Raw genomic sequence first — 51,553 nt, forward strand, 5'->3', positions numbered from 1 at the left:
GTATGTGACTTTAAAGTTTAAACTGGATAGGCCATAGGCACTCTCACAGGAGCGAGGGAACGAGAGGAGAGTTTGGTCAGAACGCAGAGAGGATGGAGAAGGCTCATGCTGCAGGAGAGTTGGTTAGGTGTTGAAGACCTTTCTTTTATTTCAGAGTCTAATCCAATGTAAGGAAAAATATAGTTATTGGACGTGAAAAGGAAAAAGTGTTTGTTCTGTGAAATGCTTGTGTAAAACGCACATTTCACACAGTTGAATGTTTTCTGCTTCTACTAATAAACCGTAAACCATTTTGGAGTCCTTTGTCTTTATTAGTCTAGGGAGAAGTTCTATCACACCAGCCAATGTGGACAACAGGAAATGTTCACTTTCAAGGTTTCTCTAAAACTGCCAGGATGGCTATCAACTGCATATGACACACACTTCAACATAGTATCAAAAAGATTCACACTCAAACGTTCAACTGAACTTTAAGGTTTAAGACTGAATATATATATTTATATATTTTCTATTTATATATTTATAATAATCTTTTCAATTTGTAATTTTACATCCAATGTACTGTTAAAATGGACGCAATCACGATCCACTGGACAAGTCCCCAAGTCAAAAAAAAAAAAGAAAAAAAAAAGTGGTAAAATAACAATTCAAGACCTTTCTGAAGCAAAGGCACATTTGTCAATAAATGTTTTAAAATGAGAAAATGAAGGCAGTCAGAAGGGGTCTTCCTTGACAGCTGACACCAGCCTTCCAGTCCACCTGTATATGTACGATGCAGACACAATATGCCTGTATGTGCATCCAGGATGCACGCAACAATCCCACATCCGAGAGGAAGCAGAGAGGGGAAAAAAAATGTATCCAAAACCCAGTCCGTGGCAGAGGAAAAATGTTCAGAGAAACACCTGGTTGGACCTACCCTACAGATTCCATGGCCCATCCTCCTCCACTTGGAGACCTGACAGCTGCTGTGATGCCAATGTGTTTCAGAGTTACAGCCACAGTGGCTGAAAGCACCCTGGTCTGTGAGGGTCTGCTGGAGGTGGGGCTTTGTGTGTCCAGCACGTCCCCTCTACCCCCTCTCACATTCTCCTATCTGGCTTTGTGGTTGACACTAGTGCTGCCTCTTACGGTCCATCCATAGTCTCAACTGGTCCAGAGAGCTCAGAGGGAAGCCAGGGGTGGAAAAGGAGCAGACTGAAATGGAGAAGGGACGGTGCCTCCAGGCCTCACCACATCTCCCTATTGGTCTCTGTCCCATGGGAGACCCCGCCCCTTGGGAGGAGACCAGAACAGTCTCATACGAAGACCTTGGCAAGTGCATCTGCTCCAGCGCTGGCAATGAAGCACTTGGACGGGTGGAACGCAACATCATGGATGGACTCCTCGAACTTCTTGCGATGAGCGGTGAACTCCTGGATGCACGTCTTGTTTTCAAGGCTCCACAGACGGATGGAGCAGTCATGGCCTTGGGGGGAAGGAAGAAATGTGTACAAATGTAAATGGAAAAATGTAATACAGAGGTGCATAAGGATAAGGCAGTGAGAAGAACGGCTTTACCAAAGTCTGAGGTTTCTACTAAAATCATAAGCCAGACTCAAGCGGGGGTGATTGTGCCCTCTTGTGTTGAAACAGAAACATGCAGCACAGAAAGGATTTAGAAAAAATTTGATACTCCAGTTATTGCACAGAGACACTTACTACCAGACATCAGATAGAGTCCATTTGGATCAACTGCCAGGCTGGTGACTGCATCTAAATGAGCCACCATTGAGTGGATTAGTTTTCCTATGAGGATTGAAAAGAAAGCAGAAAGTTCAGCTCCACTCTTCCTTTCGGCATTTGAAATGATCACAATGTAATTTAAAACAGACAAGCAAAAAAAAGCCAAACCTGTGTTGTTGTCGAAGAACTTGATGTGGCGATCCTCCTGTGCTGTGATGGTGATGGGGAGTGTCGGGTGGCTCAGCACTTTGTTGATCTGACATGGAGAACCTATGCAGAGACACAGAAGGCCTTTAACATTCAGAGCCCATGGAGTTGGGTTCATATGAAGTGAATGGCCAAGCTAATTCGATAATTATTTATTTTGCAATTGGCTGCAACCAATATCTGACCAAGAACTTGGTATAAAGCTTCAAAATGGCTGCACAAAAGACCAACATTTTGCTATTTTCCAGATGCAGTACTCAAGCATCTGTGCAATTGAGCTGTGATTAGCAAAGAAAATAATTAAGCTTCTGGACTAATTTAACTTATGCTTGAGTGTCATTTAAACTCAAAAGCACATGTGCCCGACTAGGGCTGGGCAGGAGACTGTACCAGGCTCTACTGCAGACTCAAAGCTGAGGACAAGTTGGCGTGTCTCCATGTTGAAGAGGCCAATCCTTCCTGTGCTGAAGGAGGTGACCATGTGGGCTGGATCACTGCAGACAAGGTCCACTGAGGAGGGAATGCCCAGTTCTGATAGTAGACACAAGACACAAACACTAAATGAAGGAATGGCGACTACAGCTAATTAATAGAAAATGTAATGAGAAAATGTATGAACAGGAAAGGGCCATACAACAATCATGAAAGAAAAAGAGCTTGTTTTCATGCCTTTGTTATTATTAAACACTGCGATAGCAGGACTGGTGTTGCCAGCATTCCAGATCTGGACAGTTCCATCAGCAGAGCAGGAGAGGAGGCGCTGATGGACGCTGCTGTACACCAGACCCCAAACGGCATCTGTATGGCCACACAGTGCCCCACGGAGGACTGAGGGCTCTACGGTGAAAGATTAGAGGGAAAAAAAAAACTTGAGTAATATAATATAGCTGCATACAATATAAAATGTTGCAGGCGATACTGACAGAAAGAACATGACCAATGTTCTGTGTCCCTGCTTAATTTTAAATTAAGCAAATGAATGCAAAGTGATGATAATACATACCCTCAATACAATGTAAATAATTTACATTTCCAGAATTTATGAGATGCCCTTATCCAGAGCAACTTACAATCAGTAGTTACAGGGACAGTCCCCCCTTGGAGACACTCAAGGTTAAGTGTCTTGCTCAGGGACACACTGGTAGTAAGTGGGGATTGAACCTGGATCATCTGGTTCACAGGCGAGTGTGTTACCCACCAGGCTTCAACCACCCAGGGATACTTTCAGCAGAGAGTTGTCATGCCAGCTGTCTTTACCGTAGGAGTCGTAAGGGTCTATACTGGGGCTGGGGGTGTTCCAACTCTGGATGGTTCCATCCACCCCTCCACTGAAACACTGGTCTCCTGTACTGCTCATCACCACACACAGAACTGCTCCCCTGAAACAGTAGCACAGCAGGGATGTACACACACATACAGCATTGCATATAACAGGACTAACCATCCACATACACAGTACCTACCGATGAGCTCTGAAAGTGTATATTGGTTCCACATCCAAGGAGGCACTTCTGTTGGGGAAGAAGAGAAGAACAAGAAAAAGACCTTGATGTCACTCAAGAGTACAGTAAAGGTCTAAGGTCATTCACAATGATCAGATAGAAGAAATCCTCACTTCTTGATTGGGGCGGTCTTTTGCAGGTTCCACATCTTCAGGGTGTGGTCCTCAGAGGCGGTCACCAGAACGGGTTCCACAGGGTGGAAGGCCAAGCCGCGGATCCCGTCAAAGTGACTGCGTAGTGTGAACTTTGGGTTCCACGTTTTTCGCAGGGCGTCTTTATTGTTGCCAATCTAACACAACAGACAAAAAATATATTATTTTTCATTGTTCAGCGAGCCTTGTTTACCACATAGTACGTGCATACAAACATTGCAAATAATTTATTTCTTATCTATTTTACTTAATTCCCCAAATACTTTACACACCCAGATGCTACTCCTCCCTTTCTCAATGGTTCTTTACACTAGTACCTTTTGCACACAGGTTAGGTCAGTGGACATCACAAAGTGTGACAGTGCATGGGGTATGTTCATAAACATCACACTTTGTTTTGTATAGTGCCAGGAAAACACATCCCATAATGGGATTTGTGGTTAATGATGCTTGTTTAGCATTTAGTGATGCCTAGGAATAAAAAATGAACTAAATTAATTTGTTTGGTGTAATGAGCCGTATTGATTAAAACTAAAGTGGTATAATTTAACAGTGGAACGTCAACAAGTTCACCTTCTGACCTCATTACAATGATGCTGTATTTAGAAAATTATTTGCGTTGGTGCCAAATTCTAAGTGCAAAATATAAGTATAATAACCTTGGGCCTGATTAAAAATATACATGCTGCTACAGCAGTCATGACCTGAAGGCCCTCAGTGGGCCTGAACCTCAGAACTTAGTCAGGATTTAATTAATGAGACATACTTTAATTAAGATATAGAAATTAAATAACTTCACTGCAAGATTCTAAAAAAATGAAGGAAATGGCAGTCACTAAGCAACGTCATTCAACAGTCAGTGTTCACATCTACATTTAAAGCATTTATCAGATGCCCATATCCAGAGCGACTCACAATCAGTAGTTAGAGGGAACGACACTTAACCCTGAGTGTCTCCAGAGAGCCAGTCCTTGTAACTACTGATTGGCAAGTCACTCTGGATAAAGGCGTCTGATTAATACCTAAATTAAGTGTCTTGCTCAGGGACACAATGGTGGTAAGTGGGGTTTGAACTTGAACCTGTGACTTTGTGAAGTTCTGGTTCATAGGCACAAGTGTTACCCACTAGGCTACTACCATTCACATGACCTTTTGACTTCCAATTACAAAACTATGAAATGCTGTTCTTGTGACTCCTCCCAGGTGAGATGACACTTGCTGCACTCACATCATAACCAAGGCTGTCCGCCTCGTTGGCCACGGTGAGGCCAGCCAGCTCCCCAAGCCCCAGTTCCCTTTCCATGGATTCATCCGTGCCCATGATGAAGGACTTCCCGGATGTAGGGGGGAAAGTGAGGGCCTCCACTAGACAAACATACAGAGTGAGATGCAGCTTTCAGAAACCATATCACCATTGACTATACTGCATTTGCAACCAATCAAGTCATAAAAAGCGAATAATAAAGCAAAACAAGTGATGCTGTCTACCAATTCCACAAGTACATTCACATGCATAATATGACTAACTTGAAAAAAAAAAAAAAAAAAAATCTCAGATATTGCTGAACATGACGTTTACCTTCATCTGGTCTGTTGGCATCGTGCTCACTGAGCCGCGGGACGCTGGGTCTGGATGGGGGTGTCATGGGTGGCTGTATTGGTGGAGGCTCCTCTACATCCTTCAGGTTGGCCAGCATGTCCTGCAGCTTGGAGCGGTTGGGTCCTGAGATCCATGTGAACACACACAACATTATAAACTGAGCAGTCACCAAGACCGATTCACTGTTATCAGACTGATCAGGGTGCAAGCGTGCAGAGTCACTACAGAAAGTACATGGGGGTTGTCAGCAGTGGCAGCCCAAAAGAGATATTGAGAGAAAAAGTAAAGGAACTAATTAATGAACTTCTGATAAAGGGAGAGAAGCTTAGAAAACAAATGAAAAAAACAAATGAAGCGAGAGCAGTGAGTTTCTAAAGGAAACTTCTGATTTCAGGTATTCCTTCAACTAACTTTCTCATACACTTTACACATTTAAATATTTAATTTCTTGAATTTTCAGGTTGCTACAGCAGGAATTTTCTTTTTTTCTTTTTGCCCTCCAAAGCAGCTAAATTCAAAATGCAGGAAAACATATCCCTGTAGACGATAGGAGAGCAGCTAGAAAGCAACAGGAAAAGATGGTGCAATGATGGGGCAGGAGCTGCTGCCAGCAGGCCCTGGCAGAAGGGGGCAAATGATTAAGAGCCTAAAAGGTCACGTCAGTCTTGAAAGAAACTGAAAGTTTGAATTAAAAATATTAAGCAAAATTGAAAAGACAAATGATGAGGAAGAATCTGAATGTAGAGGAGGGAGGTCAAGAAGAAGGTTGGGCGGGAAGAGGCTGTGAAGAAAATAAACCGATGACAAAAACATACGGGTTCGAGAACAGATGGGAAACATTATAGACAAACATGCTGACAGACAGGTGACCGTAAACTCTCGTATGCATACAAACACACACAAACTCACACAGACACAAAGAACGATGGAAGTAGGCAGAAGGCAGAGCTTCAGAACTGAAAGACGAGAAAAGGCTCATGCTAGGGTTCAGCGCGTTACGACTGGTCGCTCTGTGTCCATTTTGGCACAGAGATAGAGAGAGGACAGGGAAGGGTGCCCCCAGGTGCACTTACTCTTCACCCCCTTTTTCCCTTTGCGCTCCTTCCTGTACTGCTCCTTCAGTTTGGTTATCAGGCCCTGGTCCACGTCCCAGGCCTCAGCCATTGGGCTCTGCTCCTCTTTCTCTACACAGGGGGACACACAGCAACACCCAGACACGTGACGCCATGACCCTCCAGAGGAGGAAGATAGAACCCTCCAGAAGGCAAACTAAATTAGAAAAATCCATTCCTCTTCCAACGCCAGATCAAAGCCTGGGTGGGGATTTTGGATCATGTACAGTCATTTACCACAAATATTGAGTGACGAAGCACACAGGCCAGTTCCACACCTAACTACAGGCTAAATATGTACGTAACAGGCGTCACAGACTAAATACAGCCTTACATGCTATTTAGGGTGCCGCGTGTCATACAAATAAAATGTTATACTTGTAGGAGTTTTCTATTAACAGTTGATATTTTTGGGCTGATCATGTAAATTTGTAGGTGAGAGCATCATTCAGCTCCCTATACACTGACTCCTTTTAGAATTTATACCAATGATATGTATTGACATGATGGCCTGTATCAGCAGACCTTGACTATCATAATCCTCTGTACTCTCCTACGGAAATGTTTACGGCCCACCAGTTTAAAGGATCTATGGAGCTGAAACACTGAGGATACGAGCCTCAGGTAAGATGCACTAATGCACACAGAGGTGAGAGGTGGAGGGGACTGACAGGGGAGACACTGATGAGTCCCGGGGTACAAACAATACAATAGAAACAGTTTGGGGGGGTGAATGGGTGTCATGGAACATGTGCACCACCACTGAACATGGATGAGGAGCTGCAGTCAATGAATCCAGGAGAAGAAATCATTTCATTAAGGCACACAGGATTAAAAATGTCATTCAAAACCATACAGCTGCTGTAAAGAACGTTCATGTAAATGGACCTGACCAAAGTATCATGCTACACAAAAACCTCCAACATGAATTATGACCATTTTTAACTGTGCACAAACACTGCAATGCATGGCTCACCCCAGTCAGTCCCGTCTCCTGCACTCCGCAAATCTGGGGAGGTGTCCATCTCATCTGGGCTGGAGAGGAAGTCGAAGCCCTTCAAGGCCTCCTCTGTGTCCATGTCTTCTATATGCTCCCTGGAGGTAGACAGATGTGTGGAGGAGTTGGGCTTCTTCCTCACGATCTGGGGGAAAAAAAAAAAAAAAGATACTAGTTAAAATGGCATCTTCATGGGAAGAAGGAAAAGCAGCAGCTCGTGACATGACAACTCACCGTCCCTGAGTCTATGATGGTCCTGTCCTTCCCCTCGCTGTCTTCATCCTCGTCCTCATCACTGAACTCTGCCACAGCATTCTCAATGAACTTAAATGCCTCAATCACCTCTCTGGAGTTAGACGACTCTGATTTCCTTTATTAAAGTTGAAACACACCCAATCAAAAACCATAAATCAGAAAAATTTTCTTAATACATCATTTCAGAATACATAAGAGTTGAAAATAAATGAATATGGTAAAGGTAGTCAGTTTAATAAAAATGACTGCCTGCAATCCCTAAAGCCTAAAAGACTCAATAAAAGGTTGACCTGATGAACCCATGTGACGTCTATGCAGAACAAAAGATGAACAAGTTTCATAATTACAAGCACAAGATTGACCAAAGGTGTATTTACTAGGGAGACTTGAATTTTACCCACATTGGTAAATTTCCCCTCTCTGTCTATCTTAACAAACAAGATAATTTAAGTCTTTTTCATAAACACGTTAAAACAATCATTGAAACAAATCATTTACATATACAATGAATGCCTTTTGAGGCAGCATGGTCAACCAGTGAGCGAGTGTCCTTTTAAACCACCTCCACCCCACACTGCATGACTGACTGTTCACAATGATCAGCAATTGCCCATAAAATGGCCACTGCTATTAAGTTTGATGTGTTGAACGCATGTATGCAACTGAAACACACCCCGTGGTGCTGGCTCCTTTGGGCTTGGTGTCGGTCCCGTTGACCAGGGGTTCCGACATGGAGTGGTCACTGCCACGGTCCCCGCTGCCACCGTCCCCCGCCAGGCCCAGCAGAGCACGGACCCTGTGGGACTTCACGTCCAGGATTGTGTCCGTGTAGCCTACCTCCTGTAGGTACCTGTAGTTGCAGACAGGGGGAGCTGTCAGTCTCTAAAACACAGATGATTCTGCTAATGCTCTGTTGGTAGGCTGTGACGAGCAGTCTCGTTTTCCGGGAGTGAAACTGCTCTACAACAGGTCACAGCAGGTTCTGGAGATTTTGACTTGTGTGCAGAGGAATGTTTGACTGCTTCTGGCACAGCACTTGAGAAATTTTAGAACAGTGTAGTATGACCTAACTTAATTTCATTGAAGTGTGAAAAAGAATGAAGGACAGAAACATGGTTCAAATACAGCACTGCTCAACAGCATGGTGCCACGCTCTCAAACATACTGAGCAGAGAGATCTGAAAGTGGCCTCTGACCTCCAGGCAGGTCCCATATGTGTGTGCGTGTGTGTGAGCATGCGTGTGCCTTTAGAGAGGGTGGCACAGCTGTGTCCTCTAATAGTGACACACACAGATCAATGATGGCTCTGTGTCGCAGGGCCGGAGTGCTACTCACAGCGGAAGTTCTAATTGGTTGGAGGGGGCAGAGTTCCACATGCCATCGATCTGTCACTTGACACACGCTCATGAATAAAGCAGTGTGGCTGTGCGCTGAGGGACAGATGGGATGTGAGTGAGTGTGTGAGTGCGAGGTGACAATATGATAACATTCGGATTGATCAGAAGAGCGACTTCTAAAGCCAATGCCCACTTTCACCATGCCACACATCAAATGTAAAAAGTGCAAGGGAAGAACTTACATTTGTGGGCAAAGGAGTTAATGAACAGATGAGTGAGTAAATTTAATTATATGGCCTATAATGTGATTTTTGTTCATGATGCATGAAATTTTAAAACCATATACAACCATTTCAAAAGTGTTGAAGCAGAAAAAAAAGGAAAAGAAAACATAGTTGAAGATGTAAATGATACTGAATAACTCGTATTAAAATCCCATCGATATACAATACAGGGCTCACCATCGGACCACCCCCCGCCCCCCAGGTCTAGTCAATGATCCAGTTTAAAAAACAGGGCATCTCATGTTGGTAAAGTAGGTAAGAGTCTTACATGTTGCACAATATTGCACAGTCAGGGAATCATGAAATCTTTGCAACCAATTCAACTAAAAAAAAAAACTTTGATCCCTGCATTTTAAAAAATGATAGTGGAAAAACTGTGAGACTTCATGAATCAGTCATCACGAATACCTGTATCAATAATATATAATCAATGTAAACATGCTACCTACACATGGCCCCTCACAGTTTCTACATTCTTCTCTTATTGAGTAAGAGACTCTTCACATACCAAAAAGTCACCCCCCCCCACACACAGTGTACAGTCAGATATTAAAAGATTTGTAGTGAGATTACAACGGTCTGAGCGATCCTGGGTCTCATCTGGTCCTAACTAAGACTAAAGTACAACACACTTCTGAACTGTGTGACGCAGGGAACAGCAAAAGTGTAGACCGATTCCCGGTGTGTGGAAAGGACAAGGGAGCTGGGTAGAGCTGCTAAGTGGGAGGAAAGTGATGGAAAGAGTCACAGCGGAAATCTTTCTGTGCTCAACTGAAGCTTGGAAATGTGCTACTGAGCCAAAACGGTGGGAAAGTGTTTTCATAAAGGGCATTTGGAAGTAGAACACGACGAAGGGGAGGAGGCATGTAAATTGGTCTAGGGCTTTGTTTTTTTTCTCCCCACAGTTGGTATTTGACTGCATGTGCCCACATGTTCTGCCATGTGTGTAATGCAGCGTCTTACTTCATGAAAACAGTGTTGTGTAAGTGCCATACCTATGTAAGGGCATGAAGATGACTGAGATGGAGATGATGACTAGGTGGCCATGCACTCATACTCACTGCCTGAGAAGCTGGCGGCCCTGTTTCCAGGACAGCTGGTTGTTCAGCGACCCCGGTGTCTCATTCTCATTGGCTTCATCTGGAACAGAGGTCAGAGGAGAAAATCAAAACTCTTCTACACACACAAGCCCAGCCCAAAACAAAGTGTGTGTTACAGGCTGCTGACTCATGGTTAGATGAGTTTTAGCCTGGAACCACACACACATACCAGTGAATATAAACAGATGCAGATTCATTATGAATCCATAAAAAAAGCTAAGGGACACGTATGAATCCGGTGAACTGGGTGACTGCTGACGAGAGAACTTGAAGAGTTGCAGTCCATGATTCTAGAGTAGGCTTTAGTTGAACAGGCCTGCAGAACCTGATCAAATGAGAAGCATGGAGGGTGTGGTGCTGCAATGGAGATGTGCTGCCTGGTTAGAGGGCTGTGTTGGCAATGATCGGCAGTGCCAGACGAGGAGGTGTTGTTAATTTGCATGAATTTGTCTGTGCGTGTGTCTAAACTAGGTCATGTCTGCTTGTGGAAAGCATGGATTGCATCCAAAATCACAACCCACTTCATCTCCTTCATCAGCTCTTCATGAATAATAACAGTGATTGGTTATATCACCATTGAAATATATTTAGAACTGGCCTCCAAAACCCAAAACATGATTATGAAGTATGCAGATATAAAGAATAAAGATCAGTTCTCAATAAGTGACATCTAATACTGTGAATGTGAAATTTTATTAATGTTATCAATATTAAATTGATTACATCTGGTATGGACAAAGCAATTACATTTATTAAAGTGTGTTTTCATGTGGAATGATGCATGTGAACACACACACACACACACACACACACACACACACACACACACACACAAAACTCACCAGAGTCATAGCTTGGGGGCTTCATGTCACCCTGACTTAGCTCGGTCCCATATTTCAGCTTATGATATTTTGCCCTGAGAAGAAACAGAAAACGATGGGTGGAGTCAACAGCAAAACACTGTAGATTTATTTTTGGACATCTGAATGCTCTAAGCAAACTAGTAATTAATTTTATACAAATATGTACATTCAATTAGCAGAACTATGCACCAATAGGGAAGAAAAAAAATGTCTTGAGTGATAACAGTAAATACAATGGAATGAAATACCTGTGGTCTACTCACAATTAAATTCTTTTCAAATTTGGAACATCCTGCATTCCACACTACCCACATGGAGCTGCAACTATTTCAAGGGCTTGGGAGTGGATAGGGAAGGGGGGGGGGCAATGTTGCTAGGTAGCATGGGAAATTGGTAACCATCTGGGAGGTTAAAACATCAAATCACTCCTGATTCTCAAAAGGAAATTGTTCAAAAGCTGAATGAAGGACTGAATGTTTCAGCCTCAGCTACCATAAACAAAGCTGTAAATACTAAAATTTACTGCATGTTGGAGCCATTTTTGCTCATTGTGATAGCTTTATGGTAGTGGAATTATAGAGATTATAGTCATCCTATGATATGATATTGAAATCATTCTGTTCCACGGGGTGTTGGTGTAATAACGAGCACGGATCAACATGAGCACCTATGTAGCCCCACCTCCTGTCATCTTAGGGTTTTACGAGTCACCTTACGTAGGGGCGGAATGGTGGTTTTAAATGAGGTGGTGGGAAAAGTGGGGAGGGAGGACAATTTTTGACAGTGTGAATGTTAAACACTAAGTATCAATATCTGGTTGGGAACATCAAATAATGCCACTAATTCTGGGTTCAGTCCTACCGTTGCTTTTTGGCACAATGGTAGAATAATTGCTTTGGAACAGCAATTCTTTAAACAACGACAGGTGGATATCACCCAATCAATCACAGCAAGTTTCATTGCTGCGAACCACTCGGTCACAGGTCAACCACACAATAAATAAATAAATAAAATGGTACATGTGCTTTCTGCATCACTAGTATTTTTGGATAGATCCACTATTCCCAAAAAACATTCAGATAAACTGGGAAACATCTTAAGCCAAACATATTCTTGTGAATATGTCCTAACACATGAGGGGGGGGGGCGGAAAACATGTCACAGGCGTTACCATGGCAACATGACATGAAGAGCAAAAGGGCCTGGCATACGAAGAGGAAATGTGGTCCTCGCTGAGAACGGAACAGTGGTGACCTTGTCATCAGCCGACAGAAGCGACTCTGATCTCACCACAGAGAAATGCAGCGAACAGGACCCCTGACAATTTCTCACCAGCAAGACCGCCTATAATGTATATATGACATGATCGCCGATAGGCTCCTCAAACAATCTGATAAAAGCTTCAAAATCCCATGCGAACCTCTCCTGCTTCAGCGCGTACTCCAGCATCTTGATCCTCCGCACCAGGTCCTTCTTCAGGTTCTCCTGGCCCCTCCGCTCACCCTGAAGGAAAGCGATCTGGGCCTGCAAGAAACATGACAACCGCAGGATAAGCAAAACCTTATAAACCTTATAGATAACAGTCAGTCTTTACATTACCAGGCCACTAATGGGAATGTTGATCTGACGGGAAAAGCTCAATAATTGATAATATTGATTATGTGGATATGACACTCCAGCCCTGTGCTCTAATGAAAGCTGGACATAAGACATACTCTATGAAGATGTATGCATCTGGAATTCTCAACATGGACACAAAACACCTGGAGAGGAAGCATCTACAGGCAACGTGAGAGTCTAAACAGCTAAACATTCAAAGTGTCCAGTAGCCGAAGTTCACTGAAGGGTTAGAGAAGTGAGACACTCTGTATACGGACACCGTGGCTCAACAGTCACAGGTAGCTCACCTGCACCGATGTCACTGCACAATAACTTAACACGCAGAAGCATGGCAACCGCACTGGTACGAGGTGAGAGACTGATGATTCACATCCAACATCCACGCAGATTCTGCTCGGGTGTTGACAATCGACATGGTTGTGAGCAGTTTCTATTCTCAGACCATAAGGATGCTGAATGTGGACATGCCTAGGGCCCTATGAAATCAGTTTTATTAAATTCCATTTTTTCCATTTTAATTCTTCTGAATTCCATGTTTCCATGCAAAGCACCATTTCACAATATTACACATTCTTCCTTTTGTAAAAAAAAAAAAAAAGAAATGCTTCACTTTTGAGGTCAACATAAAAAACGTAGCAAATAATAAAAATCACATTTTGAATCAGCTTGTTCAGCTTGGCCTCTTCACCATTGCCGACTGCACTTTTACATGGATTGGCATGCAAAAGTCCCGCCTCCCCTGGAAACATGTGTAATGGACGACCAGAAACACAAATGTTAAACAATTCCACGTTTCATATGGCCCTAGATGGCACCACACCTCGACCGTCTGAATGTCCACTGTTGTCTACTGTAATCTGTTACTGTTACACAATGCACTTTAACAGAATACATATCCACTACCCATGATGTCTGTCTCATGTTCTCATCGAACATAATATCTTGCTTGCGTTATAGCTTGCCTAATCTTTTTTTAATAGCCTTTTTTAATAGCCTTAATAGTCTCCTTTTATTTTATCCTATTTTATTTTCTCCCTAGGTTCCATTTTATTTAATTACTTTTGTTTAACTATGCACAGTCAAAACAGGGTGGTTCAGGATGCATTTCATTGCATGATGTACTACTATAACTATACATGTGACAAAAAAAAAAAAAAAAATATTGAAGGTTTATACAACCTGCTTAGTCTTCAGCACATAAATGATAAATTTTTGTTTGCAAGCAGAACTCATTTCTCCAGGTTTGTTGTAGCATGCAGACCGAACCTACCCAAGATGCCTTTCTCTCCGGCAGTGCAGCATTTGCACAGTGAAGACAAATTGAAACATAATTAAAAAAAAAAAAAAAAAAAAAAAGTGGGAGTGGTGCCTTTGTTCTCCAGATGTTGACGTAACGTGTTTTTTATTCCTTCTTGCCCTGACATTTGAGAATTAATGGGCAGAAAACGCAACTGGGACAGCAAGACAATGATTTTGGGACTAAACAAAAACCATGAAATCCCCCTAATTACCCAATTTTCCTTCGGTAAGAGTATGGCAATAACAGAGAACAATGCAGGCTCTGGGTTCGCATTGGAAAGTGCTGCCGCTTCATGAGTCACCACAGTCCTTTAATCTTTACAATAACGTGCGCGTTGGTCTACCCACTCACCCCCTCCACCCAGCTATCCCAGAATCCTCTCCTCTCTCCTCCTCAGACAGCATCCTCGAGGGATGTCAGCTACCACTCCTCAACCACGGGAGTGTGAACTGCTGAATTATAGTAGCTAAATAAATCTCTGATGCTCCAGAGGACAGACAAAAAAAAAAAAAAAAAAAGTGCAATACAAGAAACACGAGAAGAGCACAAAGAACTCGCCCACACACACAGCGATTCCTTGATTGAACAGGTTTGTCTCTTTTTATAATGGCATCACGGATTTTATATTCTGCCGCCGAGGACCAAATTCCACAACATAATGAAGCATTTCATTAATCTCTGAATGAGTGGTGGTTTTTATGAAAATGGCCCAAATGTGAGCATTTCATAAATGGGCAATGAGAGATGGCTGATTTGATGCAACGGGAAAGTGAGCTACAAAAGCAGGGAAAGAGGCTTTTAGTCATAAGGGCTCATCAGGGTTCACATAACACACCCAGCCTACCGGGGTGGCAGGTCTATCTGCAGCAGTAATGCCGCGTCCCTCCTGTCCGCTGAGACACGTGAACCTGGGGAAGAATGTCTCCCCTCACAGAGCAGATGAGTCCTATTCACCCCCCAGACACAGACTCCATTATAGGCAGAGCCAATGTGCGAATGTGTGTGCGTGTGTGGGACAGAGTAAGAAGAAACAGGCTGTGTAAGGAGGGAGTGTTTGGGGGAGGGCCGATAAAGGAACTACATGCAGGAGGAGGCTCCGACGCTCCATCCAGATCATTCATTACATTCGTATGATCTACAGCATTTCGTTACCTTCAACGTAAATAAATTAAAAGGTCGAAATAATTGGAAAAAATAATCCATCCGCACCATAATTTGCATTCTCTAAGGGCCAGATTCCCATTTATAGAATAAATCTTTTTCCAAATGAATGCCAATATATCCGCTCGGGGAGGGTCAGAAGACCCCAGGTGAGCAGAAATGCAGCAGAGCAAGTGGCGCTGGACTTCTGTTGTCAATGCCTGCATGGCTGCCCACTGCTCACTAAGGTGATGTTTATAAGCAGAAGACACATTTCGTTGTCGCCGTGTGCTGTGCTGCAGAATCGCTTCACTTTCATCAAAGCTTGGTGAACAAACAGCAACGTCTGAGACTAGCCTCAGTGTTCGGTTTGACGTGTTCTGAACAGGGGAGGAAAGTGCGCCCTCTTTATTAGTCCTAACAATAAAAGGGGGGAAAATGCCGTTGCCCGTCCCAGCAATGTTGTCATCCCGTGCAGTAATCCATTACCAGCTAAGCTATAAACGCCACAAATCTGGGCTTAAGTGAAGATAAGAGGGTGGAATTGAGTGTTTGCAAGAGCAACAGCTCCAGTGTTCCACACCGGCCGGTGGAGCAGTTCGAAAACAACCCGATAACCTGCAAGCAGCATTCCGCACATTCCATCGTGTGGGAAGACGTCTCCGGCAGGACAGAAGTGTGGCGGAGCTGGATTTAGCACAGACATCTACATAGCCACATGTCCAATTCAGGACAAGGATCTGAAGTCTGTGGAAATAGTTTCTATGGAATATTATGAGCATGATATTTCCCTACCCCCAGATTTGCGTTTGTGGGCAGAACAGTAGAAATAAAAACATGAAGATGAAAGCATGAACATGAGCTGGTTTCTGGATAGCTAAGGAAAGACTGAGATAAGACTAATACCATTGGGAGCCGAATTCAGGGCAGGCACCAACAGCAGATCAGAGGACTGCCCCATCCACCATGAGGCAACATGGCATCTCAGGAATTCCATAGGTTACTCAACAGCTGCTACTCAAAAAAATGAGACAAGCTTAATACATAAACCCACTCTTTTTCAAGCAATAACATTCTGTTGCATCTCTTGACATCACATATGCAATGGTTCCAGAACATGACGGTCATCTGAAGAGCTGTGAAAGCCGATACAGCGTTCACAGAGACGGGGGAGAAGGCGAGACCTCGATAGCGGCAAGTTGAATGCGTAAGGCCATGGCGGCTTACAATGTTCACACCATTCCTACAATCGTGTAAAAAAAGAAGAAAAAAAAAAAGATACGCTGTTTACCATCAACATACAGACCTAGTAACCTGGTTTACCAGGTTAATGTGATTATGATTTAAGCAGCCAATCAATCAATCAAGACGTCAGATGTTTTCGATGAAAAATCAAGTCTGAAAGTAAATGTTTTGGAGCATTGGTGAGCCCAGCAGGAAAGGTTATGCCTCCACGGTCCACACCAAAGGTCCAGCAGCCCCCACATGTCTGATGAGGTCATTCATGGCGTCTGGAGTTTGGAAAAATCAATTTTCCTGTCTCTCCAGACAGAGATCCCCAGTTCTGCAGGGACCCTGCAAGGCAGTGGGCACCAACTGCGAGTGTGAAGGTGTGTAGGAGTGTGAGAGAGAAAAGTGGTTGGAACAAGCAGCCATATTCATACTGGTTTAGAGTCTTGCCTTTTCATTTTTATAACACTTAAATTGAACTGAAAGTGATACACAGCACAGCACACTTTGAACACCAGGAAATGAGTCCTCTGCATTTAACCCATCACCCACAGTGAGCATTGTGTGGGGACGGTACCTTGCTAAAGGTTCAATTCCAGAAGTACTAAACAAAAGCACTTATTTCAGAGAAAGCCTTCAAACAGAAGAGGTCTGAACTTGGTAATAAATAACAACGGTAGTGTTATTCCAAGGACTGAGTCCTGCAATACCCTCTGGTAACACCAGAGAAATAAAATAAATGGTTGATTCTTAAACTCCATGTGATTGAAGTGATTTCATTTCACTTCATTTTTATTTAAAAAAAACTGACCTTTCCAGTGCTACCATAGCTCAATTTTTTCCCCATCCGTCCATCCCGGGGTTCAAACTTAAAGCTAAAGCAATGCATGTAAACATGTTCTGCAGGGTCTGTGTTCAGCACGGTTAAGCAGATCCCTCATTAGCCCGGCTACTGACTAGCGTGCATCTGCCTCGGCTTCATTACCGAAGGCCCCCATACTTCCCCACAATAAGGCCAGTCAAGTTACCCAGCTCGTCTTTAGCATCAAAGCCAGGATTGAATTAAATCAAAACGCTCCTTTCTCTCAGACTCACTCACACACACATTCAGAAAGACATGAAAAGCTCAGGACGAGTGGAGATTTAAAAAGCCACCGTCACTCGCTCACCCACACACCACTGACGCGCCACGAAAAGACACTGCAGCAAACAATAGTCCCTGTCAAAGACGAAATTCTCAAACGATTGCTGAATGAGTCAACGTGCTGCTTCAAAAAGTCAAAATATATATTATATAAACATATACAAAATATAGAAACCATGTCTTTATATTGAGCTGAAGCAAAAATGGCAGACATAGGAGCCGCCTGTATTAGACAGCAGCAGTCATAGCCACTTAAGTGGGTAACCCACTTATCGACCAGTCACTTCCAGTCTTGTCCAGGCGGAGGACTCTTAAATCTGGGTCTTTAATGAAGGCTGGGACTTGGCTCCACATCCTCCACTTCTCACTGCCTGGAGTCTGGATGAGCATTGAAGGGGGGTGGTGGCCACCCATGAAGGACCAACACCAGAAATAAACCAAACAGTTGGGGTGATGCTTGAGGGACTGCTTCCCCATGCGCGTATGTGTGAGTGAGCCCTGGTCTTCAGGAAAATAATCCACTTCCTCTGCAGATCAAGAGAGCAAAACATCCAAGATGGACAAGAAATACTTGTCCAGTGATACAGAAATATGACCAAGATTGTGACCAAATCTGTGCCGTAATTTCGTAAAATATAATTTCATGGAACCTAAATATTTGGATTTGGATTTTAAACCCTGTGTTGTAACCCCTGGCAATCTGGCTAGACTACATTCCACACAAGACCATGCCCCGAGCCACCTCCATTCCACAACATGTCGCTACACAGCATCCACCTAACAGGAGTGAACACATTAAATCAACGCCCAGTCCCCCTGCCTTTCAAACTTTATCCATGTGCCAAATTATAAATGATGTTTCATCCATTACTCAACCATGCTTTCTGATTTTAAAGTTTCTGTGGAACAATCAGTCAAACAGGCCTCAAACTTTGGTACATTGATACACTGTTTCAATAATGAAGCCTCAAGGTTCTACAAAATACAAGAACTTCAAACGAGCAACAAGCTTTTAGAGCTTCACAGAAATATAGCAAACTACAGCAAGAACCCTACAGACATCTGGGAAAGGGACATAGGGAGAAATACTCATATTTCTGCTTCAATACTGTATTCCCCACCTGGACACAAAAACACGTTGACTAGAGCCCCATTTTATTTTTCCTAAATTCCGTTTTTCTTCTGAATTCCATGTTTTCCGTTATAAACTTATTTATTCACCTGTGATTATGGAGTGGGTGGGGGGTAAAATAACCTGCAACATGACAATTCAACAAAGTGCTTGGGCATTTACTCCTTGGTTTTTTAAGCCACTTACATGTAAATAATATGAGCATTTCATGCAAATAACTATTTCACATTCTTCCTTTTGTAAAATAAAAGTGCTTCACGTTTGACCTCAACATAGCAAATGAATAAATAACATTGTGGAGATCTGGAATACCAATAAATAAATAAATAAATAAACAAGTTTTGAATCAGCTGATCTGTTTGCCTGAGTTTGCTCGCATGACCCACTTGCGCTAAGTTTGCTTCTTTTCTGATACAAATTATTGACTATACGTGGTAGTCACATATGTTCTTAAGAGTTGTTCTTCCGATTTATAAAAAAAATAGTTGGTGTATTGAACCGCTCAAATTCCGTAATTTTCTGAAGACATCGGTGCTCCAGCGAGCCAAGTCTAAACATTGCGTATGCGCATGCATGCAGGGAACGATTGGGCAGGCGGTCCGGATTCGACACAGACAGCCTATTCACCATCGCTGACAGCCCGTTTACATTGCGTCGGTGTGCAAAAGGCACGCCTCCACCGGAAACACATGTAATGGGCTGCAGCGGTCAGAAACGCAAATTATACACAAATCCATGTTTTATAGCAGATTCAGTTTTATTTGTTGGATTCCACCATTCTGTATCGTGGGAACCATAGGACCCTAGTTGACCAATGAATCAATTGTCTGAAACATGCTATTTTATTTAAAGCCGATTGTAAATATCAATGTCAAGGACAGTGATAGAAAAAGCACAACAACGACAAAAAAAAAGGGAGCCGATAATTTAGTCCATGGATGCATGATATGAGTAGCTGGAATAGGAATAAGGGGTTGAGTATAAACAACCGACAAAGCACACCAGGCTTCCCACGTGGCCTCCATCTACCGAAAGACAGTCTGTTTTTTCTAGCTTGGGCTACCAATTCTAGCTTGGGCTAATGCTAATACCCTCACATTTTCCCTAAACTGTTCTCAAAATACACAAGGAACTGCTAAGAATGAGTGCCGCTATTCTTAGACCTGCTGAGGGTGGAATAAATCGCACAGCTTCAGGGGTCACGTTCAGGTCTGAGATTGACAACCTTCCCCCAAATCAGTTGTACAGGACATGGATTAAAAGTGCAGCGACAAATGGCCTGCCATGCTCGGGGCATTTTAGCTGAAGATTAAGAAACAATAACTGTGATTAATGATTGATCTTTACACTGAGCTTTATCGCAGTTTAATAATATCCAACAAATATACAGTCAGGGTCCTGCTATCAATATATGCACGGGTCATTCTCTGGTAAAACACAATAAAAAAATTACATTACAGTTCATAGAGAATGAGCAGAAATTAGTAGCAATTGTGCTAAATGAACCACGAACAGCTGAAAAAAACTGAGCTAGGCTTTATATTAAATAACAGCTAACATTTCTGTAGATTATATGAAAGTGAAAGGATTGTCGTTGCGGTACACAACGAAATGTGTCCTCTGCTTTTAACCCATCACCCTTGGTGAGCAGTGGGCAGCCATGACAGGCGCCCGGGGAGCAGCGTGTGGCGACGGTGCTTCGCTCAGTGGCACCTCGGCGGATCAGGATATTTAAATGATATCCAGACTGTTTCATTTATTTAATATCTGGTGCCCTAATGTCTCTCCTGTTTTGTAGTTACTCTGCATAAAACACCAGCAAAAGGTCTATGCTTTCCACAGTCAAAACATGGTGCATGGGCTGCGCTTGTGGTTAACCACATGCACACGAAAGGGAGGGAAACGCTTGGTAGTCGCCGCCACAATCAAACGAGCCAATAAGCTTTCGCAGCATCTGCCACTGCCTCCAGCAGCACGGGTCTTCTGCAGTCGAGCTGATAAACGGAGCAGCCGCCGCCACAGGAAGCTGATGACAGCACCAACGCTTCCCAGCGAGACGGTTAGCCCGTCACCTTGCGTGTAATCTTCAGAGCTGCAGCTCCACCGCGTCCACCCAATAATCATTCATTAAGGACCCTTATTAATGGTGTCAAATTCTAAAGGTTAATCAGAAATAAGAGAGAATTGGGTGGTAGCGCTACTTCTTTAAGCCAGTGGAGCCAATCCAGCTTCAATGCTCCATAGACCTTCTGCACATTGTTTCTTACATTAAGACGACAAAAATCAGAGAAAAAGAGACCAAACAAGCCTGCGTCACTTATTACTGTCGGCTGGAATTACGTTCGTTCATAAGTAGGCCACCAGCGCTCGTTCTCGTTCCAGGGGTCACCAAACACCTCCGGGCCCTCAGACCACGCCGTTCAGGCTTCAGGCGCTCCACAACTCACTGATAACGACTCTCACGCTGTACAGTACATTTCTTTCAGCAATCAGCTCTAGGACAAGGAAAGTCTGATCTTGAAGAGAATCAAATATAATCTTAATATATTTTAATTAATCCAATAAAGAAAAAAAAAAAATTTAAGTATTGATTTTGATATCACTTGTATCGATACTTAAAGGCCAGTTTTGCATCTGCCGGTTCAAGGAAATCGCTGACAGACTACAACATTTTTCATCCCGCGACTACCTGGACGACCCAATATTTACATGAGAGACACGTTAAACATAATTCCGCAGCACCAAGCTAGCTAGAAAATGTAAAAACCTAGAGCAGTGTCTGGAACTATTTCGGCTGTCAGGTGAACGGGGAAACCAAAAGATGTGGACAAGCCCGTTTGCAGAAAAGTTGCAGCTATCAACGCAAGCAGCACGACAAATTTAGCAACGCATTTGAAAGATCATCACTCGGAATTATCTGAGTTTCAAGAGGGGAGTATAGTTGTTCAAACATAATACGAATATGTCAATTGCCAGAAACAATGCTGTTGAAGTTAGTTAACTAAAAGTATGGCTATCTACATTTTAAAAACCATTAAAATACATTTCTTTCATTTATTCTATCTATAACATGCAAAATTCCACAAGTCGGTCTCCACGTGGTCTCTCGCACCTCTCAGAAATACTTGTTATGGCAGTGAGCGATGCGGCACATGGGCAGCAAAATGTTCCAGCACAACTGGACGGAGGTTCGCCATGGGACCATGATGCTCAGGGCCAGATAAGGGGAACACATAACATTCAAGGAGCGTGAGCGGCCATCTGCAACCGGAGCGATAAGATGGGAGCAGTTGTGGTGACAAGCTTGTGACACGCCAGAGCGCCAAGGCTGGTGGCAGAGCTTTTGCCATTAGGCATGTCACAAAAGGCATGATTACATATTCTGAGGCTCTGATTAATAATCTGCTGACATTTAAGGCCGGTACACACAACGAGTACATCCCTGGCACATCCCGACACCCTGCGTGTTATCTACAGCTCGCCTGAGACTTACTTAACATACATATTTCTGGCTAGAGAAATTCTTTGACCGCATTGGAGATCGAGGATCGGCTAGCAGTCTGCAATCAAACCTGGAAAATGGAGTGGAATAAAATCTACAGGCTGTGTATGCAGAGCAAACTCCAATTTTCATGGCATTAGCAAATGGAAATTTACGATAATGATATTTACGATGGCGAAGTAACGGCAACTTGTTTATGCGTCGCACAGACCGAACGTGTGGAGGGGGTCATGCGATCACTCGTCATACCCCCTCTTCTCGCACAACCGCAGGAAAAAAGGGTCCTTCCAGGAGTTACACTCACACTTACTTCTGTGCACGCTCATTGTGTAAACATGCATGACTGTTATGCTCGACAAGGCGAATGATTCTGATGAAAATTCTGAAAAATTATTGTTCTCCAGATTACGAACAAAAAAAAAAAAAATGTTGATATGAACAGGACCAAACATATTCTCTGCGTACCACCCAAGCTATGCCTGGCAACTAACAAGCAAAGCAGTTTTCTGGCCTGAACCAACAAAACAGGCAGTACACAAAGCTTATCTGTCCGCAGGCTTCAATAGCAGCCTGACACGCGCTCGTTCGCCATAATTATCTAAAAATAGAAAGGGTTATTTCAGGGTCGGCCTTCTTAACGGGAATTCTGCCCGAACCGTGGCTGAAATCTGAGCTTTTCTTGACCTCACACCTCCACCAAGTGATTTCCTGATGTTCATCTACCGGGAATGTCTTTCAGGGTTTCTTACTCTCTTTTCTTGTTTTTCGGCACACCACCCACCCAAACAACCCAATGGGTCCCTGGTCCCAATCCGATGTGTCCAAAATGGCACAAGGAATGACACAATAGATCAAATCTCTGTTAAGCCCACCATGCATGGATTACTGCCGCTCAGAAGAGAGCCTCAGGAAGCCGGAGAGGAAGCGCCGGCGTCCCTCTCTCATTGTTCTCCATCCTTCCACAGCGGACCGCTCCGTAATCCTATCCGTAGTGCCACGCGGTGACGTAAGCCGCTCACAAAACAAGAGAGCTGTGACAGGGTGCTGCAGATTCATTTCACATATTACGGTCACAATAATTATCCAAGACTGTGTTTCTGTCACCGAAATGTGCACAGTGCACAAAGAGTGCCATTCAGGGGTGCTAAAAATGTCAGATGAAGCACTTCATCAAGTCATATCACCATACCTACAGTCTCTTTCCGTTTTAGCTGTCATACATAAAATCAATAACGTAAAAATAAATCATTAAAAGACAAGAAAGGGGTTAAGCTCAGGCAGGAAATGTCATAAACTCCGGTATGCACCATAATGGAGAGTAAAAACTATACGGCATTGTAACGCAAACACGATCCAAGTTGACATTAGCGGATGCGTGAGTGACGTGATCTGGCTGCTAGTAAGCGGAAGTCCCCGCGGCAGCGGCGTTAGCCTGTATGCTAGCCTGTTAGACGGACAAGGAAGCGGACTATCCGCCGAGACGGGCCGGGAAAAGCCTCTTCCATCCCCGCGTCCGGTCCGAACATTGCGCCGGGGTTTCGTGTCGACTCCTCGCCCCGGGCTGCCTGGGCTAGTCCGCCGCTTTCTGTGGCGGAGTCGCCGTTAGCCTGCGGCTAAAGCCCCGCTGCAGGTCGCGACAATGGCCGGGGACAGGAGTAGTTAGCGGGCTGGCGCGGATAAACACCCGTCAGACCGGAGTGCGTGGAATAAATGTGTTCACGGGAGTCGGGGGGAAAAAAAACGCACGCCGCGGTCAATGCGCGAATCGGACGAAAGCGAAAGCCGTGGGTTAGTAAAGTGGGTCACGCCGCGCTCAACTCGTTTATTTCGGCCGGAATTCCTGTAGCTTCCAGTTCCGAACCGAGGGAATCGGGGTGATTCGGGAAAATTCCGAGTTTAGACGGAGACCGATCGTCCGAGATTTTTTTTTTTTCTCCAAACACACTAAAGACTTTGACAAAAGTCCGCTGGCCAGTCGGCTCAACGCGGCGACACCAGCAGATTAACGCGATTATAAACGCTATTTCAAAAGAGAGGTCTTAGTCAAAATAAATAATTAAAAGCCCCGAAGGCTGCCGGTCACCTGTAGTTCGGCCCGCTCCACCTCCCATTGTGCTCGCTCCACTTCGAACCGGGCCCATTCGTGCTGCAGGAAGTGCAGGATCCCCGGGATACTGTACTGCGCCCTCGCCGCCTCCCCGCCGTCGCCGTCGGCCAGCGCGCCCTTCCCCGCGCCGGCGAGTATGGAGTTGTTGTTGTTGTTGAAGAAGACACCGGGCCCTGCCTGCTCGTCCATGGCCGGGCTCGGGCGACTCTCTCGGCTTTGTCCCGCTGCTCGTCGCGGTTCGAGCCTATGCGCGAACGCGGTAGCGTAGAATCCGCCGGCGGCGACTCGAGCGCGGCACCGACTCCGTCTCTGACAGTCAGCTGTCAATCAGTGACGTCAACGCGCACAAGCGCCGCCCAGTCGGGGCGGAGTGGGCGGAGCAACGCTTTACGTCGAGGCCGGTAGTGAGACGCCATACATTTTTTTTTAAAGTAACCTGCAGTACTATGCAGAATTACCACGGAATTTGTAGGTAATTAAATGCAGTTAAATTAAAATTTCATAATGAACAGTTTATGGGAATAGAATGGTTAAAATCACAATTAAATCGGATTAAAATAAACATTTGCAAAAAGTGATAGCTGGAATTTGGCTGTTTTGCTGGATCACGGGTTTAAGGTGTTTTCATCGCCTTTTGGGTACAATGCAAGGCAAGTTAATTCACAAAATGTGGCAATTCAGTGCCACAAATATAATGAAACAAAAGAAAACAGAATAAAAGAGTTTTAAGACAAAAATGAAGTATATGAAAATGCTTTAAATAACACAGTAACAAAAACAATATGTAGTATTAGAGCATACTACATCAAATAAAAATACATTTAAATATTTCAACAGGGTAGAGGGAGCTTCTGACAGAGTAAGCGTGGAAAGAAATATTTTTTCTGTGTTTTTGTATTTTATTTTGTACTGCTGTATACATATTACACATTCTGGTCATGTGAGGAGGAGGAGTGCATAAAAGTGCAATAACATATTTTTTGTGCTTGACCACCAACATTCACATGCACACAACCATATAGCAGTACACCAGTTCAATGCTTTGTCCATTTCAATCAGAAAAAAATCAAAACTGATGAAATAGGAACCCCAGAAACCCATGCGGAACAAAAAAAAAAAAAAAGTATTAATTTGCCTTCCACTGAAAATGAAGTTGAATCAAACAGGACGTTTTCACTGGTTTAGTCCAGCACCCTTACAATTCTTTCTACCTCCCTTTACAATTTCTTTGCTATCTCATGAAATTGCATTCTGAAGTTCCTCATCAACACTATTTAAAAAGAAACGCCCTTTAGTCCATATTTACACATTTCAATGAAACATTTCCATGATCCTGAATACAATCACATGTTAAAGAAACTAACCAACAATATAAATATTCTAAAATAAAAAGGGACATGTAAGGGACAAATGGAGGTCTTCAGAAGAAGCTGGTTTTCAGTTTGATGGTAGGCGGAGCCTGTACAGTAGGCTGGGCAAGCCGGGCCGCAGCCTTCGCCTTGCTGCTTGCCTGATTGGCTCGAATGGCCGTCTCCAGGCGTGTTTTAAGGTCCGGTGCCGCGCCGATCACAGCCTTGAAAGCGGCCGGGTACAGAGGTCCAATTCGCATCAAGTCCTGGAGGGCAAACTCGTGCAAACCCTTGGAGGCCGGAAAGGCAGAGGAGAAGGCATTCTCATCCAGGAGGTAGGAGACAAGCGTCGGGACGAGGAGAGCCAGCAACTGCACCCCTGCAGAGAGATGTTTTAATATGGTTAACACCTTCTACGTACAATCTTGCTGCATCATGAGATTGCAGCCTCTGGCTTGTTTAAGTTTCTGATTTAAACAGCCATTCCCTGCAATTTGCTGGGACTCTTCTGCAACATTAATTAGTAGATAGCAGCATTGTCAAGTTCAGTTTTCAGTCAAAATCGGAGCAGGATTCTTCAGCAGTGTATGGTGCCGGGTGCCTGTTTAATATTCAGACACAGTCTGAGGACATGAGACGTAATTAAAGATCAGACATGACGCAGTGTGCGATGGCCCCGTCTGGCCCACTGCATGGGCAGCCTAGGTAATAGTCACAACTGCTATTACCCCATTACATCAGTGTGCCCCCCCAAGGAACCCACAGCCACGACTAATAACCAGGATGAAATTGTGATATAAAAGGGTGAGAGTGACAGATTGGGTCAGGGAGAGCAGGAGATGCATATACCTACTGGATTGAGTTTGAGACCTACATGCACACTTTTCTCACTGGTCTATCCCATAACCTCTTTGCTCTGGGTAATTATTGGTTTATTATGGACTAATCCAGAATGTCTTGGGTTGTTTCAAATTAGCTGAGAATATGCCTGTGTTTACAAAATATCTATATTTTACACGCAAATTAGAACTTAAAACGTGATAGACACATGAGAAAACTGCACTGATAACATTGCAGCGTACTAGGCAGATATTATTTGGGTCAACACATTTTTTCTAGTAAGATATATGGCTAATTTGTCATCCTTTAGTCTAACGATCAACAGCATATGAATGGCTAATTGAACATCTAAAAAAATTATATTGGGAATAGATTTGGTGTGAGAACTGGCTAGTGGTGGCCTAGTGGGTAAGGAAGTGGACCCATGGTTGCCTGAGGTGTCACTGAGTTGCCAATGTGCAAAGCACTGTCCCCACTGCTCCTGTCATGGCTGCCCACTGCTCACTAAGGTTGATGGTTAAAAGCAGAGGTCACATTTCGTTGTGTGCACCATCATAGAGTGGTAGTGGCCTAGCGGGTAACACACTCGCCTATGAACCAGAAGACCCAGGTTCAAATCCCACTTACTACCATTGTGTCCCTGAGCAAGACACTTAACCCTAAGTTGCTCCGGGGGGGACTGTCCCTGTAACTACTGAAGTCGCTCTGGATAAGGGCGTCTGATAAATGCTGTAAATGTAAATGCGTCATGCCAGATGATATCATGCCACTCAGTTGGCTACTAAGGGGAAAAAAATCATGGAATCACAAAGAACAAAAAAGATTTCAATAAGCGTATTCTGTGCTGACTCACGGTTCTGCTCCTCTCCCATGGCCACCAGGTTTTCCAAGACCTTGACACCCTCCTGCACTGCCTGCAACTCAGGCGGGCTGCTGGGCCTGCTGCGTTCCACTGCTTTCAGCTTCTCCACCACCAGCGGGGCCAGTGCATGGATGTATGGAGTGGAGAGACCACGACTCGGGTGCTGGAATACGGAGAGCAGCATCTGGTAGCACCGCGCCTGGACCTGCATACACGCACAGAGAAAAGCACATCGAGGTTCTTGTACTGAAGCCACAAAACAGTTACAAGTACAAGTCTATGCTGTGGGTGGATCTGGACTGACTGTACAGCTGACTGAAGATCTAGCGATCGCTGCTGATGTCTTGGGTGCCAGATTACACATTTAAAGCCTTTCGTGTCCTCTGACAGGGACAATTTGTGTTTTTTTCATGTGTGTTTCATACCCAGGGGTCACTGGAGTTGAGGGAATTTCGATAACGGTCGATGCAGCCCTTTTGCAGGGTGGTAACCCCCAGGACCTCAGCGCTGGCTGAAAGCAGGAAGAGGGTGATGGCCGTCAGCATGCTGACCTCGTCCACGCTAGGTCTGGACTCATCTGGAAGAGAAAGTAAGAGGCGGGTTACAGTACTGTATAGCAACAGCACAGGAGCAGGGAAAAGGGAGACATTTCTGTGCATGTATAGAAGGACTAAAATGAATGACTCACGGCTCCCACTCTTTCTTTTTATAGCCGATGTTGTCGTGATATACAGAAATAAACAGATAATTTAATTATTATACACCCAGAACATAAACTTTAATGATTGACAGCTCTCACACACCCGACTTCCTTATTCTGGAGACTGTACTGAAGGGCAAAGCCCTTGAACAACTGGAAATGTTTTATGTAAGACCTCTCACTTGTGTTGTCTCACCTGGCTGAGAGTAGTCCAGCACGGAGGCCAGGCTGCTCCTAACCAGGCTGGTCCACCGCACCTGCGTCTTCTCCACCCGGGCAAGCGGGGAGGTGATGATGGCCTTGATGCCCTGCAGGGCAGCGGAGACAGGTGGTGGGACGGAATTATCGTGGGTCTTCAGTGCAGTCTCCCTCAGGACACCGGTGATCAAGAACAGAACCGTGGGCAGGATAGTCATGCTTCCTACCGAAGGAACCAAAACACCAGAGCACTCTCAGTACACATAAAGTCAACTTTGTGTAGCTCTACAGTCGTCTCGCTTCTTAGTGTCTCTCCAACCACCTGCTGCCTGAAGCATCGTGGAGTGATGTCAGTGGGGAATACTGAGATTTTTTTGGGTGTTTTTTTTCCCAGTGTGTATTGCATTCCAATGCACTATGGACAGCAGTAGGTGTAAAAATGTGACGACATGTGTATATTTGTATATGTATGTGTTGCACAATATCCAGCCCACCTGCTGGGGAGCAGAGACCAGGCAGCTCAGCCAGGACGGACACGGTGGCGGCCACCAGATGGGTGCTGTCCTCAGACAGGCTCTGTGGCCGGTAGGGAATGTGACTGGGGGAGTCGCTCACACGCGTATTCAACTGGGGGAGGTGTCGCACCAAGATAAACACCAGCAGCTCCATGGCAGCGAAAACCAGGGACTTTCCTGGGAGCAGCTCACCGGTGTCCCCACCCTCCCCCAGAGCAGAGACTGACTCCTTCTCCCCACCTTCCTCCCCAGCTGAGAGAACACGGGAAGAAAAATGGAAAGTTCTTTACATTCATCTGTGTATATGACCAAACTCACCATTTTAAAAAAAATAGGCTTGACTTGATTGTCCCCTTGACATGAACCTGCACTGTGAAAAAGCCCACAGCATTTTTTTACTTGTAAAATGTAAGAGGAATTTCTGCATGAATGGTCCAGCACAGAGGAGCTTTTATGGCCTGCAGTGCAGTCAGATAGAGTGTAGATATGTTGAGTACAAAGGGAGTGAGTGGTTGATTCTTGAACTGACTTTGCATTTACTCATCAAACATATTAGGCAACAGAATGCAATTTGAAATTATAAACTGTCTGCCTCATATACGATTGTCCGAGTCCCACGTCCCATGAATTTCCCCTAGTACTGTATCTGAATTCAGCCTTGATGCAGAATTACAGCCAGTACCACAATGAGATTTCCCCAGGAAGGTGACATTTTGGTATCTTTAGCTTTAAATGTTAATGAGGAGGAGAGGCCAGATAGAAGTGAGCGGGAATTAATGGAAATCAACATTATCAACACCATTCACCATGGACAATGTTTGACGTAGACAGGAAGTTATGTCAGCATTTTCCCAGAAAAAAAAAAGACTCACAAGAGTCTTGTGTGACTGGATGTAAAAATGAGCACAAATGTATTTGTATTCAAATCACCGAGCAACTGCAATGCTTTGCATGTTTTGGTAGCCATGACGGCCAGTGGAGATAATGTTTTAGGAGAGGGATGGGAAATTCTCTGGGAGGAAAAAGCATGAGATACGGGAGGTAACCTTTCCCCTTATGATGACATAAGGGGATAAATTACAGATTCGCCCGCCAAAGCTGCCGCTCTCTGAACAGCGAAGCAGAATGACCAAAGCACGCTTTACACATATTGCCATTTCTAGCCACTGCAGGACCACATACATGCTAGGGGAACTCGATTTAAAATGTTTGTTAAACCTCCCACTGTCCAGTAGATTTGGTGGGAGAGAGGAGGAAAAAGAGACAGACAGAGAGAGAGTCAAGGAGAAGACAAATCGATACCGGCTCAACCCTGCGCACTCACAGGACTGGCTGCGTTGGAACTGCAGGTGGTGCAGCGCGGCATGAATGGTCTCCTGCACCACCGCAGTCACCTGCAGCTGCACACTGGGGGGGTCACGTGTCAACAGCAGCCTGTGCAGCACATTCAGCAGTTCCACCGCCAACAGCTGATCCACAAAACATACACACACAGACAACAAAACGAATGTATAAGCTTGAACACCGTAATCATTTTTGGTGCTATAATAAACATTCTATGCAATAATAGACACACCCATTCAGTCCCTTTTGTAAATAATTGATTACTATCATGCCCAACTCCCTCATTTCCCTCAATACAAATGAAGTGTTCTGCTCCATTTCTCCTCTACTGTCTCCCTAGTCTTCTTTCCTAGTTATAAACATGGTTGAGGGACAGTCAGTGGACATCACTGCTATAGACATGTTAGGATCATTCCCATGCTTACTTCAAGCATTCAAATTAGTGAATCTGACATTCACAAACACACTCACACTCAATGCACTAAATGTTATAAAACACCTCCAAAATTGCATTTGAATCTACTGAAAAATAAATAAAGTACATTACTGCTAAAATGTCTTTCTGTCATACCTGGTCCTGTGCGATGTGTGTGCGAGCACATGGCGACTCCAGTAGCGTACAGAGCGCCTGCAGGCAGGACATCACATGTTCAATGGGTTCCTCTGGCCTCGGGAAGCACAGGAACTCAATACTAATGCCTGCAGAACGGTGCGAAAGGAAGCACTCAGAGAGAGTCAGGTGGGTCTGACCACTGCACCCAATACCAGTTCTAACATAATTTCCCTTCAGTGAAAAACTTGTGGTGGAAATGTTACCCAGAAGCAAGTGCATGCGGTCCTTCACCAGCTCTTCCTGGCTCTTTGTGGATCCTGGTGGTCCTTTTACAGGGCCAGGGGTTGTGTCCTCTGGTGCTTCATTGGCCCCAAAGCCTGTGCTGTTCAGCCACAGGGCGACAGCATGCAGGATGGGGGCCCAGGAGTTACGATAGTGCAGACGTGCCGTGTCTATGGTCTCTGGTGTGTAGAAGGCCCCACCTAAGGAACACAGAGAAAAGGAAAATTGGCTGGTCATTTTTCCCTTTATTTTCACCGGTATCTGAAGCTATGAACCCCCCTAACTGCAGATATAACCACCCCCTTCATGAAACTGGCACTCAAATCATTTAACATTTTGACCCTCAGGTCATTAAAACAACAGGACTCATCAGGGGGCTTTAATTTAAAACCTGTCCCCACCGACCCATTTCAGACGAGGTGGCTATTAACGAGCAGCAGGGAGGAACGTTAATGGATAGAACAACCACCATAACCCCACAGCTAATGGACTGACAATGCCATGAGCACATGGGTCAAAATTCCCCAATGCAATGACTAGCTTCAGCATTTCAATGAAAGTCTGGAAATGAACAATTAATAATTAAGGCTGGAAATTAGGGAGATAAGATTTTTTTTAAGGTTAGTATGAGGATTAGTAATTATGTTTACAAAATATACCATTATTAGAATTATAAAAAAATTGTGCCTTCTGATATTACAGAGCCTCAATATTTCTAAATGTGTATTCTTACTTCATAATCATCTCTATTATCTCATGTTATTATCATCTCTAAACCAGCAGGACAACATTTTCTATCCTCAGAAAAAAAGGCCTCAAATTCTGAGGGTCCTACTAATGGTATTCTCTATATAAAAATGTTTAATCACAGTATTTTAAAACACATACTAAATAGAGTAAAACATAATAATATAATATAATTATATAGCCACATTCTCACAATATTCAGTCATGAGCAAGACAATGAGCATCATCACTATATTATCATATTTTATTGTTCAGTAACTAAGCCCAGGCTTATGTGATTCCAGTCATTTGGTTTGTAGATGTACATTTAAATACTCATGATGTAGATGCATGTTTAAATGCTCATGGATGTTTAAATGCTCAAGTTGTGTGGCTTCTTCTCAGGCAGAATGAAAACCCTCCAGGACAGCAAAGGGGCTGCGGATGGAGATTCAGAAAGTAATGAAATACAGGAGTGGGTTTAATCCATGCCTTCCAGACACCCATATATAGATAGGGGCCAGGGATTTGGGAGCACAGGGATTCCTGCAGTGCTTTGTAGTCCAAGGGGTTTTGCCTGAAGAAACTTCACCAGGCTTATCAAAACTACACCTGGCACATTTTTTTAAATCCTGAACCATGGATGAACTACATAATTCTGTTGCATTATTACTTCTACTGCTAAAACTAGTCAGAATTAGACGGAAATTATAGATATGGCTCTGATTGGATGAGACAAATCCATGCAATCAAAATATTACTGCAAAAAATGCATTGTTTAAAAGGGTCATTGAATGATGTTGCTTAGCAATGACTGGATCAGAGAGAGAAGTTGAGTTACTCTCCTGAGGGGGTCTTACCATCGGGGGGCAGCTGGCTGGCAAACTCTGGGGGCAGCGTGAGGAGGGCGTAGTCACGCAACGCAGCCAACCACAAGCGGCTCAGGACGGGCAGCTCTGGTTGCACCAGTGTGATCAGGCTGTCCGGTGGCAGGATGCCTGCTTCCTCACCCACGTCCTCATCCTCATCTTCCTCACTATTTTTAGGGGGACGTGCTGGGCGTGCTTCTGCCTCCTTTTTAATCTTCATAGCCACTACAAATACCTGGGGGGTAGATATCAATATATCATAATCTAAATGTCTGTACAACTGATAAAAATCTTCCAGACCTCCACTCTCACCTCAGCCCAGGCCTTCAGCACTGCCAGCTTTTCCATGGTGGTGGCGCTCTCGCTGTACAACTGGATGGATGTGCCTTTTCCCGTCTGCACCTTGTCGAGGGATGACACCAGAAGGTTGTGTACACGCCGGAGGTCATTCAGATCGCTGACAACCCCGCTGCCAATCCAGGTGCTACACACCTGAAAAAGTTTCACACAGACATAGTTTTAAAGATGAAACCAATCCAAGAAAGGTAAAAAAAAAAAATTAAAATATTTTTTAGAATAAAACACACTTCTGTAGACACTGCAGTCAATAAAAGGACCAGTTAGCATTTGTAAATACTGCATGTGCAATGTTGGTTCTAAAGCCTTTGTACTGTTGTTTTATGGAGTAAAATTATAACACTGTTATATATAAACTGTCCTTTCCAAGGCCACATGGGGATCAGAGGGCAAGAGAGGGGAGGATTACTGGCTGTGTTTCAAGAAAAGAACCCAACAGACAAGGAAGTGGAAAAAGGGACAAATGGAATGAGGAGGGTAAGCAGGGCCATGGGATGAGGAGGAGGATGGATTTTATGTGGAGAGGAAGAAAAAAAAAAAAAAAAAAAAAAAAGAGAGAGGAGTATTGGTATTCCTTCCCAGAGTGTTGCAGTCAGGATATTTACTGACTCCACATAAATCAGGCTGCACTAGTCCGAAAGCTCCAGTGCTGCACTGCTCCTTGGGGATACAGTAAGAGCCATGTGCTAGAGCCTTTAGAGTACCCTAATACACCTACTACAGTTTTCGGATGATGAAGCACATACCATAAAGTCACATCCAAAACACAAGAGTAAAGTAAAGCCCCTTCCCTTTGGCTGCATTCTGGCTTAAGTCGACAAATGGAACCCCTAAATCTGTAAAACAGCCCCTGGACTTGGCTGGCTGGACCACTTGCCTGGCAAGCCTTGGCGGTGATGTCAGAGGGCGTGTCTGGTGAGAATGCTGGCCGCAGTGCAGCTCCAACCTGCAGAGGGAACACATGAGAAAGATAGAAGAGTGAACACCAGGATAACGCAGCAGCACAGTTATGACTTTCAAAGCACACAAAGCTCACAGGACTCTGTAGGAGAACAATGGGAACTAAGGTTCTATGGATGACTACTCAACAGTAACTCTGAAACTGTTGGGACTAATGTAAAAGTGTACAGCACAAATAATAATAATCAAAAAGTTGATTAATAATAAATAAATAAATAAATAAATAAATAAATAAATAGTTTAATGTTGATTGGTCTCTCCCAACCCTGTAAAACTAATAAATGAGTCTACAGAAGGAAATGGAGAAAGAACAATAGGATAACAGATTTCTCCATACACATACATTATTAAAACATACACAGGCAAAACCTTTAGCATTGGAGGCTCCTAAGGCTCCTAAAACACTTTTTTAAATCATTCACATATGTTAATGAGCATTTGATGATTACAATACACAGCAGTTTTGAAGGTGAAAGAATAAAATTCATCTATTCATCTCCTGCTTAAAAAAAAAAAAAAAAAAAAAAAAAAAGGAGTGCGATGGTACAATTATACCACGGTACGGCCCACACCACGGTTTTTGAGCCCCAGTTTCGGTTTGTTTTCGATACATGTTTTGTGTGAGAAAAAGCAGGTTATTTTCTTGTGTTTATCTGAAATGTCATGGTTCAAATTTGAAATATCATATATCATGGTTCAAAAGCATTCGATTTTGCTGTGGTTACCTTTTGGAGTCATTAACTTGCAAGGAGGGGTTTATGCATTTACATTTACTGCATTTACGCCCTTATCCAGAGCGACTTACAATGTGCTTTCAAGTTACCATCAATGAAGTGATCAGTTCTAGTTCATTAGGACCCTCAACTATGAATACCATCTTTTTATTCACTCTTGTTGTAGATTCTGTACATAAGTTAGACAATAGGAACGTTACACGTTAATCTAAATATTCTCTGAAGCGGAAGGTCTTGAGCTGTCGTTTGAAAATACTCAGTGACTGAGCTGTTCTGACCTCGAGGGGAAGTTCATTCCACCACCGAGGGACCAAGACGGAGAAGAGTCTAGATGAGTGTCTTCCTTTTACCTTTTAGCGATGGGGGGACCAGGCGAGCAGTACTGGAGGCTCGGAGTATAGGCGGTGCAGTGTGAGGTGTAATAAGGGCTGTGAGGTAGGATGGTGCTACTCCATGTTTGGCTTTGTAGGCCAGCATCAGTATTTTGAATCTGACGCATGCAGGGGTGATGTGGTAGAATTTGGGACGGTTGAAGATCAGTCGTGCTGCTGCATTTTGTATGAGTTGTAGAGGTTGGATGGTCGGATTATGCCAATCAGTGATTATCAGTAGTCTGATATCTCATGGTCTATAAGAACATATTCAATATTTTACAGAGTACATTTGCATCCCTCTATATGCCTTTCGATTATTTAAAATAGGCTTCATCTTAGCCAACCACCAAAACTCTTGACTGGTAGTATTAGCATGGCACACTTACGTTGGCCTGGTACTGCTCCAGAATGACATGGCCAGGAAACTCAGGTTCAGGAACAGCGGCAAACTTCTTGATGATGTCCTCCAGTGCCTGTAGGCCAGCCATGCGCAGCTGGTTGCTGTTGTCCGTGGCGGCCATGAAGGCCATGCGGATGAGATCAGACAGGTGCAACACCAGCAGATCACCTGAGTGGGCAAACACATTTTTTAAATAAATATTTTGGTAATTATTAAGCAAATAATTATTTTAATAATAATAATAATAATAATAATAAAGTGAAGTGATTGTCACATGTGATACACAGCAGCACAGCACACAGTGCACACAGTGAAATTTGTCCTCTGCATTTAACCCATCACCCTGAGTGAGCAGTGGGCAGCCATGACCGGCGCCCGGGGAGCAGTGTGTGGGGACGGTGCTTTGCTCAGTGGCACCTCAGTGGCACCTTGGCGGAACCTTCTGATTACGGGGCCGGTTCCTTAACCGCTAGGCCACCACTGCCAAGCTAGGCCACCACTGTGTGTGTCACCATTTGTGTGTCACAGTGGCACACAAATCATTCCTGTTAAATTACTGTATATAATGTATGCAGAATTTAAATTTATTTCTGGGATACTGTGGCATTTGGAGATGAAGGGAAGGTGTAATGAGTCGGCTGGCCACATATCAGATGTCAGGGCCCAGTGTTTCACTCTCCACTCTCTGGATCTCTGGGACAGGATGCTTGCATAAGCACAGCGTCGTCCTACAGTAGCTGTCGATGGGAACCCCTTCCCCCCCTGCTGACTCATCCATACTCCTGTCTGCTCGAATTGCGTACAGCTTGGGAGTTGGGGCAGGGTGGGTACCATCTTTTCAGCAGTGCTATTAAATATCTGGGCTGAAGGTGGTGATAGTACACACAGAGGGTGAGCGCTGGTGTGTTGGAAGATGTAGAACAAGGGCTGATTCGTGGGGACGGATTTGTCTGTCTGGAGTTAAAGTGTAACAGAAGGTAAACATGCATGCTTAATGAAATCAGATGGTGTCCCACACCCAATGGCCACTTCAATGAATAGAGCTGCCATGAAGCTTCACTTTGCCTGTACAGCATTACAACTCCATATCATCTACAGTTTTGTTCACAAGACCAAAGGGGAGGTGGTTAGGTGACAACCTTACATTGGTGTTTCTAATAAAGCGGCTTACGGCATGCGATTTGATGACAACTACAACATAGTCATTTTCACATGGTACCTTTGGGGTTCTTTGCCTTAGCTGCACGGGCGGCGGCGAGGTCAAAATGAACCTTGTCTGCATTTTCACAAAGGTGGATGATGCGGCACAGGCAGTCAGCTGCAAACACCCGTGTCACCCAGCGGGGGGCGACTGATGGTTTGGACTTGTCGTCTTCCCCCAGACCCGTGAACATGATGTCATCATCCATCTCATCCTTCTTCTCAGAATCCTCCTCCTCTTTCCCAATGTCAAAGCCCAAAGCCCCTCCCACCTCTGAAAAAGAAATGATAAAAAGGACAATCCCCAACCATAACTGACTAATTCAATATATCTAATTCACTACCCAGCTGAAGCAACTGAATTACTGCAAATTGGACTGGTCTCAGATCAGTTGTTACCTGTGCTGGCAGCCAGGACATCTTTACAGAGCTTCAGCCAGTGGGCCAGCTTCTCTACTGCCAGAGAAGACAGCATGTGGCCCAAGGTGTCATGGATGTCCGAACACAGCTTCCTGTCTGTCTCGCGGTCCAGCATGCCGAAGAGGACTCCCTCCAGCCCTGTCTCTGTGATATTTAAATCTGTGAGGGAGCAAAAGACAACAATATTGAGTAAAATATGACATTGATCATTCTGGTTTCGGAGCTACAGTGAACAGGGAGCATAAATGAGGCATGAAACGGCAGAAAAGTGGCGGTGAGGGTGTTGACATACTGATGGTTGAACTGTCCTTGGTGTCCCCCGCCTTTCTGGCCAGACTCATGGCGTACTCACACACCTCTGCAGCCTCCCTCTGGACCAGCTGCCTCAGGCATGCCACCGCTGCCCGACGCAACAACAGGTGTGAGCTACACAGGTGCACCTGTATGAAAAATACACATTGACTATATACACACCCAGATAAAAAATAGCCACTAATATCCCTAGAATAGTTACAGGGTTAATAATTTCGAACAATTATTTTGTTTTTATTTTCTCTTCAAACATAAAACAAATGACAAAAGATCAAACAAGTTGGTGTGGCTTACACAAAGGCAGGGCACCAGGCTGCTGAGGTTGACATGGCGTGGGGCGAACATGTGCAGCTGCTGCAGGCAGGAGATGGCAGCAGCCTGCACCAGTGAATCTGAATGGTCCTGCATGATGGCACATCCCACCAGACATGACGATCGAATGGTGGAGATGGTGGCACTGTTACCTGAAAAAAAGGAGCAATATCCTAACTGACTGGCTGTGATAAGAGCCAAATAAAATTAGTTCTGAACTCCGGGTGTTATATGGCCCTCTACTGGCCATAATGCCTGAGTGCCAGAATTCTGAATTATCTTAACATCTATACTATGCTGTTCAATAGATCACATAAAACATGTAAAAAGGCCTGTATTATCATTGAATCATTGTATTAGTGTGTTAGATTCTGAGGCCCACCTTGCAACTCAGGCCCCACAGTGGTGATGAGTGCACCCAAGCAGCGGCCAAGACACTGATGCACCTCAGTGTGGGAAGGGGGAACAGTCAGAAGCAGGGTAAGAACTAAGGACAGCGTAGGCTCCACATAACCTCTGTACATGGGTCCACTGGAATCCACAATCAAAGCCAAAGAGTGCAGAGCCCACGTCTGCAGAAGAACCAAAAACCAAAGAAACATTAAGAAAAAATCTTACAAAATCAAATTAAATACTTATCTAGAGACATAAATATAAATTATATATGTGAGATGACAGCATATTTGAGTATGGTCATACCTGAACTTCGTGGGAGGACCCATCCTGGGCCAGAGCCAATAGGATGCTTACGCTCGTCTTCAGGTGCTGCCCTGACCCAATGCCACCTACGTAACGGTGCAAACAACCCAGAGCCAGAGAATGTCCCGTCCGGGACACTACATCCCGTGCTGACTTCAGTCTGCAGGTCACCACACACACACGCAAAGAAAGGTGCAAACAAAGGCATTAGGTCATGTATACACCAAGCAAGCATATAAGCAAGGTGGAGCCGTACTTATCAAAACTGTGCTGTGCCATCCTGGCGATAAAGGAAGCCTCTCCCACCACCTGCGCCATGCGACCCAGAGCCTCCCCAGCAGCACACCGCAGGATGGGGTTGGGGTTGTCCAGCGCTCCCATCACCAGAGCCAGGGCAGACTTGCGTACCTCCTCTGGCCCCAGGGTGCTCTTGTTCTCAGCTAGACCCTGCAAACAGCAAGGATGAGAGAAGGACTTTAACCATTACCCTGAAGCTACAAAGGTCTACTGAATAAAAGTAATATTAAAATAAATCTGCAAAGACACTGGAAATGTGTGTTAATCGCGAAAGATGCCTGACCTTAATTTATATTGAACCCTAGAGGTCATATTACCATAGAGAATATTTAGTATCTTCATAGAATTGATACCCAATCGATTTGTAGGCTTGTTTACATCTGCTTTGTATAATTTTTGTTTCAAAATTATGACAAGTACATTTACATTTACAGCATTTATCAGACGCCCTTATCCAGAGCGACTTACAATCAGTAGTTACAGGGACAGTCCCTCCCTGGAGCAACTTAGGGTTAAGTGTCTTGCTCAGGGACACAATGGTAGTATGTGGGATTTGAACCTGGGCTACTACCACCCTAGTGGTAAATCATTTGTAAATCATTTGACATGGCATACTCAACCAAAGGATATCATGTGCTCTGCAGATAGAACTCCAAGGATGTGTTAAGCCTCTGGTATGCTAGTTTGGGCCTCACCTTGAGCGCGCTCAGTACTGCAGTAAATATGTTGAGCTGGACGGCCTGCTGACGGACACCCTTGGCCTGTCTAATGCATTCAGCAAAGTGGTCCAGCATCTGCAGTCTGAGGGCACACAGAGCAGGAAAAATGGAGCAGGAATCTCCAGTAGCCTATACAGACTCAATATACCCTGTATATATATCATATATAAAGGGTATATTATGGTTATGATGGTTAAATCAATGCAGAGCTTTTTGGCTGGAATTCTGGGACCCCTTGAAAGGGTTGAGAGATGGACTCAGGGTAACTGTGTGTATCTCACCTGTGTTTGAAGGAGACATGTGGGAAGACCACACCAAACAGGGCCACTGAGGCATCAATAACTGACACGCCCAGGGGAAGAGGTCCAGGGATGGACTCACCCACTGGAACCCGTAGGTATATGGAGGATGGATCATGCTCAAGGGCACCACTGCCTGATGCACTGTTGGGCTGTAGCTAAAAAAAAAAAAAAAAAAAAAAAAAAAAAAAAAAAAAAAAAAAAGACATGCTTTGACATAAATAATAAGGAATCTATGATCGTTTTGCATTTCACTCTGCTCTTACAACATTTTACAAGTCAGGGAAAGCCTATTCTCAGTTCACCTGATCCTCAATGGACTTGTGGTCTGTCTCCTGCAACCAGGAGCCCATGAGCACACTGTCATCATAATGACAGAGAGAGCGAAGAAGTGAGGTGGTGGTGTTGGCCGAGTTGTCAGTCAGTGTAAACTCAGCCACCAGCTCTCTCAGCAGGGCATTAAAGCTGCCTGTTTGTGAATAGAACATCAACACAGTATGACACATATGAGACAAATAGAACTGTAAAAATACAACATCTTACGAAAAAGGAAAAAACAGCTTATTGTGTGTGAGGCGTTCCTACCTTCATAGGTCTTGGGTGGCAACAAGGCCAGTATATCGTAGAGCCTTAGCCTCACCATGGCAGCACTGGCTTTTAGATGAGCACCATGCACTTTGATGACAGCAGGCACACTATCCACATGACACAATTAAACAATAGACTGAGAAGCTTCAACAGCAGCATTAGCACAAGCAACTGTCTCACATTTGTTTAAAATGACTACATTTTACCATAAATGAGACTCACTGTGACATCATGGTCATGGCACATTCTATGGGGGTCATGAGTCTGCGGATCACATCCTCAGTCAGCAGCTCGGGGCAGTGGGCCACAAAGCTCCTCATAGCTGCAGGAGAAGATACGTCACTTAAATCATTCAGCTGTCCAGATACAAGCAAATTTAAGCATTGTGTGCTACAGGTCATTGTGGCATCATTGCATTTCAACATGATGCCACATACAAAATAATCAATTTTACCCAGCAGTCTCACATAGTACAGCGCATTCAGGCACAAGTTCATATTCCTCTCACCACAGAGGGCCCCAGCACGTCCTTCCAGAGTAACCTGCCAGGTAAAGGAGTCTCCGCGAGCCTTCTCTGCCTCCAGCTCCTTCTGTGACCTAGGGAACACGTTGCGCCAGAGCAGCAGCATCTTGGGCAGGTGGTAGCGCACAAGAGAGGAGCCTGACATGAGCACAGAGATTTTGTGTAAAGTAGGACCTGTAGACTGGGAGTGAAGCTAAAACACAGTTCTGAATATAAGATTACATAGTGCACAACCAATCAGCCTTAGTTAGCAGCGGGCAGCCATGAAAGGTGCCTGGGGAGCACCGGGTTGGGATGGTACCTTGCTCAAGGGGAATCCAGTGGACCCGCAACCCTTTGGTTAAAAGTCTGCTTCCTTAGCCACTAGGCCACCACCATTATATTAATAAAATACTGCTGGAGTTATGTAGGTGGTCAGGAACCGAGGTGAAACTTTACCTAAAGTCATGAGGGCCCCGAGCAACAGCCACCCCGCCTGTGTGCGCTGCAGAGACAGGCGGCTGTTCTGTGCGGCAGTGCGCAGAAGATCCTCCGCTATGCTAACCACCATCTGCAGAAGAGGACAGGACACCGAAAAAATGGTAAATTAATCATGGCGTACAGATATAGACCACAACCCACTTTCCCAGCAGGTTGTCCTCTGAACATCTCCTGATTATCTTAGTGCAGAAAAAGTGGGTCACTGTCAAGAAATTCAATTCATCATGAAAAAAAATAGTACAAGGTCTTTCATAGGTGGACACACCTTTCCTTTGGAGTGAGGAATACCCAGGGGGCACTGGTGCACCCCTCCCAGGAGAGCAGCCATGGCGAAGCTGTACCCACTGACGGCCTCCGGCGAGCTCTTCAGGTTGTTGATGCACTCTGCACAGCGATCCAGCAGTGGGGTCAACTGATAGGGCAGCGCCACGGCAACGCAGCGCAGACACCAAGCAGCAGCCAGGCGAGCTGCCATGCTGGGGTGGAGTAACACCGAGGTCACTGTTTCTAAAAGTCCTAGGACAAGAGGATAGAGGTGTCTGTGAGAGGGGCTTTAGGGGTGTCTATGGTTTCATTTTACCACTGGAATTGATTTAAATCATAAACATGGTCATTCAAATAAAACTGCAACTTCTTATTAAACACAAAAAATAAATAGGCAAATCATCTTCAAAATGAAAGTAAAATTGACAATTAAAAATGTTATTTATAACAATATTCATTTTCCACTAGCAGAATGCTTGATGTTTTCAAGATTGAGTAAAGAAGATGACATATGTTAGTATAGAATAAAATAAAGCAGGTCACTGGAACTGCATGTTGTGTAGTTTTTGTTCATAACACCCTCAAAAACGTACAGTTGACATGTATCTTTTCGTGTGCAAATTTAAAAGCAGTACAACATCTGAATGATTAATTTTGTCTCTTTTTCACACCATCAAAATGGTGGTGCTTTGTGTACTGTGAAAATCTTGACAACCACTGATTTAAATATCTGTCCTGTCAAAATATTTTCAGAAAATAGATGTTTGTATGTGTGTGTGTGTGTGTGTGTGTGTGTGTGTGTGTGCCATACCGATGGATGGCTCCTGTATGAGTGGTGAAGCAGTGGCACTCAGGCTCTGGACAAGGCTGCCCAGCTCTTTGAGGGCACACACCATCACGTGCTGACTGGCAGACACGTCGGCTGCCCCCGCCTTGTTCTCGCCACTTGTGTCATTCACCACGGCCTCTGAAACCATGAGGATTGTGAACACTTTGAGTGTTCAGGTGCCCATATACGCAGTGCGCGACAAGACAATATTAAAGGAGAGGGGTGTAGGATATTTCAACAATGTAAAAAAGAAGCTGTTTTTCTGGTTCCATATGGTACCACAGATTTGGAGCCCATATGGTACGGGCTCCAGTGGTAGGTTTAAACAGAAAGATCATTATAACAAGATATAATGCATAGTCATAATCTTTTGATATACATTGCTTCTTGGTCATAAGTGTGCTATAACTGAATTACATATCCGATACAAAACAGATGATGCGTTTAGATATCCTACACAGCACTCTCTCAACTGAGATTAAGAGATCATCAGAATTTAAGACATGGACCCTCATCTCCAGTCCAGCACAGTTTCCAGTTCTGGGCTGGAGATTAGGGCCATGGTGCACATGAATGTTCATTGGTCATACATCTGCAAATGAAGTAAAGAAAGCAAGAAACCCCCAATTTCATCAGAGTGTTCAATGGTTTTATGAGACATATGTCAAAAGGAACTTTCCAAAAGTCTCTCAAATCAGGTGAAAGTTCATCCTGAACAGCCAAACATCACCTTCCCACTTGTATTCCAATTTCATTACCGCCTACATCAATGCAACTACCATGGATAAAAATGCATTCGTATTCATTTTAAACCAAATGCGAAACATTTTCTAATTTTAACTTTAGTCTTTTCAGTGGTATTTACACCAGAGCAGGGCATTTGGTGCTACTGCAACAGTGCAGTGATGCCGCAGAATCATCCACGTATCCAAAGGGTAAAAACCTGGTCACACTCTGGCTCTGAACCAAGGCTCTAAGGGTGTCCAACAGAATCCAGTTAAACTACTTCAATCAGTAGTAGAGCCAACCATCTCATTACCAGCAAGTAATGCTGAGATTCTTAAAATGGCTCAAACCCTTAAAGCTTTGAGGTCAGTAGAAAAGAAAGCGGTTCATTGTTTCGAGGTTTCAAAGCAAATCACAGAGTAAGAATCTCAGAAGTGTTTGCAAAAGAAAATGACATTGAAATCAAAATTGAGGGACTAAAGTGCATAAAAATAATTAGTGGGATTTACGGATCATAATTAGTTGGTTTCATTGGTTTAAAAATCTAGGGTTAAATAAGAACCTAGCTGACTTCATAAATTCATAATGAACTTTGTGAAGACTGAAAATTAGAAAGCACTGACCCGACCCTTGGGTCCACCTCCATTTAAGTTTCTCTTTTGTCAACTTGACTCGATTGGCTTAGTCATCATTTATCAATGAGATTGATTTTTAATGATGACATGTTAGATTTTGTTTTCAATAGTTTTCACTCAAGAATTTTGGCTTTGCTGTGTATATACATTTTGTAAATGTATTTATTTCTATTCAACTTATTTGCACTCGAGTTTTATTTATTAATACTTTACTTCAATACTCTTGATTTTAGCAATCATCTCTAATTGGATTTAGTTACATCATGACATGAACTGTGAAAAAAATAATCAGATGCTCAGTAGCAAGTACTATTTTACTTCATATAGTTTTATCAAAATATTCCAGGAAGCACTGAGATGATGTAACAAAGGTGGAAAAAAGGATTTTTCAGAAAGAAATTAAAGGAAGCAAGGTGCCCACTGCAATCTCAAGAAAGCAAACCACTCCAAACTAATAATAAAAAAAAATTATGAGTACTTACTCTGCAATGCTCTGAACCTGGATATTTCCCCCCCATCTACCTCCTTACCCACTGCACGCATCTGCTTGCTGATGGCCTGGCAGAGCTCCTTGGTGGCGGCGATCTGGGCCTTTTCTCCCAGCAGGCCGCCCAGGGTGGCGCGCAGGGCAAAGGAGACGCAGCGGCGTGAGTAAACCGCCTCCACGTGAGTCTGCGTGGCCCGAGGGTGGGCCACCAGCTCCAGCACGTGGGACAGGAAAGTGGCAAAGTTGCGCTCCAGCCACTGGCCACCCAGCGTGGTCACAAACACCACGTACGCCTGTTGGATGTGACCAGAATGGAGAAGAGAGCAGTGCACAGGATTTCATGAGAAACCACTGGTTATGAATGACAGTAAAAATGACTGAATTATGATGCAATGCTCTTATCGGAGTGACTCACCTGAGTGACGCCCACCCGCACTTCTCGACTAACCGAGGCCCCTCCCTTTAGCATCTCCCCTCCGCTCTTCAGGAAGCCAGAGCCACCACGAAGGAAGCCTGTGGCCATCAGTTCCAACACCTCCTCCAGCGTGGCCCTCTTCACATTCTGCCGCATGACTGGCGACCCAGCCAAAACACACATCATTAGTTCCCAATTATTTCTTCCTAATTACAAAGCGGTTCCCATTAAAACACACTACAAAACAGAAATTATATCATATACAACATGCTAAAAAGTATGACTACACAGAATAATATCATAATTTTAGAATTCAGACAATGAGGAAAACCTCACCAGCGGCTTGTTTGGGCATCAGAGCAGTTGCCATCACAGTGCCGAGAAGTTTGGACACTGCCACCCGCACGCCGTAGTTAGAGCCCTCCAGTGCCTTAAAGCACAGTGTGGCCACATTCTCCAGCTCTGTGGTCCACATGAACATGGCTTCGTTCTGTAGCTCCAGCAAGCACTGCAGTCACACAAGCAGAAACCAAACTTATAGTCCGGAACTTCAAGGCATTGCACCCATGAAAACAGTCAAAGTAAGCTTATAATTGTCAAATGTCAGTTGTGGTTTGATTATGTCCATTATGATACAAACGTAACAGGAAATTTTGCTGAATATTGCAAAAAGCATATTACTTTATGTCAGTAAACTGACATAACATGTAAAAATGTTACAATTTTACTGCCTCTACAAAAGGGGAATTCTTATATTTTTCTATATTTACCTTATTTTATTTAATATGTTTAAGATAATGTCCAGATGCTTTCAAACATAGTATTGATAGTATTGTAAAATAATCATAATCATAAAAGCATTTGTTTCTGTGTTAGCAACATCTGTGCAAGTCATTTCCGGTGCTTGTGTAAAGGACGCACATGTTGCAGAACTTCCATAAATAGTGACTATGCTGATCACACATCAGACAGGAACCTATCCATAGTGTTACTGCTACTTTGAAAGCCTGACCTTAGCCACAGCACAGCGGACCGCCATGCTCCTATCGGTCAGGATGGAACGAGCATTCTTGTAGATGTCTCTGTGGCAGGAGGCTGCCGCCCCACCCAGCCCGCTCAGCACCTTTTGCAGGCTCAGGAGGATCTCTCCACGGCCCTGAGACTAGAGAGTCAGGAGGAGAAACACATCACCGACAACCCAACCCATCCTCACCAACTTTCTCCAAATTACGGGCAGCCCGTTCCTACCTCTGCGCTCTTCAGAGCTTTAAGGAGATTGTTGATGGTTTCTGGGAACGAGCTACCCAGCATCCGGCCCATCTTCTCATAAAAAGCACCCACACAGGCCACAGCAGCCCTGTTACCAGAAGACAATTAAAGGATGATTTGCTTATAAATGAAAGCATCTGAGCTCAACAACTTCATCAAAATAAAATGTAAAAAAATACGCAAAGGAACTTCAATCAGGTTTCACAGTTATGAATAATATTTAGAATGGCTAGGGCTCAGAAACTGTGAACGCAGATGAAGATCAACTTACAGCTTGGTGGGCAGGTAGGCCGGTGTGTCGTCTTTGCTCTTGATGATGTCATTGCACTTGTCCAGGGTTTGGAAGACGGTGAAGGTGTCACCTATGCTATAGAGCGTGGCCAGATTCTTGGCAAGCAGCTTTCGGGTGGGAGGGCCCGGGGCGCTGCTGATTAGGCCGGTCAGTTGTTCCACCAGCTTCTTCTGTTTTTCCTTGACATCAACCTGAAGAAACAAGCACATTCAGACTAAAAATAGAGCATTCATTCATGTAACCCAGGCACAGCCAAATACACACAATGGCTTTCAGTCTGATAAATGTTCTTAAACTATAAAATACTCTCAAATACAGATGACGGCAAAGATGATTGACATAACTGGCTGATGACGTGTGCTTCTCTCTCTCTCCAAACTTAAATGAGAAACAGAAACCACCCAATCTGGCAACGCTGTTAGAATTTTACATACAAAGTGGCACACCTTGTTGGCTGCAATAAACACTTTGTCCAGAAAGCGAAGCCACTCAAAAATGAAGACAGGCCGCTTGGCCTCAGTGATCTGGGCCAGGGCGTCTTCATTGAGCAGCAGACTGTGTGCCAGCTCCATCGGGGTGGCTCGAGAGCACGGTGACTCTGGGAAGTCACTGCTCCTCAAACCTCGACTCTGGCTGCGTCAAGCTGACGTCTGAAACACAAAGTGAAGGTTCAGCACCAATAAACCGTTTTAGAGTAGTTTAGAACAGTTTTGAGAAATGCAGATTTCCAGTGACAGGATAACACAACCAGAAAAGTGATGTGAAAACATACCTTTAAATTGATCACAATGTACCACAAGGTATGGATGTTTCCAGCATATAAAAAAATTCTGATACTATTTCTCACAACCCCAACTTTATTTCTAGACATGAATTCTCACAATTCTGACCATGTTGTGTTTTCTTGCAGTTCTGACTTTATTCATAAATGACTGTGTTATGTAGTCCATGATGCTTAAATGTGTGCTTTAGCCTTAATGCACGAAAAAAAACGCACATTTATTGTGTTTAAGCGTGAATTGAATCTGAATTGCTTAAGGATTTTCTAGGGGCTGTGTAACATATAAACACTTTAACCACCCACCCCGTGTTGTACCGGGGGGTTGAATTTACTGACCTGAGGTCAGTTTCCATCCTACAGCCATCTAGCTAAGGTAAACGCATGCTAACTAACCAGGGATACGCACCGCGCGTCCTGTTTCATGAGAAATATGACTATTATTATTGTTATTACATTACAAATAGAAGGTGGAGGTGGCGCCAGTTCCACGACAGACCTCGTCAGCGAAACAAAAAAAAAGGAATAAATTGCAGCGGGGCTCGAGCTCTACCGCTGACCGGAACTTGACGGACACGGCGAATCCTGCAGCATAATTCGCACCCGACACCACTAACCACACAATACCGCCCAGCAATCCACCCAACATACTGTAAACGAGATGTAATAACGGAGAGAATAAGAGCGCGACAAACCTTCTTCCCCGAACCTGTCGTTTTGCCTGGTTCGATTACGTCACGTCAGTACGTCAACACAAATGGCCAACGCAATAAATTCGTCCGGAATAATTTTCCGTTCCTACAAAGGGAAGATCAATAGACACATAAATGTATGGCTCGTTTGAAAACATATAGTTTCTGCAATATTTATACTATTTATTTAGCTTCTTAGACAGTTGTACGATTTCTAAAAAGTGCTAGTTTTGTATTTATATCTGCACTGCAAGGTAGGAAATGATGAGTCGCATTTATGTGGTTCACCCGGAGCTTTTAAAACGACGGACTGGAGACCGGAGAAATTACAAACACGGCACTTTTAATCGTTAAAGGAGGCGTTAATCTGCTACAGGGTTATTACGGTGCCCTTCACTATGTCTGACGACGATGGCGATTATATGTCAGATGCGTTTCTCAACCAAATGTGAGTGAAATCAAGAACACGGTCGTTATCTTACTGCGAAGCGCTGTTTACTCGCGTAAACACTCCAGGATTCGCCGTGTCCGTCCCGTTCCGGTCAGCTATTTACTCGTGTTGTCGGACGTCTCGGTAACAGGAGTAAAGCAATAATTGGGTGACCAGGCGTCCTCTGTTCCCCTGAAAATGTCCTCTTGTTGAGACCTGGTCATTGTGTCCGAACTGGAAATCCCTCCAGCATAGCTCAAATCTGTCATGCAATCGGTGGAGTGGAATGTGGAGTGTTGATTTACACCTACAGATTGATGTACAGTATACTGATTTCAATAAATAACATGCTTTGCAGACTGCCGAATAGAGAGTGCAGTTGAATTTAAGTAGGACAGGGATCCTCACCCATCAGTATCATGTCTGCGGTCTGTGCTTTTGGCAGTTCTGATGTTCGACCAGGTATGCCGATGGTGAAACGAGTTAAAGATGCAATGAAGAGGGAGGCCCTGCACAAGGAGAAAAACATTCAGAACCGGCAGAAGACCTACAAGGAGCAGGAGCAGGAGAGTCGTGAGGCAGTGCTGCACAACTCTATCAGCTCAGAGAACAAAGGTTTTGCACTTCTACAGAAAATGGGCTATAAGGCTGGACAAGGACTTGGCAAAGAGGGTCGGTAAACATTCCAGGTATCCGGCCAATGGAAGTTCCTGGGAACAATCTCATTGAGTTCTGGTGCTTTCTTTTAACAGGAGCTGGGAGGGTAGAACCAATTCCACTCAACATCAAAACAGGTTTGTTGATTATTTTAAATGTTTTATTTTTTTACATGATTACAATATTTGGCCAAAAAAAGTTGTAATGTGTCAATCCAGACAGAGGCGGTATTGGAATGGAAGAAAAGAAAAAAAGGAAGGCAGAGGAAGAACTTGAACATCATCGGCAAAAGGTGCGGGCAAAACAGCAAATGGAGAAAAGATCACTGGAGGATTTCAGGTAAAATGAAAATGATAATTCAGTTAACTTAACAGCATGTACCAAGGGTATAATACATATCTTAGACAGAAGAAAATATATCCATAGACCTTGGGTGGGGCTGGGTGGGTGGGGTCTATGACAGCAGATAAAATACCAGCAAGCTTTAGAAAAATACTGTTCGTCTAGAATCTGTGTTGTGCTGAAGCCTCTTCTTAACCCACTCATTTGACATGATAGCATGTGAATTAATGCATATGTTGTTTATGCATGTTGCTCCTAGGGGTCGGAAGAAATATGAAAGAGAGGAACGGCAGGCAGAGGGAGACCTTCGAAGGAGCCAGCGAGCCTGTGAGCAGCTGGACAGCCAGAAGGTTTGTGAAGCACAGCCACTGAATAAAAAAAAAAAAAAAGTCCCCATCAATTGTAGGAAAATGAACAGATGAACATTTTGACACTGCTGTACGAATAGACAAGGGGGAGAAGAAAAATGTTTTATTGTTCAAGGAGGTATATTAAAAAAAACAAGACCAGGACCTACAAACAATACACAAACGAAAACAGAAGCTTTCTCTCTGTCACTCTTTACCACACACCCTGACTCTTAGGTGCCTTTCCAAGCTGCTGTTGCAGGCAATCACTGCGCTGTAGATGGCGCCAGTAATATGGTGGGCCTGTTCTGTCAATAAAATAGTGAGAAACACTCAGAACAGAGTACAGACAGGCACTGGAACGTAACAAGGTTTATTTGTTTATATCTAATATTACTCAATTTCAGGGTATCAGTAGCCCAAGGGAAAGTTGGTACTGGCCAGAATTGGAGAAGAACAATGAAGAGGATGCTGAAGAAGAGGAGAGAATCATCGTTCAGGAAGAGGATGAAGAAACACTTACAGTATGTAGAGTAAATTAGAGCTGTGAAGCATCACTGGTGTCACGACTCAATTTGATTATGATGATCGATTGATTCAATCAATTTTTCTTCAGTTCATTATGTTTTCTGAACCAGGCATTTTTGTTAGTGTTCATGGCATCAGGTGAGCGCATAGTGAACACGACCTTTTTTCTGTGCAAATCAAAGCATCTGCACCGGTGTTCAGCACCAGCGTTTGACATTAAATGAATGCTGCATGCAACAAAACCCCTCACCCTCAGTGGGCAGCCATGAAAGGTGCTCTGGGAGCAGTCTGTGTTGATGATACTCATTGGCACCTTGGCGGTTTGAGATTTGACCCAAGAACGATTATGATAATCGATTATGTTCTGCACTGCATCGATGCAGAATAGTTCACTTCTGTATTATGATGCATCGATTATGAGTTTAATTTACTCCAGCCGTGTTGTAGCCCTAAATAGACATTTTGAGTATATTAATAGTCCATTTCTTTTCCTCCTCTTCAGTCTTCAGAAAAGCTTCAGATCCTGACTTCATACCTCCGGGGTGTACATTTTTACTGCATATGGTGTGGTACAACATATAATGGTAAGTTTTATATATCACACGCAAAGATCATATAAAGTGTGGGTAGTTTTGATTACTCATCCTGTTTGTAATATATTTTAACCTACCAGATGAGGACGACCTGGATTCCAACTGCCCAGGAGAAACAGCAGCGGACCATGATGAATAATTATGGAGGATAATACAGAATATATTGAAGTATTCTCATTCATAAGGCTAAAATGTAAATACAGGAAGTAATGGTGGTTGCATATTTTATTGTATTGTGTATCATGCCTGAATAAGTTCTTAAAAAAAAGTTCTGTTCCAGACCTCTTCCATTGAAATATAATTTACAGCATTCAGCAGATGCTTTTTTCCATGGCAGGGTACATCAGTGTTTTGTAGTCAATAGCTGGTAATCATACCTGTATAGCTAGACTTAAATTTACTGTGATTTAACAGAGACTGTTTGGTCTGGTGGTGTGTGGATCGACACCTCAGATACCAGACATTTATGTTCTGGAATCAATTCTCATATTAAAATATCATTATTTTGATCTGGGCAAAATGGGTTTAACAGGAACATGGTGGAAAGTAACTACACTGCTCAAAAAAATATGGAACACAAAAATAAGACATCCTTGAATGAATGAAATATTAAATACTTCACATAGCCTGTAATTTACACTACTGTAACGAATTAGCTCAAGAGGAAATATCTAGAATTAATTATAACTGGTTATAATTAATAATAAACATTTAGACTAGATTTGGGAATAAGCTGTAGCAGAATTAATGTTACAATTACTTGATCTGTCCGTCCACGGAGCAGATAATATAATTATTTATCAATTCTGGGAATGATTATTCCCCCTCTTGTCAGGAAAGGTAGCTTTCCCACTCTGCGTACTAGCAGTAAATTTAGCATGTAAACTTAAAGGGTCAAACGTTCAGTGACTCCAGATGTGAGCAGCACACAGAAACAAACGATTGTGAATTTAAAGAATTTAATAAACACGGCTATAGGTAACATACAACAATTAGACAAACATATACATACAGGGTAAAGAAAAGTGATGAAAAGAGAATGGCAGTA

General features: G+C 43.8%; 3 protein-coding genes across 4 annotated transcripts; 1 reads left to right on the forward strand and 2 right to left on the reverse strand.

The window, feature by feature from the left end:
• Nucleotides 1–290: 290 nt before the first annotated feature.
• On the reverse strand, nucleotides 291–24,636 carry LOC114796221 (striatin-like). 2 transcript variants are annotated; one of them, XM_028990210.1, is made up of 18 exons: nucleotides 24,286–24,636; nucleotides 12,555–12,658; nucleotides 11,114–11,187; nucleotides 10,233–10,311; nucleotides 8,224–8,400; nucleotides 7,530–7,665; nucleotides 7,275–7,440; nucleotides 6,260–6,370; nucleotides 5,166–5,309; nucleotides 4,815–4,951; nucleotides 3,548–3,723; nucleotides 3,396–3,443; nucleotides 3,190–3,311; nucleotides 2,602–2,769; nucleotides 2,323–2,463; nucleotides 1,894–1,995; nucleotides 1,702–1,788; nucleotides 291–1,468 (listed from the first exon to the last, which is right to left on the reverse strand). In XM_028990210.1, exons 1-18 carry the CDS (start codon nucleotides 24,496–24,498, stop codon nucleotides 1,299–1,301), a joined length of 2,355 nt encoding a protein of 784 aa, XP_028846043.1. In that variant the 5' UTR covers nucleotides 24,499–24,636; the 3' UTR covers nucleotides 291–1,298. The 2 variants fall into 2 exon arrangements, with proteins under 2 accessions (XP_028846043.1, XP_028846044.1); XM_028990211.1 differs by lacking the exon at nucleotides 6,260–6,370.
• A 410-nt stretch (nucleotides 24,637–25,046) lies between these two features.
• Nucleotides 25,047–47,696, reverse strand: heatr5b (HEAT repeat containing 5B). Its single transcript, XM_028990209.1, has 36 exons — nucleotides 47,612–47,696; nucleotides 46,585–46,788; nucleotides 46,118–46,329; nucleotides 45,826–45,934; nucleotides 45,590–45,739; nucleotides 44,914–45,085; nucleotides 44,578–44,735; nucleotides 44,206–44,455; nucleotides 42,297–42,452; nucleotides 41,487–41,737; nucleotides 41,180–41,291; nucleotides 40,727–40,879; nucleotides 40,441–40,540; nucleotides 40,216–40,325; nucleotides 39,936–40,099; nucleotides 39,613–39,788; nucleotides 39,308–39,413; nucleotides 38,572–38,762; nucleotides 38,316–38,475; nucleotides 37,999–38,188; nucleotides 37,599–37,768; nucleotides 37,285–37,432; nucleotides 36,972–37,151; nucleotides 36,592–36,846; nucleotides 35,359–35,540; nucleotides 33,782–33,850; nucleotides 32,860–33,039; nucleotides 32,539–32,782; nucleotides 30,934–31,152; nucleotides 30,689–30,816; nucleotides 30,098–30,242; nucleotides 28,753–29,025; nucleotides 28,257–28,481; nucleotides 27,786–27,937; nucleotides 27,352–27,565; nucleotides 25,047–26,037 (listed from the first exon to the last, which is right to left on the reverse strand). The coding sequence occupies exons 2-36, from the start codon at nucleotides 46,708–46,710 to the stop codon at nucleotides 25,730–25,732; spliced, it is 6,138 nt and encodes a 2,045-aa protein (XP_028846042.1). The 5' UTR covers nucleotides 46,711–46,788; nucleotides 47,612–47,696; the 3' UTR covers nucleotides 25,047–25,729.
• A 28-nt stretch (nucleotides 47,697–47,724) lies between these two features.
• Nucleotides 47,725–51,014, forward strand: gpatch11 (G patch domain containing 11). Its single transcript, XM_028990212.1, has 8 exons — nucleotides 47,725–48,056; nucleotides 48,484–48,710; nucleotides 48,791–48,832; nucleotides 48,914–49,034; nucleotides 49,297–49,387; nucleotides 49,792–49,908; nucleotides 50,415–50,496; nucleotides 50,586–51,014. Exons 1-8 carry the CDS (start codon nucleotides 48,007–48,009, stop codon nucleotides 50,642–50,644), a joined length of 789 nt encoding a protein of 262 aa, XP_028846045.1. The 5' UTR covers nucleotides 47,725–48,006; the 3' UTR covers nucleotides 50,645–51,014.
• The last annotated feature ends 539 nt before the right edge of the window (nucleotides 51,015–51,553 follow it).

The sequence above is a fragment of the Denticeps clupeoides genome, chromosome 8 (genome assembly GCF_900700375.1).
Source record: "Denticeps clupeoides chromosome 8, fDenClu1.1, whole genome shotgun sequence".
NCBI classification, from domain to species: domain Eukaryota; kingdom Metazoa; phylum Chordata; class Actinopteri; order Clupeiformes; family Denticipitidae; genus Denticeps; species Denticeps clupeoides.

What these genes read in the sequence shown, in the direction of transcription:
- heatr5b (XM_028990209.1), bottom strand. Translation starts at nt 46,710, where the DNA reads ATGGAGCTGGCACACAGTCTGCTGCTCAATGAAGACGCCCTGGCCCAG. An exon ending in TGTGGGGCCTGAGTTGCAAG is followed by an intron (nt 37,769 to 37,998) that starts GTGGGCCTCAGA and finishes CCTTTTTTTCAG; the next exon opens with GTAACAGTGCCACCATCTCC. An exon ending in TGGAGCAGTACCAGGCCAAC is followed by an intron (nt 33,851 to 35,358) that starts GTAAGTGTGCCA and finishes TTCCCTCTGCAG; the next exon opens with GTTGGAGCTGCACTGCGGCC.
- gpatch11 (XM_028990212.1), top strand. Translation starts at nt 48,007, where the DNA reads ATGTCTGACGACGATGGCGATTATATGTCAGATGCGTTTCTCAACCAA. An exon ending in AGCAGCTGGACAGCCAGAAG is followed by an intron (nt 49,388 to 49,791) that starts GTTTGTGAAGCA and finishes ACTCAATTTCAG; the next exon opens with GGTATCAGTAGCCCAAGGGA. An exon ending in AGGATGAAGAAACACTTACA is followed by an intron (nt 49,909 to 50,414) that starts GTATGTAGAGTA and finishes CCTCCTCTTCAG; the next exon opens with TCTTCAGAAAAGCTTCAGAT.
- LOC114796221 (XM_028990210.1), bottom strand. Translation starts at nt 24,498, where the DNA reads ATGGACGAGCAGGCAGGGCCCGGTGTCTTCTTCAACAACAACAACAAC. An exon ending in TGGAGCGGGCCGAACTACAG is followed by an intron (nt 12,659 to 24,285) that starts GTGACCGGCAGC and finishes TGTTTCTTGCAG; the next exon opens with GCCCAGATCGCTTTCCTTCA. An exon ending in GGCCGCCAGCTTCTCAGGCA is followed by an intron (nt 8,401 to 10,232) that starts GTGAGTATGAGT and finishes CTGCAACTACAG; the next exon opens with GTACCTACAGGAGGTAGGCT.